At 37.4% G+C, this 62,326-nt stretch overlaps 3 protein-coding genes across 5 annotated transcripts; 2 read left to right on the top strand and 1 right to left on the bottom strand.

Annotated features, from left to right (window-relative positions):
* Window positions 1-2,099: 2,099 nt before the first annotated feature.
* Window positions 2,100-27,214, bottom strand: LOC149799801 (uncharacterized). 2 transcript variants are annotated; one of them, XM_089959196.1, is made up of 2 exons: window positions 27,156-27,214; window positions 2,100-7,933 (listed from the first exon to the last, which is right to left on the bottom strand). In XM_089959196.1, exon 2 carries the CDS (start codon window positions 7,652-7,654, stop codon window positions 5,696-5,698), a length of 1,959 nt encoding a protein of 652 aa, XP_089815322.1. In that variant the 5' UTR covers window positions 7,655-7,933; window positions 27,156-27,214; the 3' UTR covers window positions 2,100-5,695. The 2 variants fall into 2 exon arrangements, with proteins under 2 accessions (XP_089815322.1, XP_089815323.1); XM_089959197.1 differs by lacking the exon at window positions 27,156-27,214 and adding an exon at window positions 25,200-25,328.
* Window positions 27,215-33,429: 6,215 nt separating this feature from the next.
* Window positions 33,430-33,969, top strand: LOC149799800 (general transcription factor II-I repeat domain-containing protein 2B-like). Its single transcript, XM_089958283.1, has one exon. It carries the CDS (start codon window positions 33,430-33,432, stop codon window positions 33,967-33,969), a length of 540 nt encoding a protein of 179 aa, XP_089814409.1.
* Window positions 33,970-42,744: 8,775 nt separating this feature from the next.
* On the top strand, window positions 42,745-53,342 carry LOC149799799 (uncharacterized). 2 transcript variants are annotated; one of them, XM_089959194.1, is made up of 2 exons: window positions 42,745-42,892; window positions 49,753-53,342. In XM_089959194.1, the coding sequence occupies exon 2, from the start codon at window positions 49,761-49,763 to the stop codon at window positions 51,981-51,983; it is 2,223 nt and encodes a 740-aa protein (XP_089815320.1). In that variant the 5' UTR covers window positions 42,745-42,892; window positions 49,753-49,760; the 3' UTR covers window positions 51,984-53,342. The 2 variants fall into 2 exon arrangements, with proteins under 2 accessions (XP_089815320.1, XP_089815321.1); XM_089959195.1 differs by having other exon boundaries at window positions 42,856-42,994.
* Window positions 53,343-62,326: the final 8,984 nt, after the last annotated feature.

The following is a 62,326-nucleotide window of genomic DNA, read 5'->3' as shown; positions in this document are numbered from 1 at the left end:
TTCGTTGTAATTCTGCTGTCAGGGTCTAGGCCTCACATGAGTACAAAAAGAGTGAGATGACTAGAGCTCGCAATAGTCTGATTTTAGTTTCAGACAGATATTGTTGTCTCTCCAGATGGGTCTTAGGTTTGACATAGCTGCTACTGTTTATGCTGCTCTTGACATAATTTCTGCTCTTGATCCCTCTTCGGTGATTATGGAACCAAGATATTTGAACTGGCTCACTGTTTCCAGCTCATGTCTTCTGATTTGGAATCCACCTTACGAATGCTACGCTACATTAAGATAAAATGGATAACTGTAAGTGTGTAGATGATGAAGGCACAATGAGGATTATCATGTAACAGCATCTAACGATGTACTTTCCTTCCTTACATAAAATAATTGAATGTGTCTGGTAGAGATGCATTAGTATTTTCTCCTGTGAGTTTAGCTTTCACGAAAGAGAGTTTGGGTAAGAGTTAACCGAGATTTCTTAAGTGTGTTTGGGATTAAAATAAAGTAGGTAACTTTTAGCCTGTTTTCATAGCCTATTTTGATGCTGCGTGATCATAGCGATGAATGTATATTTGATGATAAGGTCCGTAAATCAAAACAAATTTATGTCATACTTCGGCAAAGAGTATCGTATAACAAAGCAAGAACATAATTAAAATAATTGTACAGCCACCTTCGCGGGATAACCAGCTCAGACTGTTAAACAAATTACGGGAGCAGCACAAAATAGTTTAGGAAAATTGGCTCCAAAATAAACTTACAAAACTGTATAGTCAGCAGAAATAGATATAAAGGAGCATGTAAACGTAAACATCAGTGTTTTAAGAGGAAAAGCACATTATTACCAGAACTGATTCAAAGTTATTTTGGAAAATATGAAAGGCGTTCGAAAGAGATAGCAACATTGCAAATAACATATCTTGCTAACATTGGCAAAACATTTTCACTGGTTGACTGCATAAGCAAACTACACATCCTGTATGCTGTATGCCTCTAAGATCTGAATCACAAGGGTGAAGTAGATGAAGCTTTTAATAATCCAATGGAAGAATCAGAAGTTATTGAAGGCATTCGAAATTTAACAATCAGGTCGCACTAGTGGGCCTGATGGTGTAACGACTGGATGATTAAGTAGAACACTTTTCATTATTGAAAGTTGATATAACAAAATATTCCTCACTAGATTCTCCCCATCCAGTAAAACGAAAGCATGATATGTCCTATACAGAAGAAAACCTATATCAATGATCCAAATGACCAAAAAGGCATCTCACTAGTTAATGCTGTGAATGCGTTTTTCACAGGAATTTGAACGCAAGATTGTCTAACGGAATTGATACCTGGAACATAGTACGATTCCGGAAGCGTAATTCCCCAATGGACAATAATTTTAATCTGTAATCAGTAGTTTGAAACTTTATTAGAAAACCAGGCGGTATATTTTATTTAGTTTTGTGGATTTTACGGTGGCCTTGACACGATCGATCATGTGAAAACTGTTAGAGATTCTGTCATCAATGGGAATTGGCTTTGTGCTTTACTCTATGCGGAGTATGTAGGAAAGACGGTCAATTGAATGTTCTGGACGAATTTTGTAATAAATCAGTCATGCGCAGAGACGGTCAATTGAATGTTCCGGACGAATTTTGTAATAAATCAGTCATGCTCGTCAATCTCGATAAAAATGTGTCAATCGTTTATCGACATACGGACTTAATGCGGCAAAGTGAACGATGGTATCAACGTTGGAGTCCTCTGAAAACAGATTCTTATTATAAATATGTGGATTTATTTCTACCTCCAAACCTAACTTGGGACAGTGCAAAAATGACTGACAACTCAAGCAATGAAGTAAGTTATTATGAAAAGCGAAATTCAATTTGCATTATGATCATTTTTTCTAGCCGATTTTTTAAAACTCTGGTTGAATTCTTGATAACAGTAGATATTGAGATAGCCACAAAATACATTCTCTATTATGGTCCGAAGTGAATGTGGACGATATCCACATTTCCTTCTTGAATGATAAAATAGTTGATGTATTTGATCAAATTAGCAAAAAGTATTAAGGCACGATATCTAGTGGAATAAGATAACAAGATTGGCTTTCGGATTTATCACAGAACACTTTTGATGGTGACAATACTACAATGTTTATTCATGATTGACTTGAATGGAAAAATAATTTATGATTAATACGTGCGTGTATAATCCAAATATTGGAAAAATTGACACAATCCGCACGAACCTAATAATGTAACATAAAAGTGAATACAAGTAAATGACCTTACGTAGTACAAGGACAAAGGTTACCGATTCACAGTAATTTTACACGGCGAAAACAATGATGTGTACAAATGAGGCACTTTACTTATATAGTAAAAATGACGCATTCACTCAAATAGTGAAAAATTCTGTACTTTACTCAAATAGTCAAAATGGAACAGATATCATGCAACTATATTTTAGTCCAAAACCACTGGGCATAACAAACCCAAAAATCAGCCCACGGCTAAAAGAATACATGTATGGAGTTACACAAAACACTCCGTCACCAGAATACTTGGCTACCAGACACACTGTCAATAAGCAGTCAGCATTACAGGTATTCACCGACCACCATTCAATCACTTGGTCAATCAAGCAATCAGCGCCCACCAGTCGGTTAGCAACGCCCGATCAGCTGATATTCAACCAGCAACACACTGCTCAATCAGCTCTACGGCTGCTATGGTCAGCTTTACAACTGCTATGTCAACTTCTATGGTCAGCACTACAGCTGCTACGCTGTCGACCCTGATCAGCTGAAAATAAATCTAACATCGTGTACTATGAATGACACCGGCATATAATATAACACGTAATATCGTTATATACGGTAAGCTATACAACTTATAATATCGGCACAACATTACAAAAGCAATAAACTGGTTCAGAAGTGAACCTACATGTGTCTGATAAGAATCCTATGGTACTAAACGTTTCTTAATAAAATGCAATTTTATTGCTAATATAGATCTGTTAAGTCACATACAAGAATATAAAATATTTGCATTATACTACGCAAGCTGGAGCTACATAGAAAATCTACAAATTAAACGTTGTAGTACAGTAGTTATAACCTATAATATACATAAGAAATTAATGTCAACAAACCATAACGTTGCATGCAAAGACGACAACTGCGAACGGGAAAACGTTCGACTCCAACTCAACACTGTATACTGTATATACCGAGCTAAAATTAATCCTAATATCAGAGGGAGCCAGAGGTGAACCTGAAGATTATATGTGACTAGACTGAACTATCAAACTCCTCTGTTAAATCAGTATCGAATATCATTCAGAAAATAAAACGTAAATTCAATATGATATACTTGGTCCAAAACATTCTTCTAAAACAAGTTCACAGTATGATAAATCTGAAATGTTTCACCCTGTATAAAATCAGAGACAATATATTCTAAATTTCGAATATGCTAATGCCGAAGATTACGATAAGTCTGTTATTCAGAGAATTAAAATTATCTCCTTGTCAAACCCATAATGGTTCAGCAAGGATCAGATTATATCCTCTAGGCTTGAAACAAATCACCGACACAGGTCTCAAAACACTGCTAGATATCTTCAACACAATGTGGGAAACTGGCCACTTGCAGCAGTCTTAGCTAGAAGCAATGGTGATACCAGTACCAAATATGGAAATAACCAACCCAACCCTTTCAACGTATGTCACGTAAGCTGAACAATCTATATTTGCAAAACTATGGAACGAATAAACGATTGACAACTCTGGTATTTCAAATCCAACAAACTACTGAGATAGTCCATGTCGATTCAAACGCCAGAGGCGCACAACTGTCCATCTCTTCAGACTTGCAGCATTTAAGAAAGCTTCCCGCACTAAGAAAATGTAACTGCCTTCTTTGTGTGCTTGAATAGAGTTTATGACGCCACATGGAACATCAAGTTAATAGCATAGTGAAATGCTTTAATCCATAAACTGATCGCTCATTACACGCTTATCACACTTTTGATATGTTATCGATCAAAGAATATATATATATATATATATATATATATATATATATATATATATATATATATATATATATATATATATATATAAAGAGTTCATAATGGGCATAGGAACACCGGTTTACATCTTCGAAATCAAAAACAGTGTGCATGAACTTCTTTTATTTTATAAGATGCTCTATTTTCCAAACCTGGCGCCTTGTTAATATTGTGTGCATTGGTCATCCCGATTGTTGCTAGAGGATGCTAATTTTAATCTTTATCCAAATTCCCATATCTTGCAGTATTTAGGTTTTCCCATAATCAAATTGCCATCCTAATATTCTATGATTGCAAGTTAGACTACTATCGACATACTATTCTGAAATAGTAATTAATAAATAATGCCTGGACGACAACGCGGGCAACTCACGATACATTGCCGATTCCTGGCAGAGAACGAAATCTTTCGTTGGTCATTTTCCAATAAACGAAAATATCCTGAATATGAAAGCAATAAATGGGTAAATATTAATATACTCCTATATTACAGTACAGGAAATACTTAACCTACACCAGGTAAAGGAAAAGAGAAGATAACACAAGAGCTAAGGTGATTCAAAACGGCACAATAAATTTGCCCAAAATGAACGACGGCAATTAACATGAACGCATTTTACAAGCACTGGGTAGATGCGTACTGAGTAAACACAAAATGTTCAGTTCAGATGTCGCAAGAAAGGAAGTCAATTTTAAGACAGAAGGTGAAATTTCCTGGTCCTAGGAGCATCTAGTGAAGAGAGGAAGACTATACCTTATTAAGGTATGCATACTGGTTCTGAGTTATTTCTGTTAATCACATCTAGAACTATATATATATATATATATATATATATATATATATATATATATATATATATATATATATATATATATATATATATATATATATAATGGCAAGTTGTAATTGTGATCTTGGACGATTACATTGTATTGCATGCACTAGAGTGAGTTTCTAGGAAGCAAGAAGATGTTTAACGACCGCAAACAGTTCATAATGCAACCATTAACAATATATTTTTATTTGCAGTTGGCATAACGCCATTGGGTAAAGTCTCATGAATATCACCTGCACAGTTTTCTCACAGGTTATTACTGTTGTCGAAAATATACTAGAATGTTTCTAATCAGGAATAGTAATAGCTATATATCAACTAATAAAAAAATGGTTGGACTCTTCTTCAATATGTCCATGTATTATTTTTAAAACTAGCATGGTATAACGTTGTGATTACTCGTAAACCACAGTTACTTCTGTGCATTTTCATAAAACTAGCAAATTTCAGCTGTATTTTCACTACAAGACTGTAATAATCACAATCTATTTCACAAACATTCTCCTCTTTATTTGTGTCAGATATATCAAGGGAAAGTTTGTTATAGTAATTTCCATCTCTTCTTGCTTTCTCAAGTATTTTATCTATATATAAAATGTCTTATCAGGCTTTGCAATTTCCAGTTTTCTATTTGGCCATGACGAAATGTCATCCCTATCAGTAGGATATATTCAAGCAAAATAATAACACGGTAGGTTGCAATAATGTACTCGAACAGCATTTTCCCCGAAACATAATTTATAAGAGTACTTTTCACAAAAGAAGAACACATTCAGGTATATGCATCAGTGTAATTTTCTCTTGTACATAATATTCTCGTTTTCTTTTGCCTCCAGGAGATTCACAATAAGAATTCCGATGTGGTAAACTGCCGCATTCAACACGTCAGGGTTTTCTCTGGTCTCTTGAAGCGATTGACTGAAGTATCGGAACGCTTCCTTCAGGTTTCCATCAAGTTCGAAACAGAAACCGAGGAGATTCAATGCACGAAATCTCTGAAGACCACCGACTGTCTCACGAACTGTTTCTTCTAACTGAGATAGAAAATCCTGAAAAGGTGCACCACCCCCAAGACAGTATTGCCCAATGCAAAGCAGAAAATATGCATAAACACAAGGATGGATTACAAAAAAACGTTCATGTTTGCCTTGTGCCAATGCACATTCAAATTGTACAGGGTATGGCACAAAATGCAGATCATCAAAAGAGAAAGCTACGTCATACGCTGGATAGGTTCCTCCTTTTTTCCCACAAACATAAACATTGGATTCTTGTTTAGCCTTTCCATCCATTGTCAGGTGTATGCTTGTGTGTCTAGAACTGTTGCCAGGATATATGAGATATTTATTTTGTTTCAGGAGAGACATAACTTTAGCATTTGATGCTGCAAATTTACCTTGATAAAAGTAAAGTGAAGCAAGGTAAAGTACGCCAGACATAGAGTCAATGTGCACTGCATGGCTTATGAGTTGTACGGCTTTGTCTACTGTCAAAAACTTAGTTTGGATAAACGTCTGACAAAGTCCATCCTTGCAGTTAATAGCATGTCCTAAATATGTGATACCGACCTTCATGTCCAGGAAAATCTTTGTCATATCTCGGAATAGAGGCATGACGTCCCTTGGGGGATTTTCTTCAAATTCTCGAAGTTGATAAAGTACCTGACACGGATGAAGTTCTTCTGAAGATACAGTCACAAAAATAGTGAACATTGTTCTATACAATTTTATTAAATCATTAAACTCTTGTGTCCGTGTATAGTCTTCATACAAATCTGAAACGTTTTTCATCGCTTCCATAAAATGTGTAAGATTCCCATTAGATTCAATCCACCCCTGTGATGGTACTTTCAATGCATCCATACAGCTCAAAATATGGGTCACAATGTCTTCCTGTATTTCATCTATTTTCAAAAGAACACGTTCTTTGTCTGATACATCCTCCAGCTTGTAATACAGTAGATTTCTTTGCCTATGAAAATAATGTTGCATTCCACCTTCCACAATACTGCTTTTGAGCATACTGAGAGAATCCGCCACACATTGCAGCAGATTTTCATCATTCCACACCGACAGCCCTTTCTCCTCTGACAGCCAGAATATGATTGTCTTCATGTGATATGAGCTGAGTTGGTTTGGGACTAAAGGTTCGATGTACTTTTTCAATAACCTCTTTAACAGAACATAACACTGTACTTGGGTATTATTGAAATTCCAGACCAGTTCCCGTTCTCCGAGAAGAAAAGAGATACGCCACTCGAGGGAAGAAAGTTTTGACCTTGCATCGCCAATGGGAACAACATGGCACTTTTGATGACTGATTTTATTTACTACGTCTTCTGGTGGCCAGTCGTGGAGGCGTTCCCGAGTAAACCATTCTTTCGTTTCAATAGGCCACTGGTCACACTGTAGAGCGTGCACCAAGTCAATCTCAATTTCCATGCCAAGTTTACCCATGGTATATCCATGAACGTCTTGATACTCCGTCGTCGCACATGGTCCATGTCTGTAATGTGAGGATACACCACTGAGCTTCCTGTCACCAAATAAGGAAACAAAGAAATTTACAAATTTTTCACTTGATAGATATACGCCGTCATTAGTTTCCTGAACCATTTCTCGAATATTTACATTATGAGCACTAAGCAGTTTGCATGCTGTGTCATCCTGCTGAAGTAATCTAAGTCTGCAAAACCCTGGTCGACTACCACTTGTGTCCAAAAAAAAATATATGGCCTCTCGCATTCTCCTGATCTGTCCGAGTCATTTGAACAGTCATGTCTCGTATAACAATCATTTTGTCAAAGTCACTTCCTTCTGTAAAGGTTCCCTCTGCTGAGCTGCCGCCAAAAAACATTTCAAAACTTTCTTCAGACACCTTGTTGCTAAGGAATTCTTTGACCAGTTCCACATTTTTTAAAAGCAGTGTGCCGTAGCTACTGAATTCAGCAAAGCTTAAAGCCCTACAGACAATCTTTGAGACGGTGTTCATTAGGATATCTTTTCCAGATGCCATCTTTTAATCTGTAATAAGAACAAAATAAACCAATTTAAAGTAAAGATGGCCAGATAATTTCATATTTGCTGGTAAAGTCAAACAAATGTTGTTCCATTTTAGTTTTAAACAATAGAAATTTCGAAGAAATAGTTTTATCTACATTGGAAACAAAGTTATTTTGTAATAATAAGTACACCAATTTCCGTATTCACTCCGCTCTATATATGTCCTTTTCCTATTTCATACAATTTAATCATCCAATATTAGTTAAATTTATATAGATTGACAGCAGGGAGGGTAAACATACCACTTCTGAAGCAAGTTTTAACTGAAGATAAAAACGTTTCCTATGAATAAAATGAAAATACAAGGTCACATACACCGAACCGAAGCCTCTAACCGACCGAGATTTTCTCTAATTGATATCCGACTTGACCAGAAAGATCAACCAAGACACTGAGAGTATCCAATAAATGCGATTAATTAATCATGTCAGGTGCATGATGTAGCGTATAAAAATAAGGATCCACAACAACGACAAATTGCAAATGTGAAGTGGATTCACTCATCAAATTCCATATAAAAGGAAATCTCTCTGAGAAACTCTTGCTAGCTTTCTACAAAATCCGTGATGAAAGGTAAACTAGTATTAGTGGCCAGTAATTAATCAACCGATTATTATTATTATAATGGAATCGATTTATTATTAGTGGCCAGTAATTAATCAACCGATTATTAGTATTATAATGGAATATTGGAAAGGTAGCGTAGCGATTAGCAAACTCGCTGATGCAGCAAATGTCACACGTTGTGTTGCTGCAAATTGGTTAACAAGAAAGGTAAATATGGCAAATTTATCTACCAACACCTAAACAAATTCAGTACGCACATTTTGATGTTAGCACTCCCAATGAAGTTCATCAAGCAGATATTTTGTTTTTACCACATGATACTATTAAAACACGTAGACGTTAATCCCGCACATAAAAATACGCGTTAGCTGTCGCTGATGTTGCCAGTAGATATAAAGAAGCAGACTGAAGTTGCATCTGCTTTTGAACGGATTTATCAACGACTACCCTTGCGATCGCCACATTTGCTACAGGTTGATCCTGTTAAGGAATTTCTTGGTGCAGTATCATCTCTGGTGAAAAAATACATAACGTCAAAATCAGACGAGGACATATCGCAATTCATCGCTATCAGGCAATTGTTGAATGCTTTATTCTAACACTTGCTGAGAGGTTATTTAGATGTCAGTATGCGCAGGAAATATCCCTGAACAAAGTTCAAAAGACATGAGATCACGTGAATGGGTTGTAAGACTACCAAGTGTAATAGATGCGTTAAATAATGAAATTACTCGTGCAATTTCTATGAAACCAACCAGTGAAATCAAACAAAATACCAGTACAACGACATGACTCCTTCTCAGAACAACCAGTACTAGGTAACATGACTGTAAGATATTTATATGAACCTGGTGAACTTGAAGGTGGTACAAAAGAGCAACTGATACTATTTGGAGTGTGACCACACATTAAATTTCCAGTGCGGTACGATTCACGGGTAGACCTGCAATCTATAGATTAGATTCAACTGCTCTTCCACGTGGTTTTGTACGTGAACAATTGCAAGTAATTCATAATGATACGCAATTACCACCGCGTTCACTTTTGTGAACTAGCACCTCCACGTCAATTAGATTCAAGACTGGTCAGCATCACAGTTTCGAGTGTGTGACTAAGACTACTATTAATTCTATCTACGGTAAACTTTCTTGAATTTTTATTTGAATAGTGCCACAACATTACTGTGTTACAGCACGCACAATGATAATTCGATCGTTGTTCCAGCGTCATGATAAATGCAACACCGAGATCAAAGTCGCATTTTTTGTAACACTGTTTATAACTAATTTTGTCTTACTTCATCTTCGTTATTGCCTTCTTGAGTTTGTTTATTATTTTCTGTAACGATATTCATTAGCAGCTGAGATATTATTCTAACTCAAGGCACTGCATGATAAAGTTAATTTTACCAAATATTTGTATCCGAAATAGTTCATCCTTGTGACGAATGAATCGTTATAGCACATAGTAACGTCCATGGAGTTTTGTTCATCGTTAACGCGCTCTCAACAACACTGACAGGAACTAAAACAATATCATTCAACACAAGATTGTGTTTTCTTGACTATGTCAAGGAACATGTACTCGCAACTTCAGTCTTTTGCATGCGTGTATCTGCTGCTCAATAACACAATGGTACGGGTATATTTATAAACTTTTGTTTGTGTAACTGAAATAAATGTTGTTGATGTGTTTTGTTTATGTAACTGAAATAAGTGTTGTTGAAGTGTATCATGAACTATTTTTCAACTTGCAGCTATCAAATCATCTGGTCTCCACACTTGCAGAAAATCATTCATATTAGTTTCTGGAATTACCACACGTATTACCTGACAATGAATCTCATTTGGTTGTAGTCTAATGAATTTGTTAAGCTCTCTCAATTCTAGATCAAGCGTTGTATGATCATCAGTGATCTCCTCATAATAATCAACAAATGTTTTAACCATTCATGCGGAGACAATCTAACAAAGGTGGTGGTTGACTATTATTACCAAACGTTATTACAGCAGTATTTTTCGTAAACAACCAGTCAAGATATATTTTAGTGTCTCCAGTGACACTGTACATATTTCACCCCAGATAATAATCTTTGGAATCTATTTTTCACCCATTCGTTCACAAGTCCACATATCTCTCTTCCATCGGAAAAATCGGTGATAAGTACGACATTTAACTCCTCGTACGTTCATTTCTGGCGAGTCTATGTGTAATGGTTAACACAATTCTATCAAGTCCCCGAAATAATTTGATCACACGTGTTGTTTTACCAGTACATCCCGGTCCATTAAGATAAATAGTCTTATGTCTGGTCACATGATCACATACCGATGGTGTTTACAACCATTCTGTTATTTTAATAGTTTTGTAATAAATATCCTTGATTTCAACGTCGGCAGATTCAGAAAATCTAGGCATCTTTTCTTATTTTATTATCCATTCGCCCTAGAATACATCAGCATCAATATGTAGTTGCTCCAGCAAATCCTGTATTTTGTATATAAAATGAATCTGTGGAAACTCTGACAGCAGCATCAGAAAATCTGTTCACCATGTACAATAGATTTATCGAAACGTACGCGAGCATTCAAGATCTTAAATGAGGAAACTGCAGTGATTCGCAATCAGTGTAACTCACAATTGTACCTAATTTAGTTCCGTCCGATACGTTAACATTACTTCGACCTATATATGATTTTCTTTTCGTTGTATCAGCAATTATAAAATCTAATTCAGCATAGTCTATAATTAAAATTGTACGATGCCGCTTATGATCCTCCTTGTGTAAATTTAGCAATTATTTTTCTCCCAAGATCTTTTGCGATTTTATTCTAAAAATCAGTTATATGAAGAGATACATCAAGGGAATATTTCTTTTATTTCGGTAACTAAACCTGTTTTTTTGCGGATGATGTGACCTATCCGGTTCAATGTCAACAAAGTAAATTAATAATTTTACCTCAAGCATAATAGTAATAAAAATATTAGAGCCCAGCAGCGTTCGCTAAAATGTTTTCCAAGCCAAACTGTGAGAATTGAATGAAGATTTTACGGTGTAAATTGGAATGACTCGATGCATGCAAATCCAGTTAGGTCAAAATCTGGTAAAGGTCCGTTTATCTCAACAATGGTCATCTCGTGTATTGGATGTCCAAATCTCTTAAAGTATTGAGAACACTCTCCCATTCTAAGAAACCTTTCGGGATAACATACAACTATATCAACTGAAATAACATCATTATAAGCATGTTTGGTATTCCATAATCCGCCATGCCCGTATTTGGTACAACTGCCCTGAACATCTTTAAGAAATTTTAATCATGTTGGTTTCCTTTTAATTTCTTCGTGGAGAGATTCTGTACGATAAATATCTCCATTATATCGTACAAACTGATATTTCCGACAAAATTAAACATATAACCGTTATAGAATTTAACAGTTCGATCTCGTGGAAATATTGTCACCGTAAATGTCCATGCTTGCGCATTGTTAAATAATAGTTATTGGAGCTCCCATCTATTTATATTTTGATTCGTACAAAATTTATCTGGTTATTGTTTTTACCATTATGTGACATTTTAATTTATTTCCCATTTAAGCAACATATTTGATAGACGCTCCGATATCGTTAACTGTTTCTGTCCACACATTTATTGTTTTACGTCTTAGATCCGCTAAACCGTTTCCACGTATCACGTTTGTGAAATGTTCTATAATGCGCTCGAGTACACAATTCATTTTCGAAAATTTCATTGGTTTAAGATCATATACTCTATGTTTATTATGCTGCGGATATATTTCATAAATAACTGCAGTCACAGGATATCCTCGTTCAGAATATGGTTTATTAATACCGGTCAACATATCTGGTTTAGAGTTTTTATTTACCGTAATAATATTTCCAGTGTGAAGACTCAGAGTCAAGTTTGTAACGGATAATCCAAGTATCGTCTAGCTCCGCAACACATTTTATTCTAACAGATTATCTCTGATTGTCGAGATAATAAATAATCGTTGCCGTTCCTTGGTTATTCATTGTATCATCAACAGCACCTGTCGGTGTCGCATGCATAATTATAGATGTTCACCACACGTGAGCAGGGTTGCTAAATCGGTGAACGTGGAGACTGGTAAAGAAATAATATTTCAATCAATGGATGCAGCTGGTAAATATTTTGATATTTGTATACCTTCGGTTCAACGTGTCGCAGATAATATCACTAGATCGGCAGTTGCGACAAAACATTTTTAAAAAATAATATTTCAGTATCTCCCGAGTGGGTTAGGTATAAACCGATGAAGGGAGATAAATATGTCAGGTAAAAGAGAGAGCAATTAAAAAGTTATCTCGCCTGTATTTTACAATAGTATTCGCTTATGAATAAAAAACAGTTTTTGTTAAATGTTTTCCCATCGTGTTGCAAATAATATAACCAAATCGGTATGTCCAAAGAAATAAAAACAGAGGCATCTTATTTCAGAGTATAACTCTATTGGAAGACAGAGAAAAAATTCAACGTCAAAAACTTTGTCATTCGGTTAAGTCAAAGGATATATCTGTCAGATAAAGGTAAAGCCTGTATCATATAATTTTTATTTACTCATCAACAATTTGTTTGGGTTGTCTTATAAGACACACTATCCCTTTTTCTGAACTTGTCAGGCTTCAACTAGATTTTGTCATCGATAATAATTTAAATTAAAAATATACAAATAACGGATGAGCCACGCACATTGCATGAACTTTTGGATATCTAAGTATCGGTTAACTTCTTTAACATAAGACCCTTGTTATATCTGGGGTTCACTCCCAGCTCGAATTTCAACAGAAAAGGTACACCCTTGCACCATTTAGTGTCGGAATGGAGTAGCCGCTTACTGGTCAACCCAACAAACTTGATCGACCTTTCATAGAGATATACCTGCATGAAATATATAGGAATCAGATTTGTTTTCTCTAAACTTTTGAGCACATGATTCGTCATTTCGTCATGTCTTTGATCCGCTGACAGACGACACCAACGTACGTCGTTGCTGAAATTTGCATTCCGAGTCACATGACTATACAAACCTAGCTACCTACATGTTAATAACATTAGAGGTCAGATAGTCACGCGATATTGAAAATAAGTAAGTTTGCAAAGTTGTTGTACATACAATTTGGACATATTGTTTAGAATTCACTTAATGTTTGTAAATGAATATAATGCACACTTAATTTCAACATGTTTGTTCTGAGAACAACGAACACAAACAAGTAGGTATCTCAGCAGGGGTGAGAAAACCATGTTAGTGATGTGTTTGTTGGTGTCATGTGACTACCACATTGACATGTGCTCGCTGTTTAGTAAATCTGGTTTTCTTCAAATCGCTGTAAAATTTACAGGTCTTTGTTCGTTGTTTTCAGAATGCAAATTTTTAGAAGCTTCTTGGAATACTTTCATTTTTCTATAAAAATTACGTGACTTTCATTTACGCTTGATTTTTTTTCCTACAGTAAAACTAAAAAATGTGTAATGTTGATATCACATGACTGTATTACCTCTGTAGTCATTGACATGTAGGTTGCGAGGGTTGTGTAGTCACATGACTATGATTGCAAATGGCCAGATTGAGGTCAAATACCAGTAACGATGTACTTTCGTCTTGAGTGTCAGAGGATTAAAGACATGACGAATGCTATGATCGCAATTTCTGAGACAATAAATCATATTCTTATCGATTTCATGAGGGCATTTTTTGATGAAGGGTCGTTCAAGTTTGCTAGGCTGGCTAGCAACCGGATACCCCATGCCGACACCAAATGGTGTCCGTGAATTCCAACTTTTCGATTGGGAATGGGCTCTGACCTTTCACCCCAACATAAATGTCCAAATATCAAAATAAAAGGGTGGCAAGAGTCAGAGGAAACTCAGACTATGCCGTCCAAAGAGTTAAATTATAGAATAAGTTAGTGTTGTGTCGTCCTTAGAATTAAGTTAAATAAGAGTATTCACTGTGCCGTCCTTAGAACTAAGACTGTATAACTGTAAATATTTCGCATCGCCCTCCTGACTTGCTAGAATGTCGTTTGTCAATCAATGGGTTTACATGGGGCTTGTGCTGTCCTTAGATCTAAGAATGTAAATATTTCGTATCGCCCTCTGAATTTGCTCGATTGTCGTTTTGCAAACTAGGATCTCACACGGAGGTTTAGTTGTGTAAATAGTTCGCATTGCCCTCTAAAAGTGCTGGAATCCATCTGGAAATCTAGCAATTTACATGGGTGTTGTGCTGTCTATATAATTAAGTTAGTGTTGTTAATTTTTTATATTTTAAACGTATATCTTTATATAATGAATTTCGAAATAATTAGTTATATTATTTATGAAATTAAAAAATTACATAATAATGGTATAAAAGTTACTGATCATTAGAAAATTATTTGTAATTCTGAATCATTACTACAACGAAAATTTGAAGATAGATATACATTACCAGCAGAATACAGATTCATAAAGCAGATTCAGCAATCTATGTTACAGTCCTTGGCGACAGTCAAAGATACAGAAGTTGAACAATTCGTATCTCTTGCACATGCGATTGACAAAATTAGATCATAATTGTCTCACAAATACGAAATAAAAAAAGACTGTGAATACACGTATAAGATAATTAAAAAGGATTGTATCTGCAAGTAATTTTGTTACTGGTAAAAGTGAAATGAAACCGTTGTCACAAGTGACCATAGTGATTGTGAAATCAGCAGCAGCTAAACAAAGTGAAAATAGTAACGGATTGTGAAAATGAAAGCAATTGCAACAGATAAACAAAACGGAACATCCTTGACAGACTTAACGACGAAGTCGACGACAGAGCTGTTTGGGGAGGGGGGATAATTCATTTCTGACTACAGTATTTTTTTAAAATTATTTCTGATAATATTATTTATTCAGAATCAGATTATCATATGTATTTTTTATTTTTGGTCGATAATATGAAGAATATGACTAATTATCATAATAACTTTGAGCAATATACCCATCAGTTTGATGAAATTGGTTAATAATCATAATAAATTTCAGTAATATACCCATCAATTTGATTAAATTGTTTGATAATCTGAAAAATTATGAGCAATATACCAATCAAATCTGTGAAATTCACCATTAACCTGAAATAATAGCAATAGCGATGAAATCATTCTAAAATTATTAAATATGAAATCGTTAATGAATTTGACTAACAATCTGATTTAATTTGAGCAATATACCCATGAATTTGACTAAAATACAGTTTTATGCTGAATCAGATTCAGTGATTGTACCATTTATATTTATTTTTATTCTGATAATAATATTTATTTAGAATCCGATTATATGTTTCCAGCTGATCAAATTCAATGCAAGAATGTGCATAATTCATAATTTGATCTCTATTGCACACAATCGTAATAATATGTTTTCGCTGCAGCTCATTTAACTATTTCTAGTTAACAAATATTAATTGTATACAAAACTTTTCACGTGTTGATACATTATATAATACCCGTGGATTAAATCAAGGAATAATTATTTGTAAAACGCCAACTTCGATTCTGAAACAGATTTTACAAAATTCTCTACGAACATGAAGATCTGTGATCTTACATACAGATTTAAATTCAGAACTTTGTATCTCAGATCAAGAAGGTGTCCAGTTTGGTCAGTAAGCTTGAAATGTATCCTTCATAATAACGGATTATGACATCGGAGATAAACCGGATTATGGGGTTCTTGTACGATTATATATCCAGGATGTACTTGAGGTGTAGATGTATATCAAATATAAACTTGTTGAGCTTGACTGGATTTTTCAAGATCTACTTGATAGCTGTCATCTACTGCATCAAACGCGAGATTGACTGCGATTGTTGATGTGATATTAACAACACCTGGCTACATATGACCGTCTCCATTTTACGGATCATTTTTGTTCCATGACGCAACGACTTCAGGAAAGTTTTCATCTATAAGATCGTTGACTGATTTTCTTAGCTCGTCGACGTTAATTACGGTACTATGAATGTTGGTAATTGTTCTTATGTAATTACATAAGCGTTCAGAGATGATTATTTAATTGTTGAGACATTACGTACTTCATCAGCATACATCATTATATTTTCACTGATGAGTTTATTGAAAAATTCAAGATCGGATACAACCTGGTTTAAATGTTGTATCGCCGCTATGATCTGCGGCTTTGTATCGTCGCTGTAATGTTGTGTGACGCATGAAAACAAATTTGGCAGCTGATTGAACACATGTTTTATTCTGACTTGATCTCGGAAAATTCATTAATATGTTGTTTGAGGAATTCGTCTTTCTTAATATATTTATTATAATGAAATTTGAGTTCTATTGCATGACGTTTTGTACCATCAGACGCAGTGAAAGTATATCGCACAGGACTCCATGGGCGTTTTTTTATAGCTATTCTGGAAGTTTTAAAAATACTCGTTTGTCCGCGGAGAAATCGATACGCTGAGGTTTTGGTGGTCCTAATTCTGTTCGGATTGACGATTTATATATATCTACAGCATAATCTAGAGAGTTTATTTCTATCACGGCTGATAATGTTGGTTCCTGAACAGTGATAGCTATTTTAGATTCCTGTTCCGTACCAGATTTAATTCTGCGCTGAAATTAATCGTTGATTTGTTCGATTAGATAATTACCTGTTGGAATACCAACAACGTGCCTGTCGGGAGTTCCATCTGGTTTATGTTATGTGCAAATACCAGTGAATTATTTGCTTGCATCCCATTGAATGAATTTGATCTAATATTTGGCCAACTATGATACACTGGTACTCATGCAATTTTGTATTTGCACATGTTGATATTGTTTTGCGACGATTTTAAGAACTACAGCAATTCTTGTTGCTGTTGAAACACAAATTGATACAACTCCTGGTGATGGCATTGTTTTGTTGATATAAATACTCCGGTTCCAGCGATAACAGCGGACGCCGAATACACAATTATGTCAACGACAACTACACGTCTGCGATATTTTTTTAATACTTGTACTGTATACTCGTCAACGATATTTTTCAGTTTGGATTGCCATTCACATACTTGATCGTATATGTAATGCTGAACGTCGATTGGGGAATTCATTATATAGTAGGTGGTAGTTTAGCGACTAATTCAATACACCAATAATACAGCAAACCTTTTATTTTTCTTCGGGTTCCAACACGAATGTTTCCTCATCGTTTTGCTCCAATATTACTAACATATGTCCATATGATCTAGTCAGTGGATAACGCCGTGAAATGGTGGTAGACATCATAAATGTCCTAGTGCCGAGTACTATAGACCTGTATATACCGGTAACCTCAGCGTGATTTTGATGGATTTATTAAGTGGTGTCCATAATGCTGATCTGTACGGTACTGTATATACTACACTGTCGGTGATTGTTTTCATGTCAAAGAGTTTAATACCGATAAATGTTGGCTTTCCAAAGAAATCAGCAACAATTCTGTTTATTTTTTAGCGTAAATTTATAACCAATTGTACATGATTAGAATATTCAGCCCTAAATGTGGTCAATCCATCATTAATTGTCATTAACGATGTCATCATCGGAATGTCGATGTTGTCCACGTATCACTTTGTTGCAACTTCGTCGTCTAGTAATGGTTCTCTCAAATAATCAATGGTATTACTAGCCATATTGAGATTGCATGGCATTGTATCACCGGCATTAGCAACATATTTACTAATCGCAGTTCTGATCGTGTTGTTGTTGCTGGCAACGTATCTTTTTGTTACCACATCATCATCTAATTTTGGTTATCTCACATTAATAATTGTATTTTCACTAATACTGAGATCACAATACATAATATCTCCAATTATTCTGATGCGTCCAGTATTCTCTCCCATGAATGTTAAGACTGATTCCTCAGATTTTGTAATTTTACCGGTTTTAGCAAACACCACTAAGTTATCTACGGTCACATGTGGAACCCACAGAATTATATATGTCACTGGGATATTACTCGTCTTTAATCGTCCTTGTTTATCCTGAAAAAGCAACGACTTCATCTTGGTACATATTTGCGAGACTCAAAGATTCGTGAATTCATCCTTGGCCTCGTCAAATGTTGCATATTTAAATAAGTCGCCTTGAGGTTTGCCCTGAGTCTTACTCCATGTAGATCTTCCGTAAATATCTACCATTATACTTTAAGATCTGTTTAAAACTACTGTTGACGGCTATACCGGCTACTTCTATACTCGTGCACGACTTTATGAGGTGGTGTTGTTGATGATGACAGCGTCGAGTACTGCAATTACTTCACGGCCACATATTGGCGGATCAGTTAGTGTCTGTGATGGTAATGTTGAATACAAGATTAGAGTGTTTTAAAGTCGGCCTACATATTTTCAAAATTCCTTTTGTGGAGCCAACCCAAATGAATCAAAATAAATAATTCCACGTGGATCAATCGCGTATGCAACCCAATGAGTACCTGGACCAGAACTTCCATCGAGATTAATCATACCGGTTTCAACACAGTTTGGTTGTTTTTGTAATCAATCGCGCATGAAAACACCTCTAAATGTTGTTATGTTTAATTTTTAGCAGCATCAAGTAAATCAAAATTGGACATAGGAAGGAGACGCTTTGCGTCTAACGAAGTTTCCCGGTGAGTCTTAGACCTTTTCTGTATCACGAATGAGGAGTTCCTGGTAGTCTTGGACCCTTTCCTTTTTTTGGAAGTTTTTATTCCGTGACCTATTGATTTAGTGTCATCACATATGTAGTTCCAACAGCACCAGGTGAAGTTTATTTTTCAACAGCTGGGGCTCCAGCGGCTATCAACGCTGGTAAGCTGCAAGAAGTGGAAATATACAACCTTCTTGACGGCGTCTTTAATGGCACCCGCAGAAATATTACGTCTAAGTTTTTTATTCTTCAGCTTTAATGAACTGCCGGTGTTGACGTTCTGGCCATGATAGTGAATATTTACCACCATCGATTTGTTCTTTCTTCGTGATATTTTTATTCCACTGTTCTTTGTTGATTTTGATTGAAGCTTTTTAATCTGACCAGGTGTCAGAGTAACACTAACATGATAATATGGCATTGTAATAGCATGAGCGATTTAATTACAGGCATCAATAACTCTCATTCGTCCACCAACACCTTCCAGAAGCGTTGTTTTGTCTGCGAGTATGACAGCGATTGCTCTGTAACCACCAGAACTAATTGGTGGACCAGGTATTCTTGGTGGTGATTGTGCAACACGAGCTCAGAAGTCTATATCAGCGACAGGTTGCCTGAGTATGTCTAAATGTTCCAACGAAAAGAATTGGATACAGCGTTGTAAAATATATGCAAACCAGAATCAACATTCTGATCTGGCCCCATAAATGTCATCAACCGATGATAAGCATGTGCTTCATGATTGTGATAAAAACTCGGTTATTCTTCTTCGGATGGTTCCTGATGCCCATTTATCTTTAAAGAAACTTCATTAACTCCAAGCGTGTCAAATGCCACTGGATTTCGTGTTTGTGTATAATCTCGTGCATTGTCCTGAAATGCGATAAATATATGTCGCCGTTCTTAAACACCCTGCTGTGATGCTCTCTGTCATGTAAATAAATCAGCACCTTCACTTGAAATACTGTCTATTGTCATCGTCAACCACGACAATGTTGATTTACATCCTTGACTCATAAAATAGAGTAGATGTTCTTTCTTCAGATATTGTTGGAGTCATTACTGGCATCCACAACGAAAGTTTTGTTGGTCTCACTATACACGCACCAACTGTGTCGGGTCGTCAGATTGCATCATTGTCGTTGTCTTTTCTAACAAGTACAACTGGATGCTTGGCTCCGAAAACAACCTTTCTCACATGTCTACAAAGTCCGAATATATGTGATAGTGGAATCAAACATGAAATTCTTCTTCATCATTTAACATTAATCTACCTGCCACAAATCCTAAGTTGAATTCTGGATTAGCATCATAAAACACCGGCCTCACATCAGTTTCTTGATCGTCGTTGTATCCTTTGAAAACATCATTGACCGACCAGCTGATCTCGAGTAATCGTCTCTGTATTTTGCAAGGCCATGTATCGTCGTGGTAATATCGACACTTTCTAGGCATGATTCAATGGTTCTTTCGTCAGTCATGTACATGGCACTTTTAAATAACGTCATAATACCCTTGTTAACAAAACCAGGTCGACCAACAATTCTGATTCCTGTACCATCTGCTTGTAAAAGTCTACCTTCTACTTCAATAAATGCTTCGGCTGGTAAACACTATATGCTTGTATCCTGAACTTGCAGTTCGATTCGTCCACGTTGATTTCGCTCTCTGCGTCGTAAGAATAATATTGATAATCATGTACCGATTCATCCTTGAGAACTGCCGCATCAGTGTCGAATGCGGGATCATATACACGTTTGAACATTTCATTATAATTGTTATCGTCTAACACGAAGACCACTTCCTGCTATTAAACTTGCAGTTATACTTTGTTCTTATTCTGATATGGGTACACCACCCAACTCTACTAGGTTTTGATTTGCAGCTTGATTTATTATTTTACTGACATTGGAAGGCAAAACTTAAGTGCTGTGTAATTTTACTGGCTGCGATTTTCGTCGCATTCAGCGTGCTAGGCTATCCTTGATTGTTGAGAATGCTTTGCTAGCAACATCACCAACAACACTAATACTTTTGCCACGAACAACATCAATAGCTTTCATTGATAATTGTTTTGCTATCGGTATTGCTTTTGGGGCTATGCTTCTAAATACACCCTGAACAACATCACTAAATCCATCACCGTACGTAACTTTATACGTAGCTAATCGCGAATTTATCACCCTGATCATGATCGGTCTACGTTAAGCATTGTGTATAATCATCTTATTTTAGTCATTTTATCTAATTGCATACACTCAATCACTGTGGTAATCATCGGCAATTTCATCGATGAGAGACCTATGAACATTAATGTCCATGATACCGCCTGTAAATAATCGTTGAAAATATCAGCTGCTTCATTGACAATTTCTGGGGAATTATTACTGGCTCGTCTTCCGCCAATCAGAATTTATTATCGTTCAACATCGACAAGGACATTATTGAGACATAGAGTAACAAGACCACTACCAGTTGTTGATTCTTCATCACTTGTTGTTTTATCTGCTTTTTCCTTCCATGCTCTTGAGGCTGATTTCCTTTCTGCTTTCGCTTTTTCAACTTGCTGCTTCATTTTTTCTTCTCTCAATCTCCTTCCTTGCTTTACTTTTTCAATATGCTCATATGCTGTGTTGTTGAAGAGGTCAAAACTATTAATATCTTGCTCAGATCTGATTTGCGGTTTATCAGTAACGGTGCGATATATAGTTCGGACCCAATCAGCAGCTTTTAGTTTTAAAATATTCGGGTTTTACATACTTATCTCTATCATGATATCCAAACGCACCAATATTAAACACTTGGTTTGGGTCTATCATAGAGGCAACGTCTCAGACTCCTGGCAGAGGCTGTGGTTGAACTTAATGTTTTGGTTTAGGAGGCTGCTGGGGGGGGGGGTTGCGCTGCTTGAAGACAGCCAACAATATCAACAGGTCATATCTCAAGAGCTTATTGAGCCGCCTCAGTTACTGAAACATTTTTTTGGTTAGTTCAAAAATTGGTTTAAATAACTATTCTGTACCTTCTGCTAATTCCACCCGTGACTCCAGACGCGCTTGTAGTTGCTGCTTGACAGCATCACGAACTAGGATATATTTCTTAATTGCCTCTTGTCGCTCTCGAGTCGCTTGCTCACACACTACAGCAGCAGGGAGTGTACCACCGCGGATAAGTGTCCGGGTGGGTAGACAAACACACATACAAATTTGAAAACACGAACGACAAAAGATGAAGTAACAAAATGAGCTAACACAATTAGAGAAAATCTCGGTCGGTTAGAGGCTTCGGTTTGACGTTATTGACCTTATATTTTCATTTTCTTCGTATAAAGCTTTATTTTCAAAGAAGACTTGCTCCAAAATTGGTCTGTTCACCCTCCCTGCTGCTAGATTGCATCCCAATTTTCAAAGGGAGATAATATGTGTTTAAATGGAGTGTAATGGATGCACAAGAGCTGTCACCCTTACAAATTTTAAAACGAACATGCGCCTATTTCCATAGACATTTGTATTGGCTGTGAAAACATAGATATAGTGAAAGATAACAGAATTGTGGAAGCTTTCTTAATTAATAATTCACCTTGCAATACAGTCAAGTGGTATTTAAAACAATGGTATCAAATTAGTTCAACGCCAAATGGTCTAGCACTTATGGAGTCTTGAATTTGTTCTTGAAAAAAAACTTGGCAACACCACAATTATGAACTATTTGTACAGTTTCAAGGAGTGGGTATGTGTATCATATCAAAATATCGTGTAAGAAACTAACAATTGGAAAAAATTATATTATATACTCACAAAACTGTAAATGTAATAGATAGGTACAGACATGTTTGGCACATATTTATTTTAAGAGCTAAATAAGGCAACAGATAACGGCATACAAATTTAAAATGAGAGATTGCCTTGTAATTATCGAAATTTATACAAATAGAACCGTATATGCACATCATGTAGCAACATCCCGATGGAATTTAATGGAGCTTCCATCTTGGTTTAATTCATTATTAATACAGTCCCATGAATAAGAGTCATATCACACGCAGATCTTGAATCGGACCACTATCAGTTTGTGGTCAGTACTACTGTTAGCAAATAAAATATGTGTACTACAAACCGACTTAAATATTTTGCTTACATATAATTTTCATTTCCTCTGTTGTTTCATCGAACGTAACCCTGTGAATATTAATCAGCCAAACTTGATATATTGCAGTATAATTGTCTTTCCGTCTTAATACCATCTAAAGATACTGATAAGTACTTACAATGTGCTAAATCAAGTAAATATACCTTATATTTATTCAGTTTCTGTTTCATATACTGATTTTGGTTTGAAGTATGATAGCAGATGTGATTGTAGAATATGTTTACGCTAGTGTGTAATTAGGCCAACAAAAGTAGAAATTTGGTGTGCAGGCAATTATAGTAAAATGCCTTGCCCAATGACACACCACGGTAGCTGACCTACGCTATTCCTGTGGCAGGATTTGAACCCGCACCCTTTCTGCTCAATAGAAGAAACTCGTTAATTTAATAAAATTTAAACATTCATCGAGTTCGATATGTGGGAAGTTATATATTTTTCATTTGTTTTTATAAAGCATGTACGTTTATGAAAATTAATCCTCCGAACACTGTATCTTGCAGTAAAACTGTCGTTACTTCTAAATACCATCTAAAGATAATGATAAATCCTTTTAATGAGATCAATATCCTAGCTATCACTTCTATTTCTTTATTATATATTGACTTGGCTTTGAACAATGAGAACTAATGTAGCTGTAGGATGTTGCCACAAGTGTATCAGAAGGCACTTCCAGGAAGACAAGTGTGCGATAAGAAATCGTAAATTTTTATGAAAATTCAAAACTCTAATGGTACGATATGTGACACAATGCATGCTTTTACGATATGTGACAAAATGCATGCTTTAGGTCAATGGTAAGATTTGTGACGAAATGCATGCTTTAGGTCAATGGTAAGATTTGTGACGAAATGCATGCTTTAGGTCAATAGTAAGATTTGTGACGAAATGCATGCTTTAGGTCAATGGTTCGATATGTGACAAAATGCAAGCTTTAGGTCAAAGGTACAATATGTGACAAAATGCATGCTTTAGGTCAAAGGTACGATATGTGAAAAAATGCATGATTTAGGTCAATGGTAAGATTTGTGAAGAAATGCATGCTTTAGGTCAATGGTTCGATATGTGACATAACGCATGCTTTGATTTCAAAGGTACGATATGTGACGAAATGAATGTTGGAAACAGAGACTTGAAATTATAGCCAAATTTCAAAATTAAAATATATTTATGGATTGTGTTCCAGCAAAAGACTATTGGTGTATCACCAAGAATCGGGCTACAACATGTACGTCAACACCTTCAGCGTTGGATTTAATTTGAATTTCCACTCAAGTTTATTCAGAACTTAAATTATTAGGACTTATTCTCGGATTATTTGGGATTTAAGTCTCAATACCGTAAGTTCATATTCTTACATTACACTTTGTATTTTAGGGAAACAAATTATTTGTTGCATTTTATCAAGCTTGTTGCTCGTACTTTTCTATTACTTTTTTCAAAACCATAGAGTAGAAATAGAGTAATTTGACATTATATGTTTTTTCATAAAGCAATAGGTACAATCGTTACCCAGGGCTATCATTCTGACCCACGAAAGCCTTATTCAGCCGAAAAACTTAATTGGTTCAGTTTGCAAACATCTGACTCATCACAATAATCAACGGTCCATTTGATTTGGTAAATCTTTCGGGGAAAAAATACAAGTACGCAAAGCACACAAATATAATAAATTATTACCAAGTATTAAACTTCACAACGTAGAAAATATTCGATTCGAATTTGAGTCTCACGTGTCTGGCGTTAGGTTAGGGACAAGTCCGAACAAAATAGGATGCTGGACATGGATTTGAAATCAAATGTAATTATGCTACCTGTGTGAAAGGTCACAGCCTTCGTCGGAAGAGGACAGATGGTGCCATTCAGAGCGCCTCTGCTTTCGGCGGCTCGCTCTGGCTTGAATCCAACGAATGAATGAATGGTCAGGTTGAATGGAACAAATCTAGAAATAGAATACGCGTCAAACTATTCTACATCATCGGTGACCTATTGCAACATGTTTTATGAATATTTCTAAAACACTCTAGAAGGTGTTTGAATGGCGGAGGCAGGGACCGTTATGTGAAGGCGATTACACTATCCCGAACATTATCACAAAAAGGCGTGACAAAATTAAAGCTAGCAGCCGATTCAGGATGTGGAGGGGAAGAGTGATGTTTTGGACCCTGAACCTTGAAAGATTTCAATATTTTGTTGTTTCTGTTCTCTATGGATATGCATAACCCCGCGGCCACCGCACGTTTGCGCTGAATAAAACGACGCCCACAATAAGCGTCACCTTCGCCCCCCACTCCCATTACCATCGAAACAAATACTGCACTATGTTAACTTGAAAAATATAAACAGTCCTGAGAATAATAGCCAAGCTTACGTATTTTAATGAAATAGCTCCACTTTTATCTAAGTAACAGACAGAAACAAAAAAAATGTTCCTCGAATTGGCGCAAGCACCCTCATCTGCGACTTGGCGCTCTGCCACATACAATGGTCTTGCGATACCCCTTATCCCCACCCCACCCCACTCCCGCCACGTCAAGGGCTGATGTCGATCCGAAGGCGACTGGTATATCAGTCAACAAAATTAGGTTTTTCTTCTGATTGTCGATACCATCAGAACTAGTTATCAAGAGAGGGTATTCAGTCTTGATGCGCAGCTGTTATAAATGAAAATAAACCGATATAAGCCCTTACTCGTCATAGTCAGGTGTTCATGATATTTATTCATGTGTACATTCTGACTATAAGGAGATATTGCCCCTCCACAGGGTGATAACTGTTTTCGGATATGTACAATTTCTCAAAATTTCAGTCAAATATAGTAAGGACCACCAAATGGACTGGAAGAGATAATTTTAATTTTGTTTGGTTTGTCAGAGAATACGTTTACTGCTGAACAGTTGTAGTGACCTGATAAGGTTATTGCATTTGACCGATCATTTCTGTAAAGGTGTTCACACGTGACTGTTTTGTATCGAAGCGTGTTTTGTTGTTGTTGTTGTTGTTGTTGTGGGGTTTAACGCCATTTTTCAGCACACGATAGGCTACGTATGGCGGCCAGTATTAATGGTGGAGGAAGAAAAGCGTGTTTTGTACTAGTGGAGCTACGAATGAAGGTTGAGGCAGGGGTTAGGCCCAAGCGACCGCTTATATCCACCCCATGCTTACATAAAATCAATATCAGAAGAAGGAATTGGTGATAAGCCTGTATGTTATATTAACATTCATAATTCTCAAGAGCCTATATTGTTAAATGAATGTTTGCACACCAAGCCTAAATATCCCACGGTTGGGAAAGGGGTGGGGTGCAAAAAATGGAACAAATATATACCATAGCTGATACTGTCCTGAATTTATTCTTTCTTCTCGCTGCACAGTTTTAAAAGGGATCAGCCAAAATTAACTGATGCGGGAGCAGGGGTGGATGAGGTGCAGACGGCAGGTGTAATTTGTCGGTAGGTGGGAAGGAAACGTCAGGTGTAACTGCATATCATGTTGCAAATAAATTTAATTCATTCTTCAATAGCAGTGTAAAGAAGGCATGTCATATCTGATCATGAGTTCTCTTCATGTACAACATAATGTATTATTATATATATATAACATTACCAGTGCACACAAAAACATTTACATCTAATTTACCGCACTCACCAACACGAACGCAACGCACCCCTAAAATATTGACCACACTCAAAAAAAAGAAACAGCTGTGGCTTTAAATGAACTAGATTATCATCACAAATTATCCATTCTTCTCAATAAGTCATACCTACCATAATATCGAGTCTTCGCCAATACGAGCTGTGAAATGAAATGGTTGGCTTGAGTTCAGGAATTTGTTAAATTCAGATCACGTGACGTTTAACTTGCCGCAAATAGCATATATTGTAAATTATGTTAATGTATACAGGTAACAACACTGACACAGTGCATGCTGGCAATGTGCCAACAGCAAAGACGAATAGATTTTTGAAGGTTCCCTTATTGATTCCCTGCGGTTATTAAATGTTTTCTTGCACTTAGAAACTCGCTCTAGCGCTTGAAATATTAATAGGATCATTTACTGAATTTATTGCAATGATATATTTCATATTTAATTGTATTCTTTCTTTATCGTTACATTGCTATATAACGTGTGATTACGTCCGTCCGTCTATATGTTTGAGAACACAACGAGTTGAGTGGGTGATAGGTATCTTCTTCTAGACTCTAGAGTGAGATTCTCTCTCCAAGAGCCGGTGGATGGGAAGCGTAAGAATATGTGCATGTTAGTGTAACGCTACGATGATATGGGGGGGGGGGGGGGGCGAGTAGCCGAGTGGTCTTAAACGTTCTCCGTTACGGATCACTGCCATCTCACCTCTGTCTGCGCCGGTTTGAGTCTCGGATTCAGCGAATGTAAGTATGTGAGAAAGCTTGCCAGTAGCTTCTCGTGGGTCGATGGTTCTTTCCGGGGTTTTACCGGGTTCATCCTCCACCATTAATACTGGCCGCCATGTATAGCCTATCGTGTGCTGAAAAATGGCGTTAAACCCCACAACAACAACAACGATCATATAGATACGTGCAAAACTCGTCTATGCAATCACGCAGTCGTCAATCCCTACATGTGTGGCCGGAATTGTTTGAGATTTTTAAACCTGCGGATCTTTTTTCTTCAAAATATGTATATCAAGTTAAAATATAGCTGATTTACAAATGTACCATACGAATACCGTTAATGCATTTATATTTTACCCCTTCATCGAAATATACATGGGAAGCGTGAAAGTGTGAACAATATGCCATCATCTTCACTCAGCTACTAAATGTTTCTCTAGAACTTAAAGATAATCGAGTAAAAATGTAAACGTCATCAAAATACGCCTGAGGGATATGAGTAGTATATGGGGATACCCTACGGACCATGGGAACTTAGTGTTAAAACGGGAGGATGTACCCTACGGACAAGGGGAATTTAACATAGGTGGAATACTCTACGGACAAAGGAAATTTAACATAGGGCATGTACAGTGAAATATATTGGAACTGTATAGGGACAATGGGAATTTAACTTGGGTTACGTCACGGTACTGGAAACAATGGCAACAATGTTGTAAGCTGACCTGAATACGCGCTACTGTAGGTTGGGACATGTACAGCAGAGACATAGACATAGAGAATTGGTTATAGACAAATGCATAGACAAATATAGATTTATCTACTAAATCTATCACACAAACAAATATACAATCAGCAAAAGAAATTAAGCAAGAGAGAATAGACATCTTGTCGAGACATATGAGTGGCCCTGAAAATAGCCTTTGTTGTTTTTATTAAACCATCCAGTTAACAAAGAGTGCATCGCACGGGTCTTCTTCTCTTCCTCAAACATCGTCTGTCATCTGGACCGTAGACTGAGACTCGCTTCAGACAGCCTTGCCTCTCCACATATATTCTTCGTTTCTAAAGTTCCGAATCGGTGATATTAGTGATAACCCATGATGATTTAACATACATTGGATAGTCTGGGTGGAACAGCATCAACGATAGGAGGGTAGACGATTCTAATTTAGTCCACATCTTGTGACGAGAACATGAGAATGGAATGGGGTATATCGCGGTTAGTTATAGTGGAATAGCGGATCGAAACAGATTGGTTTCTTTCATCAATCCTAACAAGCGTTACAGACTTCAGTCACAGTGTGGAGTCTGTCTTCCAAACAAAAGAGAGCTACCTGTAGCGTTACTTTCCATAATAGATTCGCTAGCGTCTATGCGCAGTGAATCTATGCGGAAGAGTTAGAACATGGCGCAAACTACAACGACGATGAATTAAGGTGCACCGGCTGTGGAGACGAGGAGTGGTGGCATAGCAGTGGCTACCAAAGCAAACAAAGTTCTACTTCCAGAAGAGAGCGATCTTAATTGGGAGTTAGTGGATTTTCTTTCTTCTTGATAATAATTTGTTCCTGTACATGCAACTTCGTCGCCTTCTCCTTCCTTACCGAACGTCGAGGATTTTAAACAGAGGCATAAAGAAGAATTGTAGAAATTTTTGCAACAACATAAAGAAGCAGAACAAACAATTTCTCATTCAACAAGAAGAGGCAAAAAGAAAATGACAAGAAGAAGAAGAAGCAAAGAAGACACAATGTCTAGGAGAGAAAAGGACGGTGAAAATTCAAACTGTAACGGTACTCTAAGACATTTTGGAAGAGTTAAGGAATCTGAAACAAATGTATCAAACTGTTTTAAGAGAAGAAAAAACGATCCCGGGCCAAACAGTTTAACCCCGTCAACACTCCCACTACGTCTGAGATACCAACACTAGTGATTTCTACCAAATCATCGACAGTAGCAGGACAAGAACTTGGCCTTGGCCGTCGAGAAGGGATAAGGCAGTTAAAGCACATTACCTTCCGTTCCTGAGTTTGTGTATTTTAGAAATTAAGAAAACACACAACGGTCCTTTTCATGGCCACCCACTTCTCTCGAAAAGTGACTACCCAACGTTTGCCAAAATCAAATAAAACTGAAAACCCTTTTTTCCCATCATGTGTGTGTGTGATTATGTGAGTGTAGGTCATTATTATTATTAAAATCAAAACCAAGAGACGGATAAACGCTCCTCTTGAAATTTACAACCACAGCCTACACTTACGCAGTGAAATTTAAAGATTTCAAGTCAGAACTACCGCTGCAGAAATCAGAGGGGTTCATCGCCGATTTTGTGGGATTCTTTGTTAACCACACTGAAACGGCAATATCGAGCTAACGAAGACGATCGCTTGACACCTTCCATTTAGCACGACTGTCTGAAGTTATCCGTTTGGATCGAGTTTAGCAGACCATCAGAACTGACACCTGCAAAAGTCATCGAAAGATTCAACACGTTCAGTAATCCAATGACAAGTTTCACATCACCGATCGAAAAGCGACACCGTACATGGCCCCCATTTCTCTTCCCAATGGTACCTGGCGCAAAAAGGTGTTACTGGTGAACAACCTTCTCAGCACCAAAACGAACCTCGTCCAAGTTAACAACACTCAAGACAAGATGTGTTTAGCCCTAGCCATCGTAGTAGCCGACAAGAACGACATGACAGAACGGAAAAGAGCCTGGAAAACTATTCAAGATATAACCGAGCCAAACAACGATATGAGACCCCACTCCTGTTACAGCAAGCTGACCTAGCCAAAGACACGCCCTGTGGCATTCCTGAAAGGTAAACATTGTAAGAGGTCTTAGCTCAAAGCTACACATTGAAAGTGCACCAACAAGAAGTGCGTGGAAAACTTTTGTTTTAAGGCAAAGATTTCAAACATGGAAAATACGTTCACATCCATCATCACGATGAACATTTTGATCCCATTACCAGTATCAAGGCATTCCTCGGATATGGTTATTACTGTACGAATTGTGACTATGGGTATAACAATCGAAAGCAACACAAACATCGTAGATCGAAATGTACAGGATGTTTAGTCTCTAAACCCTGCCTTGACGAATGACAAAATCGAGTGCATTGCCCGGCTTGTCAACTAACTTTTGTCAGCCTTACCTGTTACCTACAACAACTGAAGACACAAGGTCCACAGCAGAAAAGTGCTTGCCAACTCCTGACATTGTGCCCTATTTGTGGACAAGTTATACGTACCAACAGTGGCAAGGAGCACGTTTGTAGACGAAAGAAACGATTTCATATTCGCCACCAAATTATGGACTTGGAACTCGAATGCTACACCCAAAAATGCCAATCACAACACAAGGAGGAGGAGGAAGAGGAAGATGACCACAAGAAAGGAACTTCATCTTTTTAGATTTCGAATGTATGCAAGAGATCTGCATTCACATTCCTCATCAAGCATGCGAAAAGTTCTTCCAAGAACCTATCTTGTACCATTTCCCACACTGTATCAAGATTCCTGAAGGACGTGAAAAAATCTTTCGAGGACCAAATACGCTGACTAATTTTGCCCAATGGATCTTAGACCCCATCAGCAAGACATGGAGTCAAGCGGATATCGAACGTTACGGAGATTGTCATCGCTATGCTACGGTGGTGGCTCACAATCTCTCGGGATACGATGGACAATTTCTTCTCAAATACTATACGGAACGAAGCACAGAACGTCATAAAGTCACTTTCAACGGAGCCAAACTCCTTTCCGCGCAAGTGGAACAAGTACAGTTTAAAGATTCGATGAGTTACTTGTCATGCCTTTAAGCCGAATGCCTAAAACATTTGGAATGACAGAAATGGCAAAGGCTATTTTCCGCACTTTTTCAATACCGAATCCAATCAACACGCTGTCCTGCCACATTTGCCTGATACTCACTACTATGACCCCCGACAATATGCGCACCACACAACGAGAAGCTTTGTATGCTTTGTAGCAATCTCACGCGTCGGACCCCTTCGACCTTTAGGCAGAAATGTTTATGTATTGTCGATCCGACATGAACATTTTACGACGTTGATGTGGAAAATTTTGAGAATTGTTCATGGAGCACGGAAAAATCTGCAGCATTGCCAAAGCATGTTCCTTAGTGTACCGCAAACGATTCATGCCCGAAAGGACCTTGGCTGTCATACACCCTCAAACAACCAATTTTTTCAAACGTGGATATATGGTCAAAGCCATACGCTGGCTACATTACTTGTGCAACAAGGAAACCAAGTGGATCAGCTAACATGCTACAAAAGAAGAAGGCGAAAAGAATATTGGAAATTATTCGGTGGAACGCTGCCACTTAGAAAACCCCAACATCGTGTACGGCAGGGGTGTCCAAAGTCCGGCCCGCGAGCCAATCACGGCCCTCGGTAAGATTTCATACGGCCCGCAGCTTCGGTCATATAATGTATTATTTATGGCCCGCTAGCACGCGAACCCTTCTCCGCTCATTTCGGCCATGGCGACTAAAAAAGAAAAAGAGGAAAGTTGACAGTGAGGGCAGCCGCTTTCAGGAGAGATGGAAATTACAGTACTTTTTCACTGAAAATCGAGGCAATTGTGTTTGTCTCATTTGTAACGAGACGGTTGCCTTGTTTAAGGATTTCAACTTAAAGAGACACTACCAGACTAAACATGCTGACACATACGACAAGCTAACAGGGGGTGACCGCGCTGAAAAGTGAAGCAACTCCAAGCTGCTCTGTGAGTCAAAGGAAAATATCATCAAAGCAAGCTTCGATGTGGTCATGTTATTAGTTAAACATGGCAAATCTTTTACTGAAGGTACATTTATCAAAGGCTGTGTCATGAAAATGGTGGAGAACATTTGCCCCGAGAAGAAGCAAGAATTTATGAATGTTTGCCTGGCACGTAACACTGTGGCACGGAGAGTTGTGGAGATATCGTCAGATATTCAGAGACAACTGAGGGACAGGGGAGGGACTTTTGATTATTTCTCATCAGCCTGCGATGAAAGCACCGATGCTTCTGACACTGCACAGCTCTTGATTTTTTTAAGAGGAGTTGAGGACAACATGAACGTAATAGAGGAGCTGCTTGACCTCCAAAGCCTTAAAGACCAAACCAGAGGAACGAATTTATTCGTTTCTGTTTGTGATCCTGTTGATGATATGAAACTACCTCCAAAGCCTTAAAGACCAAACCAGAGGAACGAATTTATTCGTTTGTGATGCTTTGATGATATGAAACTACCGCGGAGTAAAGTTTCTGGGATCATTACCGATGGTGCGCCTGCCATGGCTGGTGAGCAAAGTGGATTGTCCACACTGATCTGCAATAAAGTCAGCGAAGAAGGAGGTAACGCTATTAAACTACTCTGTATAATTCATCAGCAGGCTCACTGCGCCAAACATATCAAATCTGATCATGTTATGAAACCAGTGGTAAAGGCAATCAAGTATATTCGCTCTAAAGCTCTACACCACCGACAGTTTCATCAGTTCTTGCTTGACATCCAAGCTGAATACGGAGACGTAATATATCACAACGATGTGAGGTGGCTAAGTCGGGGGTCTGCAATGCAGCGATTTTTCTCTCTCAGAGAAGAAATAAGACATTTTTTTGTGTGTGTGTGAAAAGAGGCAACCGATGGAAGAATTGTCCGATCCTGTATGGCTGGCAGATGTGTCTGTTTCGGTTGACATAACGAAGAATCTGAATGGGCTGAATGTTAATCTTCAAGGACGAGATGCAGTGGTGAGCCAGCTATACGCTCACGTCAAGGACTTTGGAACGAAGCTGCAACTTTTCCAAAGACACTTGTCCCAAACAGAGCCCAGCACCACTCACTTCCCAGCTTTGAAAGAAGTAATTGACAGTTTCCCACAGGACAACATCAGTTTTCAAATGAAGAGTTATGCAACAGCTATTGCATCTCGTTCTGTGGAATTCAACAAACGCTTTCAAGATTTTGCAGTTATTGAAAAGGACATGTTGCTTTTCTCTTCTCCCTTCTCCGTGGACCCTGCTGATGCTCCTCCACAGCTGCAGCTGAAGCTCGTTGAGCTGCAGTGTGACGATAAGTGGCGCGCCAAACACAAGCAACTTTCTCTTGTTGACTTTTATGGGCAGCTGGATAAAGGCAGATTTCCAGAAATGCGAACATTTGCTAAGAAAATGCTGAGCTAATTCGGCTCCACATATTTGTGTGAGCAGACATTCTCTGTCATGAACTTAAACAAGAACCGATTGAGGTCAAGACTAAGTGACCCCCACTTACGTGACATTTTACGCATCTCAACCACTGCCCTCAAACCAGACCTGGCCTCTTTAGTGAAATCCAGATCTCAGTATCACCCTTCTCATTAATGTCAGCAAGTTATCGGTTATCGATCAATCTGAAATTGAGTGTTTTGAACGGTAACATATGTCACTATTAACAGTGAAAAGTCAAAAGCACACTTATACACTTGGACATAAGACACTTATTTTATTAAACTCTTGAATAAGATTTGGTTGTAACTGTTGATGTTATGTACCTGTATATGTGGCACAAATTATTATTTTCTGAAAGATAGTTTAAAAAACAAAAACAAAATTCACTTGTTTTAAACTTTAATGATAACAGAAAACTTTGCATTAGTTATAACTCCTGTTTAAAATGACCATGAGGCAAAGATATTTCTCTAACTCATGGAAATTTAAGGTATTTTATACAATTCAATGTTATCTGACTCTCCAGATATGAATGAAAGGCAGAATTGTGTTTTTAGAGTTGTTCATGTCTGCCTGAGTGACTATATTTAGTTACATCGCCATTTGAAAAATAAAGATAATTGTGACAATGAAAATTGTTTTATTTATTGTCTATTTGTTTTTTATTTATTTATTGTTCTATAATAGTGTATATTTGCATGTAACTTTTGTGGTTAAACAAAAACATTAGAAGGAACTATGGAACTATTGGCCCCCGGGCATCTTCACTTTATCAAATCTGGCTTTCTTTGAAAAAAGTTTGGACACCCCTGGTGTACGGGTTTAATGGCTGCTTATTTCACGGATGTCCGAACTGCTACCCTCAACGTGACTCATAAAATCAGCTTTTACAACGTACCATGGAAGATTTGTACGAGACCACTTGTCAACGGCGCTTAAAGCTAGAACAGCAAGAATACCAAGTCGTGGAAATGTTGGAACACAAGTACGAACGCTGTTTGAAAACCGATCATTTATTTAAGCGTATCGTAGAAAGTTACAAGTTAGTGGACCCTCTGAACCCGAAAGACAGTTTGCATGGAGCACGAATGAATACCACCTGTTTGCTGTACCACGCCAATGAGAATAAAGGAGAAGAAATCAAATACTAGGACATGTGTTCACTGTATCCTTGTGTGTGCAAATATTGTCCCTTTCTCGCAGGGCACACACAGTTGCTGACGGAACACATCGACGTAGAAAACATTCGTAAATACGAAGGATTGATAAAATGTAAAGTCTTGCCTCCCACATACTTGTACCATCCTGCTTTACCCCTCCATCACTTAGGAAGAACGCGCATTTGAAAACCGATACAGAGTTCAAACGTATCGAGGAAAGTTACAAGCTGGTGGACCCCCTGAACTCTCGAGACAGTTTGTATGGAGGACGAACGAATGACACTTGTTTGCTGTACCACGCGGACGAGGAGAAAGGAGAATAAATTAAATACCTTGACGTGTGTTCATGTGTCCTTACGTGTGCAAATATTGTCACTTTCCGCAAGACACCCGCAGTTGCTGACGAAACACATCGACGTGGATGTGAGTAGTGTTAAATTCTTACTAAACCCCTGGTCCCTTACAAAAATGAAACAATGTAATCATATATACAGCCAAACCCACTTATCTCGATCTCGGTTATCTCGAGAACCCGTGTATGACGAGCGTTTTCGTCCGGTATCGAAAACATCCTTTGTTATGCTAATTTTTCCCCGCTTAGCTCTACCCTGTTAAGTCGATAAATCCGTTATATCGGGCATAAGTTTCAGTCTGAAGTGACATGTGGACCCACTTAATTCGACGAAATGCAACCTTTAATGTCAACCTCGGAGAAATTTTCAACAAATTATACGGTGTTTCCGTTACACAAGCAAGGATGGAAAATGTCGGTACAAGACCAAATTTTACCGGTACAAATGCTAATCAACCAATCACATCAATGCATAGTTTATGACTTGCATAGAGTGAAGAAAATTATGTTCTAAACAATACTTTAGAGTAAGGAAATTGAAGGAATGAGTTTCTGACCTTTACATAAGCTGCGTTCATGATAGACAGCGTCACATGTCAACACCACGACAATATGGTTCGTTCCACACAGCATCGCGAATTTTATATTATCTGTAACTAGATAAATTATCAGTCAACATCAATAAATGTAGCAAAAAGTTTTGTTCGTTTTGTACTAAATATTTAAAACGAATAGGTACTTTTAGCTACATTTAATGACCCAATTACAGATTCACGATGCTTTGTGGAACAAACTATAGTGTAATCCCATTCCAGTATCGTCACGGTCAGTCACCAACTTAATCAATACACAATTACAACTTAGGTTTAGAATTTTTTGTTTAGATATGAAGTAAATCAGTAGTTAATAAGTGTTTCCACTGTCCATTTTTTTAATGAAAAATTTCTCTTAAATTTTTATTGTTAGAAAACGAGCATATATAGAAAACAATTATTTGATAGGTATAATGCACCATTCATATGTTACAGCTGATTTAGGGATATGTAAAAGTTGGTGTTTCGAAACGTATTACGTATTACTTATAATGTTTACGGTTCGAACAGAACAATAGAACAAGGGGGATAACTCGATCAGTCTTGATGACCCTAGATCCTGCAGCGATTGGCTTGAATTTTGCTGTGACCTTATGTTTCCTCTTTACAACTGGAAAGAGAAAGGAAATTTCAATTTTAAAGTGAAAAATGTTTTGCCATTTTGCAGCCAATACCTTTCTGCGTTATCGTTCACACTTAAAATCTGCTCAGACTTTATGAAATATTGTGTTTGATATGAAGTACATGCGGTACAGTTACACATGAATATATAAAGAATGAAGAGGAGGGCGCCTACCAAAGCCCAACCCCTCCTCCAAGTCGTGGGAGGTGGAAACAAATTAGGGGATTGCTGAGTTTTAGTGAAATGTGGTGTGGGTTTATCCCACAGACCCGTTACAGTAATCATGAAAGTCAACCCAGGTCACCTCGAAACGTTCTGGATAACGGAGCTATGTTGAAGGTCCGACAACCCTAACAAGCCAGTGGTGGATTCTAAACAGCTCGGAGCAACAAAAGGAGAAATGACAGAACTGAACTAGTGGATAAACGAACTGGTAATGCACAAGGACTGCGAGCTAGAACAACGGAAATTATCGCAACTGTGAATATTTGCAGACTACAAGATAAAGAAACAAAATTTGACCAATTTATGGAAACATACAAAATATCAGTCATGGGAATTTAAGAATATAGGAGACGAATACTCAAAAACTATACATTGACCTGAAGTGGAGTAGAAAAATGCCAAAGAGCATCACATGGAGTAGGCTTTATCAACCATCCACCCATGGCCAAGACGATTTCTGTGATATATAACATTTCAGAACGTATCATAATGGTAAGCTGACAGAGTTAGTTAAAAGACACGACACTGATACAAATATATGCACCATGCAATGATTGAAAAAGAGAGGAAAAATGCCGAATTATTTGACAAACTCTAAAATACGATCAATAGAGTTAATGATAAAGATGATCTTATCATCATGGGAGATTTAAATGGAAGAGGAGATGCCCTTTGAAGTTTACCTTGGCCCACATAGTGACAACACCACGAAATGCAACGAAAATGGGTATCGCATTCTGGACCTGTGTGCAGAACAGCACTTACTAAGTCAAATAAGAACCTAGTACAAATGGAATAATCTTTACCATGCCTCACAAATTGATTTTATCTTAACGAGACTTTCACAAAGAAAACATTAAAGCCTTAAAGCCGACACAAGCCAAGGCACGGATCATTGCCCAGTCGTCACGTACCTTCGCCAAAAGCTGATACACAAATAACCCAACAAAGAAAGCAAGGAAACCATAAACCTCAGGAAACTAAATGAAGACCGACTTAAATAGGAAGTGAAACAAGACATGACACAAGACCTAGAAGTACTAAATGATAAAATATACAACGTAGAAGAACTACGGTTGTACTTTAAAAATAAATTATTTACCAGCTTAAAATACAAATGTGATATAATAAAAGTAGGTGGATCAAATAAAAAGAATGTGTTGTGATGTGATTTGGACTTTTAATGTAGCTTTAACAATATTTCAGTCATATTACTACGATGTCTGCAATGTGGCAGTTTATAGTGATGTCTAGCACTGGGGCATCATGCCGCAGACATATAGCATGATGCCCAACCCAGTCACATTATCCTGACACCAGGCCGACCAGTCCTAACACTAACATCTTAATGCTGAGCGCCAAGCGAGGCAGCTGTTAGTACCATTTTTGTAGGTCTTTGATATGACTCGCCTGGGGATCGAACCCACGACCTCCCGCATCCGAGGCGGACGCTCTAACCACTAGGCTACCGGAGCGGTCAAATAAAAATAAAACAAGATGGTTGAATGAACAGATAAAAGAAACACTAAAATCAAAAACCACTTTACCAAGTATGGCTTAAAACCAAATACCGAATTACCTGGAAGAGACACCAAAAGAACCGTGAAGATAGCGACAGATGAATAATGGAAAAAGTATGGTGATTACCTGAGTATATACAGCCAAGAGTACCCACGAAATTTTCATAAAAGTAATAAATCTATTAGATTAAGACACGAAACCTTTAACCCAAAGAAATAATAAATAGCAAACTTGGCCAGCCACTATATGATGATACCAAAATCAAAACAAGATTGGAATAATACGTTCAATATCTACTGAATCCATCCGAACAGAGAGACTCTCAGCCACCCATTACACATAGGCACAAAGACCACATTGAAGCTACGATCCTGAAGCAAGAAGTAAGAGAAGCAATCAAACATATCCCAAATAACCAAGCTGCTGGAATTGATGAAATAACAGCAGAAATAGTAATATCATGTGAAGAAAGAGCGGATAAATGGCTTACATGCATATTTTAAAAAAGCGTGGCAAGAGAAGAAATTACCAAAAGACTGGCATAAACCTATTGTTATTCTGAAAGAAGAAAGGATGCAAGAAAGTCTGCAGCACATACAGAGGCATATTCCTACTGAGTCGTGTCGGTAACATGTTGGCTAAAATATTAGAAATTCAAACAAGAGTAATAATAGAACCACTACTCAGTGAAACACAATGTGGTTTTCGAAAACAAAAGCAGGTTGCACAGATGCAATATTTGCGCTAAGACAACTCATTGAGAAAACAATAGAATACCAACAAGAACTTAATATAGCATGTATCAATCAAGAAAACGCCTTCGACAGAGTAAATAAAAACAAGTTGTGGAAATCACATGAGGACTATGATACAGTTATTAGATTCAATAAGAGCAATATATGAAGACAGCAAACGTACCGTAAGCATCACCACAGAGTTATCAAACTGGTTTGCAGTAACATCTGAAGTGCCACAAGGATGTGTAATATCCCCCCTTTTGTTTTTCGCCTATATGGATAAAATCACGAAAGAAACCATTCCACAGCTATATGACCTAAATTAACTTCTGTTAGCTGACGACCAAAGTTTACTTCACTCTACAAAAAAAGACTTTTAAACTCATGTTTCTCGCCTTAAGAACGCCTGTCAAAAAGTATGATATAAAGATAAACGTAAGCTAAATAGAGACAATGGTGATAAGCAAAACACATAAAGAAATACGCATTAACTTTAATGGCAATTAAAAGAGTACAAATAACTCGGAAGGATAGACCTAAAAATCGAAACGATAACTCAGAAAGCCAATAATGTAAATTAACAATGAACCCCAATCTTAATACACCCAAATATTCCCATATCAATGTCAGGCGTGGGCACTAAACAAGAAGCACATGCAAAAAATCACTATTTGTGAAATGAGTTGCTTGAAAAAAGCGGTAAACAAGACCAAAAAGGATCGGATAAGCGACGAGACGATCAGAGATATAGCTGAAATAACACATGTCAAAGACTACATTGAGGCACAAAGAATTAAAATGTTTGGACACCTCGTGAGAATGAACCCCCGACGAACCGCAGCTTAAGCTTATAACGTCAAACATCAGGCTTTAAAGGAAAGAGAAGACCAAGGAAAAGATGGATAGATGCAGTAGCGGAGACACTGCAAAAACACAGTATGACAGAAAGTCTAGCCTCACACCTACCTCTAGACCGGAAACTCTCCCTGTCACGCTTTACGGCACAATCAGCATGATAAGATAAGAACAAGATAAGATAAGAAAAGGAAAGCTTCCGCTCAAGGGACTAGCCAAGTCCCTCCCCCGGTTCATCTCACCAAGCAAGTAGACAACATTGGAATACGGAGAACATATGTGGACCCATCAGCACTGGTGGCCACACAGATTCAACAAGTAGCTCAACAATGGAGCAGCACGATAAATAACCTATATTAAATGTGCTGATAGGTCATTCCCCACATTGTAAAGCTAATACTAGTACTAATACTAGTACCCCTACTTCATTGACCGGGTACTAAACGACTGTATATGTATCAATGGAGCTGCCGGGCGTGATTCACAACCTGGGCTTTCTCAGCATATTCTCAAAAGTTTGAAGATATTCCATACATACTGCAAGAAAATAAATAGTCCTTTTATTTAATACCAGAATTGCTCAATTTGTGTTTACCTTCTTCGCACGATATTTTATTTTGGATCGTGCTCTATATTAGTTCATCCGATAACTACTTCCGTTTTCAGCCACATGTCTGCGTATCCCATATAAGGTAATTGCATCCTTGTTTGGAAACTAAACATATCGTAATAAATGTCATGCACTGAATACCTCATAGTATAATATCCACATATGGTATAGCATGTCTGTGTGGAAAACGAGTTACCGAGAGAATCTCGGGTTATCTCTCATGACTGAATAGGTGCGGTTAGTGTAACCATACCAATATATTTTATCTTATAATGGTTTAATAACCTCATCATAAGCCACAAGAAAATCCTTCAAAATATAACTCTTCTTGGGGAATATATTTTTACCCGATTATTCTTTTTGACTTTATTTGCTTCAGTACGCGGTCTATTCATTACCTCTACCACGTCGAGGCTACACCATTAATGTTACGCTGCTAAAGAATTTCAACTGTTTACCATTGACTTTTTTCCCCGGGATGCCTGAATAAATCCTAAATATTTTTTCTGCATCCGACATCTGGAAGACTGCACCCTCTTTCCAGCTCGTTGAACACCTTCAGAAGTTTTTGGGTGGCATTAATATCTGATAAAGGTGAGTTGAACCAACCAAGATATTAGACGACCTAAATATGTTAATTTGATTGTTTTCCAAACATATTTTGTGAAAATGTAGCATATCCATTACAACTCTGTCTAAAAGAGTATGCAAACCAAAGTCTGCGCGTGTCAATTATATGTGTATAAGGAACGTATGTTACCAATTCTAAATAAGAAAACTATTAGTCCATATTATTATACAAGTATTCAGAAAGCATAATTTGTAAGTAAAATATTAACAGGACATCTAATGTTGTACCTGACCGATAATTCCTTATAGAAAATGTAGATGTTGTGTAACGCAACCGTAATAATGAATGGTCATGTACAGGACCTGAACCGTTTTCTCACAACGCGGGTCGATAGTAAAAAGTAATGTACTGAAGAAGAGGGACGGGTCATGTGACCTGACCCTTTATGTCCCAAGGTAGGCAGAAAACAAAATATATTAACGCTTGTTCCAGCTGATTACTGTTTTAAAATTATACCTTAAAATGTTGATATATTATGTAAGATACAAGTATTAATTTTTTCATGGTTGCACAAAAGTGAAATACAAAAGTTACGTTACATATCAGTTATGTTAACACCAAACTGTATCCCATAAATGTTATCACGTATGGGACTTGTAGCTACAGGGTCCAGAATGGTGGTATCTAACTTTCTTTTATCAATCAAAGCATAAACCTCTATGTATTATATTCCTTTATTGGTACCCATTCCCTTTATTAGGGAAGACACTTATATGTATGCTTAAATGTATCAAGTAAGTGATCCACCTAGTAATTACTGAAGTAGATATTGTAAAGGTTGATGATCGTACTTTGTCTAAAACTATATATATATAGAGAGAGAGAGAGACAGAGACAGAGACAGACAGACAGACAGACAGAAAGGGCCAAAAACATGGTCTGATTATTTTTACCTTTACAGACGAATATCTTAAAGATAGTCATGAACAAAATTTCAAACTGAGTCAAGTTCGTCGGTACTTTGTTCCCATTTCCATGCTGCCTCCATGAATTTCGATGAAGGGACAAAGCTTTAAACGTAGTTGTATTTTTCTTGCATATCTGAAAATGAAGTATATCTTAATTTTGATATACCTATTTTGAAATTTCAAAAAATTCCCCAGCTGTTTAAACCTCTAACGAACCTGGCCACAGCAATAAGGATATTCGATAGCCCGATGAGATTTGCATGTATCTATATTATGTTTTTGTCACGCTTGTATATATATACATGTACACCCCAGTAAAACAAAATACCTTAAACTCAGCCTACTCGTCATTTTCTTAGAGAGACAAAAAGATGTACCGACTAAATCATTTGCTATATGAAAGTGTAGCGATAAAGGAATATTACAAATTATGACTGAAAAATAGAATGAATGTTCTAACTGACAATGATATTTAAGCACCAGTGGCAGCGTTTATAAACCTAATACATATTTTTCATTGTAGTTGGCACATCGCCAACAGATAATGCCTCAATAACGTCACCTGTATATATTAGCTTATGTTAGGCCTAAACCGTGTGCTAATGTTGGCGCAGTGTGATTGCAACATGATCTGAACTTGCGAATCTTACCACTATTGTGATGACGAAGAGTCTCTGTCAAGGTATGTATGACTTCATGAAAGGGAATGAATCATTTGGAATGGTAATCCATTTAATTGAAACCAGCAAACCGATCTTTTTCATTTGAATGGTCAATATTTAAGGTAATGGTGGGGCTCGGGGGGGGGGGGGGGGTAATTTAGAGGTAAGTAGAGATTTTTATCACACACTGAAATCTAGGGTATACATTCTTTTGTGCATACAAAGATCTGGTACATGAAGATATTTAATGACAGAATATACTATTCTTTGTACTGGTGTTGAAGAATTAGTGAAAATTCTATGCAATATGATATGCAAACTGTTATGTGTATATATTATATTTTCAGCCCACCCACCCCACTCGCTCTCCTGCACAAAACACACTTAGACACAAGCAGTCGAGTCTGCAATCCTTTCCAGAAATGACCAGTTCAATGCAATAACCGTACCAGGTCATTCCCATTTACACTGTGAAACGTGCGTGTGTGTGTGTGTGTGTGTGTGTGTGTGTGATTTGGATTTTTAACGTAGCTTTAACAATTTGTCAGTCATATCGCTACGATGTCTGCAGTGTGGCAGTTTATAGTGATGTCTAGCACTGGGGAATCATGCCATCATGCCGCAGACATGTAGTATAATGTCCCACCCAGTCACATTATCCTGACACCAGGCCGACCAGTCCTAACACTAGCCTCTTAATGCTGACCACCAAACGAGGCAGATGTTAGTACCATTTTTGTAAGTCTTTGGTATAACTCGGCCGGGGATCGAACCCACGATCTCCCGCATCCGAGGCGGGCGCTCTAACCACTAGGCCACCGGAGCGGTCACATTGTGAAGCAGCAAATTTAATTTCTGACAAGCCAGACTAAATTCAAATTATGTCTTCCAGTACGGTTTGTATTCTCGATTACAAGACTTCGCTGTATCGGCCGAGGTTTTCAGAGATAACACATCACCAAAACAACTGTATCAGGGGCCCTGAGTGGCCGAGTTGTCTAATGCGCTCTCCGTTACGGATCACTGCCATCTCACCTCTGTCTGCGTGGGTTCGAGTCTAGGATTCGGCCAATGTGGGTATGTGAGAAAGCTTGCCAGTAGCTTATCGTGGGTCGGTGGTTCTTCTCGAGGTATTCCCGGGTTCTTCCTCCACCATTTGTACTGGCCGCCATGCATATCCTGTACTGAAAAATGGTGTTAAACCCCACAACAACAAATGTATCGCTCTGGGCAGGGTCGATATTTTCTTATGATCAAACAGCAGAAAAAATATGTCATAGCTAACACCTGACTTAGAAGGATAACGGCCTACAATTACTTTTTTTTCGCATATAGTCGCATACAGCTACTGATCAAGAATGATAACTCTATCTCGATAATTAAATTTTTCTTGTGTGATTATAATGATCATCAGAATAAAAATTTCATTTTATAAACAGATTTGCTGGTCTACTTCGGATCATCACCATCCATGGATGGTGGCGGCTAAAGGGTTATTTATACCCCAAGTGAACATAAATAAATGAAAGCCCCACTGGTGCAAGCTATAATACCCCACTACCTCCTTACACTCCCTTCCTGTATCCGTAGCTGATTACACTTATATTACGCCTTTTTTTTAAGTATCCAGAATATTATAATTCTCTACAAGCCCGGCCCTATGATATGCGGGGCCCAAAGCAGCATGCGGGGCCCAAGGCAGAAAGCGATAATCGCGGTGCCCCAAGCCAAAAAAAAAAATTATGCATTGCCTCAAAGCGCGGGGCCCAAGGCGGTTGCCGCGTTCGTCTTGCCCTAGGGCCTGGTCTGATCCTCTCCATATATCCCTCCATCCTTTTTTCATGCAAACTCCTTCAGATTTTGACAAATATTCATAAACCTGGTGCAATACTAATCATCATTATGTCAAGCTGTGTTACTCGTCATTGTCAATGTCAAGCTGTGTTACTCGTCATTGTCAATGTCGAGCTCCGTTCCGGATCACTGCCATCTCACCTCTGCCTGCGTGGGTTCGAGTCCAAGGCTCGGCTAGCGTTGGTACGTGGGAAAGCCTGCCAGTAGATTCTCGTGGGTCGGTGGTTCTTCCCTGGGTTTTCCAGGGTTCTTCTTCCACCAGTTATACTGGCCGCCATGAATAGCCTATCATGTGCTGAAAAATGGCGTTAAACTCTAGATCAACAACAACAACAATGTTAAGCTGTGTTACTCGTCGTTTGTAAAGAGCTTAGTTTCCTTCAGTCATGCCCTCGCGTGGCTCGGTAATATCTCTGCCTCACGGGAATCTGATATAGTGTTTCATTGATCTCTGTTATCGATAGATGGCGCTTCGGTCAAACTATGTGCAATCTGATCTAGATATACTATCTGTGATCAGTCTTGCCAAAACTCCTGTTTTAAGCCTCACGCGATATACCAAAACATCTTTTATTTACACACGCTGATTCCAGAAACGTGTCGCTTTCAACCAGTGAAACTATTTATTTATTTACACTCTTTAAAAACATTTTCTTCGTGGGAACATTAAGATTATCCATTGACATTTGCAGCTGCATCTATCCTCGTCCCACTGGGGACATAAGCCCCACGGCATAATTTGAAAACTACTAAGATCGTTATCTATTTAACCATATATATGTTTTCTGCACATCAAAAGACTGTCTCAGTTCTGCAACTAACATTGGCCTCTGTGTCCGTTCTTACCTTCATAGAAACCTGTCCCCTGGCTCATGGCTCAGACCATATTAAAATACCCATACTATAATCATATGTACACATAAAGTGCAAATCTGCATTTGCAACTGGAATTGGCCCCTGTGTCTAAAATTACCTCATAGAGACCTAGCCCAGTGATCGTAGATAGTATTGAGATTCCCATACTATAACCAAAAGATATGCAACCTATATTGATCCCTAGGTCTATTCCTAATCCTCTTTGGGTTATTGTTAGTGGTGGTGATTGTGTTGATTATATATGCAACTAACGTTGACCCCAGGGTCTTTTCTCAACGACTTCGCCAAGAGGCTCCAATTAAAGGTGGTTGTCAATACGGGCAGGTGTAGGAATAGACCTTTCAGAAGCACATTTTAACTAGTTTTCACTAACTAATCTATTTATTGCGAGACAATTGTGGTCTCCTAATCGATGTGGAGAGCTACATGGTTAGCTGCATAGATGACTACTTCCACCAAGAGACGGATGGATAGGTTGGATAGATTTTCCTTCTCAGGTTAATGGCTATTGATAACGCACAATTCAGTGCAAATGGGTTTGGGGTGATTCTCTGATTGTGTAGAAATGTTTGTGGTTTTTTTAAAGTGTGTTCATAGTGATGTTCTTTATCTTTCCATAAAGTATCTGTGTGTGTTTATGAGTGAATAACTTGAAACAGAAATTTTAAAAATTCAGACCTTTTTCTCCACAAAGTCGTGTCACTACGATACTGTTCCGCCTTCTCATCTCTTGATACACAAACATCCCTGATGGATTATCTATATTTGATACTCGGACTATCATCAGTGCCATTGCGTTCCCTCCTTACCTTCGTCCTTCTAAAGTAGCTCATGTCTTTGCAAAGTATTACGTAGTGGCACGATAGAAACCGACTTACTCAAAGTGTTCAAATGTCACAAAGAACAGAAAACTTTAAAACTCATGCAAGAAATGTCATTAAAACACAACTAATATGTATATGACTAATTGAAACAAGAAGTTTTAACACTTTGCCTACACGTGGCTTACCCGACACACCGTAGTATTTTCCAATGTAGAGCCGCTATCATACAGGTTATATGCACCACTGACCATGTGATGCTACAGACAGATTTCAGCTCATGATCAGTGACACTCGCAACATGCAGCAGGGTTGTAGAAATTACTTTCTTCTAAAATAAGCAACTTCTCCCATATCGTACCTGATCAGTTCTACATTTTCGTCAAATTAACAACTTTCTTCTTTTCAAAAACACAACTGCCTTGCCGGAAATGCCTTCTCACACACTAACGGAAACTCATATTACAGCTACAATAGTGTTCATAGTTCAAAGCAATTCAATATCTGTACAATTCTGAAGAAATATAAGGCATATTTAGGAAACTGGGCTCTTTAAAAGTACTTTTCATTTTCTTTCAATGATAACAAGATCGAAGGATTAATTTATATAAAAGTGTAAGCGGTGAAACAACAGAGGAAAAATAATGAAATGTAAACAAGGAATAACTCGGTAGATAGTATATATTTCACAAATGATTCGAATGTTCTTTGCTATTAATAATACTAACTACAAATGTATTTTCTAATGATAACTTTGATAGTGATTGGGTTAAAGATGTGCATATTTCTCATTCATGGGTTTGCGTTGACAACGAAGAAGACCAAGATGGCAGCCTCCAATAACATTAGGATATTTCTCCATGCGGTATACGTAAGGCCCAAAGTGTATGCAGATTTAATGCTATTTGTGTCTTTTTAATCATGCTTGCAATGATATAATCACAATGCAGTCTATTAATTATATCTTTTAGCCGTTATTACTGCACGTAATATGCAATACTGACTTGCCTATATTAGCTCTTACAAATAATTTGTTCACAAAGCAGGTTGTACCTGCACATTTCGGTGACATGTTTTCAAAATATTAATGTAGCGTTCTCCAACTATTAGCTTCTTTACATTATATTTTGCTATACCACATGCACCGACCCTCTGAAGCCTGTTGGCATTACCAATAACCCTTAGTCGTAGCTGTTTACCAGGCTTTCATCCAAGAACTACTACAAGACTCCGTTAGTGCTGGAAGAATTGGCTTTTTAATTAATTCATACAATGATTTTAACAGCCTTCGGTGTGCCTTACAAAGTGAAATAATCTTGAAGAATGCTTCCGAAAAATCATGTGATCATCCATTATTTCATTCTTCTTTTTCTTCTTATCATTATTATTGTAACACCCCGTGTGTTACATATCGAAAAGACCAGAGTTCAAGACTAAAAATGCTTTTTAGTAAATAATAAATGTGATGCAGAACATGATTCTCAATATGGCATAGTGACTTTCTATAAACACAGTGTTCATCACAACACTATCGGCTTATGATAATATAAATCAGACTTAATTGTCTAAATGCCAAAAGAAAATAATACACCATATTATAGTAAAATTATTTCTATTATTAAATTTCTGTGTATATTAACAGCTAAATATTGGACTGACTGTGATTCATTCTGACATGGTAGCGTGATCTCAATAAAAACTTTAATTTAGGTACTAGTGTACTTGAGCAGTGTGGTGGAAGATAGCAGCGGCTTTATAAAGAATTATATAATAATTCTAAAGCATTCAACTTCAATGGCAGTCATGTAATAAATCTATTTAAAATTTCTCATAACAATTTGATTCAGTTCTGGGATTTCAAAGTGCCAAAGTTAATATCGGTTGTGTAAAAATATATACAAGTGATGGTTTGCCGAAATTCTTTTCTACTTAGATGTTCATACTTTGCCGCTCTGACAGCTATCTGCCAGTGTACAGTCTGCACTGGTATGCATAGAGTCTTATGTAGGTCACATGACCTTAGTTAGCCAATCAATGCTTGTTCTTCTCAGGGTTAGCCATGGCGGTAGCCGAGTCAACTGTTCAAACTGCATGGAAAAGTCCCTCTGCACAAAAAATTTCGACAGAAGTAAGTTGTCCTCTCAATGTCCGCGGTGTGCGTTTTTACTTTTAATCTTATTTATATATTCATACCTATGATTAAGTAGAAATGAACGAAACGGACAAGTGAATTTCGATGCGAATCGAGCGAGTGTACAACTTACTGCTGATGCAATGAGTCGTAATACGGTTAGAAATAGTCCCTATCAAATGCATACTATTTCGCACATTAAGGTAAAATAACAAATTCTACATAACCAAGAACTTACAATAATGAACAGTAACATTAGTGCTAACTCATTGTTCAACAAAAGTCTGACAAATGTGATAATTTGGCTGGGCACATTGATTCTATCACTATCCTGCATGTCCGCTGTTTCGGCAATAAAACTCCTCCGGGTGGTTGAAGTCTCTAATTTATGGACTAGCATCATATTTCTGACTTTGATATTCCAAAAATCACGGAATGTAAGATAAATGATTTCCTAAACCATTCATGTGAAATTCCAGCACAACACACGCATGGTCCAACATAAAAATGAATAGGTCACAATAACTGCTGTTATGCGAACTTCTTTCCACTTATTATTGATACCACAAGGCTTGTAGAACTGTTGGTGTCTCTTTTCTTGACGAATTCATTCATACTCACGACAACAGCGTGACATTACGAGGACCATAGAAAGGTCTTATACTCACATTTAGTTTAAAACACAGAGTACACATTTATAAGAGATGCAGATGGCGGTCTAAACAATGGTGGGTGGGTGGCATGCGTTCAGGAACGGAAGAAGGAATGTAGTTTTTAATAACATTTTGGTCTGCTGAGTTAGGTATTACATTATTATTATTATTATTATTATTATTATTATTATGATGTAGATATATAAATATTACAGTTGCAAGGGAGGTAGTTCGTGAATGTATTGCACAGGACACTCTAATCAGACTATTGATTTTCAAAATTGTTTGACGCTGTCATTTGAAACTTAACCAACATTTGATCATTCCATTGTGGAACACGTTGAAAACCAAAATATCGAGATGTATCTATTTTTGCAAGGTAAGCTTCTTTCCAGTGTTAATGTTACCTTCAATGGATACAATTATATTTTCAAATTTTGTATTGTTTAAAATTTAAGCAATTTCAAGAAGTATGTTTGACTATTACGAACGAAATATAAAACTGCTCTGCCTTTTTCTCTAAAATTGTTTTTTTTATTTTCCAGATTAAAATATGGCATCAAAAAACGAGACCCCGATAAACACAGTCTCAAAAATTATCTCTAAGGCCTTCAGCTTGCAAGGAGTAAGCAGCTATGGCACATTACTTTCCAAGAATCATATACTGGTCCTAGATTTCCTCTACTTCAGCCTTTCAAAAATTCTTGAACAGTTTCATGGCGGTAGTACAGCTGAGGGGACCTACACAGCAGAAAGTGACCTTGACCGTATGATGGTTATACCGGATATAACTGTTCACACGGCTCAGACGGATCCGGAAAGAGTGAGAGGTCATATCTTTCTGTTGGACACAAGTGGTAGCCGTCCAGGGTTTGGCAGACTTAGATTAATGCAGCTAGATGACACAGAATACCAATTATTTAGTGGTTATAATGTAAATATTCGAGAAATGCTCCAGGACACTAATGATGGAACGTATCTGTCAAGTGACAAATTTGCAAATGTGTTCGTCTCCATTGGCGGATCCATGAACCTCGGTGTTTCTTCATATTACCGACACGGGCCATGTGCAACGGCGGAGCATCAAGACGTCCATGGTTATGTAATGGGAAAACCTGGCATAAAACTTGAGGCTGACATCGTGCATGCGCTACAGTGTGACCAGTGGCCCGTCGAGGCCAAAGAATGGATCACTCGGGAACGCCTCCATGATTGGCCGCCAGAAAGAGTAATTGAAAGAATCAGCCATCAAAAATGTCATGCAGTTCCCATCGGTGATGCAAGATCACCTTTATTTTCTCTTGAATGGCGTATCTCTTTTCTGCTCGGGGAACGAGAACTGGTCTGGAATTTCAATAATACCCAGGTACAGTGTTATGTTCTACTGAAGAGATTATTGAAGAAGTACATAGAGCCATTAGCTCCTGACCAACTAAGCTCATATCACATGAAGACAATCATATTCTGGCTATCAGAGGAGAAAGGGCTGTCAATGTGGTATGATGATAATCTACTGCAGTGTGTGGCAGAATCACTCAATATGCTCAAAAGTTGTATAGTGGAAGGAGAACTGAAACATTATTTTCATAGGCAAAGAAATCTGCTGACTTACAAGTTGGACGATGTATCAGAAAAAGAACGTGTTCTGTTGAAAATATATGAAATGCAAGAAGACGTTATAACCCATGCATTAACATGTATGGATGAGTGGGAAGAACTGTCAGAACAGTGGATTCTTTGTGACGGAAACCTTACGAAGTTTATAGAAGCGATAAAATGTGTTCCAGATTTTTATGACGGCTACACACGAACACAAAAGGCTAATAATGTTACAAAGCTGTATAGAACAATGTTCAATATTTTCCTGAATATAGTATCCGATGAACTTCATCCTTCTCAAATCCTTCGTCAGCTTAAAGAATGTGAAGAAAATCCCCCAAAGAACATCATGCCTCTATTCCTAGAAATGACAAAGATATTCCTGGACCTGCGACTTGGTATGGCATATTTAAGACACACTATTGACCCTAAGGACGAACATTTCCAGGAGTATGTCCAAACCAAATCTTTGACAGTAGACGGTGCTGTGAAACTCATGAGCCATGCACGCCAAATGGACTCCATGTCAGGCGAACTTTACCTTGCTTCACTTTCTCTTTGTCAGGGTCAATTTTTAGCATCAAATGATATAGTTTTGTCCGTCTTGAGACAAAATAAAAGTCTAATATATCCGGGCTGGTGTTCTAGAAACATAAACATACAACTGACACTGGAAGGGAAGGTCAGACAAGGATCCATTATATATCTTTGTGGAAAAGAAGGAAGAACCTATCCGGCGTATGACGTTATATTCTCGTTTCAGGATCTGCACGTCGTGCCATACCCTGTACAGTTCGAATGTGCACTGGCACAATACGACAATGACAATTATCTGGTGATCCATCCCTGTGTCTATGCATATTTTCTGCTTTGCTTTGGACAATACTGTCTTGGGGGTGGTGCACTTTTTCGGGATTTTCTGTCTCAGTTACAAGAAACAGTTCGTGAGACAGTTGGTGGTCTTCAGAGATATCGTGCACTTAATCTTCTCGGCTTCTGTTACATTCTTGATGGCAACATGAAGGAGGCAATCAGGTGCTTCACTGAATCGCTTGAAGAGACAAGAGGCATCCCTGTCGTGCTGAATGCAGCGGTTTACCACATCGGTATTCTTATTGTGAATCTCCTAGAGGCAGAAGAGAAAGAGGATATTTTGTACACGAGAAAGTGGCGTTGATAAAGATTGCTGAGTGTGTTCGTTATCTGTGAACAGTACTCTGATTCATTCTTTTGTGAAAATGCCACGCGAGTACCTTGGCACGACCGTGCAAGAATTTCGTTGGCATATTTCCTGCTGATGTCGACCACTCACGACTGACTAGAAAGTTGGTAAATCCAATGTCTACTTAGGTATTTTAAATATAAATGCATCATAATTTTGAGAAAGCAACAAGAGAAGGAAATTATAGAAAACAGTTGTTGCGTGATATACTAAAACGAGGTAAATGAAGAGGGTTATGTGTGAAATAGAGTGTAATTGTGATAAAGAAAGATGCAGCATCAATTTATTATTTTGATTTTAAATTTTTTAAAAACGCAAGTACTTGCAGCGTCATACAATATCAATGTACCTTTATGGACACTGACGGGTTGAAGAGAAGACCAGTCTTCTTTAATATTTGCCCAGTAAGAGATTAGAGAATACATTGCATATCTTTCCAATCACTGAAAAGGTGGTGTGAAACTTGTATACTTCTGATTTCAACATAAAAATTCGTGTATAAATGTTGTTTTAAAAATATCATGGAAACGTGCAGAATATGATCTTTTTCACTTTATTGAAATAAGGTGAGGTAGTTTTTCGACTTCCTGCTCGAATTGCAAAGTGTTTTCAAATATGACCACATGAAGAATACGAGAGACGAACTAAGGAATATTTTTCATGTAATTTTTCAAACGCCGTACAAATTCTCATTTTAATTAGCCGGAGTTGTGGTGTTTATTTCTATGACTTAAAACAAACAATGGAATTATCCATTGATTCTGAAAACTTCTGAATTCAATAAAATATATCTTTTTGTCATTATTTTTTATATGCAAAAAGCATCTTGTGAGCGAATTTTCTTCATATTCTGACTGTTTCATGATTTTTTAATTTCTGAAATAACATCATTGAGTCTGGCTGGTCGAGTAATGCCATCGCTTTTTACACGTGACAGCAATGTTCCGAAATATGACGGGGAAGTGATTTTCTCATTTTCATTTCCTGTCCTCGCTGGCCTAGTACATTTTAATTTTTGAATTTAATGTTCTTATACTCGTATATAAGGGACTTATAAGGTCAAAAAAATGTATAGTGCATCCGCTACATATCTGTGCTACTGACGTTTAATTTTGTGATTTTTCCAACACCCAAATCCCACATCTCCACCGCATTTACTTTATTTATGGTGTTTGCGTCTCCTCACAACCATGTATGTACACTTCGGCTACAATTGTGTTAATTATGGATTTATTTCATGATGTTTCTTTACTATGGAATGTTGTTACACAAGACCAATATCAGTTTTCATTAAAGGACGTTCGTTTGGCCGAACCTTAGAGTTGTATCATCTTCAAAACACCTAACTTAAATTTGGGATTCCTTACCGCCCGTCTTCGTACATTTTGGCATAGCTTGACAGGAGCAACCATTTCACACCTCTGCTTCTGCCTTTTCCGCTGGTATTTGTTTTCTTTATAACAGAGCAAATGATCAAACGAACAGTTGATATTTAACCCCTGACAATGTTTTCTTGGTGAAGGCTATTCCTTCATTTACATATTCCTTCATTTACAAGGAAAGTTTGTATGCCTTACGCAGGATTATTTCAGTTTTAAAGACTAGCAACTTTGTGTCTTTCTCACTCGGAATGTACGCGACGTATTTCATTGCGCAGAACGGCATCTCCTTTCAGTTCTAGCTACCAATGAATGTTCAGCACAATTCTGGCTATTTGGTGCTGAACAAACGCTTGGTAGTCAAAATGGTAATAGGCAAAATCCTCGGGAAGACAAAGCCCTCTAATATAAAGCAAACATAAACCAAGAGGCAAAGATACTGCAAAATCTCCAAGAATGATAAACAAGACGAAGTCAGCTGTAGAAAATAGAAAACCCCAACATATTAGGCAAACCATCCTCCTTTAAAAAGTCTAAAACTTGGGTTGGAACATGATCACAGCATTCACCTTGCGGCAGACAGGTTAAACCAGTACGATGGAATACTTTCCCGACCGCTAATAGTGATCCCAAAACTTCTTCTTACACACACACACACAGAGAGATTAAAGATACGAAACCGGAAGGCAGATTACTCTATTGGGCAAAGGGAGATAACGGAGAGCTTCCTCGGTCAATTATGTACTATTATTGAACGAATTCTTTCTGTAATTTGTTATTATTTTGTTAAAATATATTTTTCTACAACATGCAGAGAAGAGTAATTTAGCTGGAATTATTAATTAACTGCAAATATTATTATATGCTTGAACGTTTCTCGCAATATCAGGAAATCACCAATCAGTACAAACGTTAATTTTCGTATTCTTAAATTGCTTACGGCTCAAAAACAGGTAATGAATTAATACTGAAAATACATGCTGCATTATGTTTCAGTAGTTTCATAAATGACATAATTAAAATTTCATTCTGAAATAAACATATTACGTAATTGTATGATATTATTATGAGTCCTACACGAAAATACATTAGTAACTCAGTTTATAACCTTCAAAATGATATCTCTAATGTTTTTATTTTTTAAAGGGGGGGGAGGGTACCTGCTTCTGTATAATAGTGGTAAGTCGTTTCAACCTTACATGCAAACTGTTCTAACAGAATAGGCTAACATTCTTTTAGGGACGTGCAAAAGTGTCAGTTAATTGAGAACACATCTTTGTTCTTGTATATTACTCCTTAACATGAGAGTGTAAAATTGGTTGATTGCTGTCAGTTAATGGCTAGTGCAGCATCAGGTCGACCCTAAGGGACTTGCGTGATGATTGTTCAGACTTCAAATAATGCAAACTTCGGTGTATCCTGATTTTGTAATGAGTGGCTTAGCTAGGACTAATTCGAGCTTCCAGAGTTCCTCTATTTTCTCCTAAAGACTGCTACTGTGGTCTAGTGGTTAGAGCGTCCACCTCGGATGCGGGAGGTCGCGGGTTTGAACCCTGGCCGAGTCATACCAAAGACTTATAAAAATGGTTACTAACAGCTGCCTCGCTAGGTACTCAGCATTAAGAGATTAGTGTTACTACTGGTCGGCCTGGTGTCAGGATTATGTGACTGGGTGGGACATAATACTGCGTGTCTGCGGCATGATGCCACAATGTTATACAGCACCATAAACTGCCACACTGCAGACATCGTAGCGATATGACTGAAAAGTTTTTAAATCTACGTTAAAAATCCAAATCCAAATCAAACACACTATTTTGGTTTAGCAGCAATATTGACTGAAATTCAAGTGTGTAATTGATCGAAGCGACATCTAGCCTGATTTGACTTAAGAAAAATCTGTAGCATCAAAACTCCCAATTCTCCCAAGAAGAATCATGTTGTCGATTACAGTCTGATCCATTGAATCTTCAGAGATGACTGTCCATCGAGATTGGCAAACTATAGATCAGATGGGTTTTAGCTAAAATTAGAAATTAAAGTCTTACAGTGTCAAAGGTCACCTAAATAGATGAACGGAAATAATAATTAATTAAAGGGAACTAAAGTATGAAACAAGAATTTAATGTTTTGAAAATTGTCTTCAAGTTATAATAGCTGCATACCAGAATAATTCCTTTCAGGTAAACGTAACTTTTGATAGTTCATATCTTTTATTATTTTTATTATTTATATTATTATTAGTTTTTATATTGATCAATGAACTATCGCCCAGTTTCTAATCTCCCATTGATATAAAAAAAATCTTAGAAAAGACTGTTCTATCCTAGCTTGTATCTCATCTGAATTCAAACAGTCTTCTTATCAATCTGAAACTACTCTTCTAAAAGTAGTTAATGACATTCTCTCGGCTTTCGATAGCGGAAAGACTACAGTCCTCACCTTCCTTGATTTGTCTGCAGCATTTGACACAATAGACCATGATATATTACTTCACCGTCTTCAGCATGTATTTGGCATTCATGACACAGCCTTACTGTGGTTCAAGTCATACTTGGTCAACAGGACACAAATTGTGTCTGCAAATGGAATACACTCCAGCCCAGTTGATGTTGTGGTGTTACACAGGGGTCTGTTTTTGGACCTGTTCTCTTCATTCTATACACTCAGCCGCTCTCAAGTGTCATAGATCACCATCCAGTATCTCACCAATTGTACGCTAATGACACCCAAATATACAAATATTGCCACCGAACTGAAGTTGATGATACCATCCAACGTGTAGAGAGGTACATTTCTGATGTGAAATCATGGATGATGATGACATGTAACAAGCTGCAGATGAATGATGATAAAACTGAGGCCATTCTGATCACAACACAAAGACTTTCTCTTTCACATCCTTTACATCAAACAATAAATATCAGCAACACCAACATTAAATTCACACAATCAATACGAAGCCTGTGTTACTCTGGACAGTACTCTCACACTGCATCAACATGTCATGAACATTTGCAAGGCTGCATAGCTGAGACGCATCAGCTCCATTCGCAAATATCTTTCAGTTGATGCCACTAAAACAATTGTGTGTTCATTAGTACTTTCAAGACTGGACTATTGTAACTCAGTTTTGTCTGGTTCATCTCAATATCTGCTCTAGAAACTTCAAAAAGTTCAAAACACATCTGCTCGGATCATGCATCATATTTAGCGTACCACGATATGTATTTGACTACGTTTAACATATGTAATAAACAAAATCTATTTTATGCTGGCCTTCAAAACCCCAACGTATATATTCAGCAAGAAATGGATGACCAACATTGGAAGTATTTTGAACACGTTAACCGTCAATCCTTAGTGAGGCGGGAGATACTTGTTTAATTAGTAAGGCACAATATTACTGTTACATTAAGCCTTAATCAATAGCATTGAATTTAATTAATTCCTATTGTTGAACTATAAATGTGGTATTTGGTAGGGTTGGGGTGGGATGCTCCCAATAAATTATATTAATTACTATGGAAGTCCCACCCAGGCTCGATTTTGTAGGAAGTGAAATTAGTGATGGAGAGAGGTGAAGCTCCGAGCCCCCAGCCAGCAATGCCGACAGTTAAATTATTGAGAACACAAAGGTGAAATTCAAAGGAATAGCAATTTAATACAATCCAATATTCAAATGATAACAATTTCCCAATCACTCTTCTCCCTCTCGAACAAGTGATAGCCTATTGCATCCTGTGATTTATAGTGTGAGATCGCTTTTCCACCTGTCCTTGTTTTCTACTCATCTGTATCTCTCCTATCCCGCCAATTCCTTCTCTCCTTCCTACTTTCCTCCTACCTCCTTCTCCTTGACTGCTCTTCTCCAATTCCTCCTCTTCGACTCCTTTTCTTCCTCCTCCTTGACTTCTGCTCTCCGACTAGCCTTCGATTCACAATCGACTTTTCCACTAGTTCTATTCCGTCTCTCTCTTAGAGATTCGAGACTAAACCATACAGGAAGTCTGTCCCCTAAAAGCTTCCTGTGAAAACAAGGACGTTAGCATATTTCCTTAGCCATCACAATAAACCAACAATCAATCATCACTCATTCGTGCACATCGAAATACCCATACGCTCTTGTATGTTAAACAACGTCGTAATAAAAGCACGGTATTAACTACTTATCATATAGACTTCAATAAATTGCAACACATCCGTATAGATATATATATATATATATATATATATATATATATATATATATATATATATATATATATATATATATATATATATTCAAATATCCATATTAACTCATTTTACACACGGCAACCATTTTTCAAAGTTACAATTCAATTTAACAGTTGCAAAATCTAGAATATCACATGAATAAATGCACTAGTTTATTACGAATTAACCAAATAGCGAATTACAATATCAATTCTAACTACGAGTTAGCAATCTATATAATTCTTTACATAATCATAGCTCATTTCTCAAATACGCATGTAAATTAAACACTACAAAGGTAATTCTACATACTAACGATTCTAGTAATGAAGTATACATACTGCACATAATTACAATTACAATGCCGTAATATTCTGCAAAAATCGGGCAAATAACTCACTGACCTTTACGAAGCTTTGTCATTCCTTAGAATTTCCTAAGTTTTCCCGCAAGTTCACGAGTGGCTTCCCGGAGTTATTGCTACAACTTCTCAGCACGATGTTTCACAATGACTGGGGTTTCTAGTCTAAGGTAAACAGTTAAATTCGGGTTGAAATGGTGACCACACCCTCTCTTAATTCTGATTGGATATAGACTCTAACTTGTTCTATTCAACTTAACAGACAATGCTCCGGCCGTCTGTCAGCGTGGTGAGATTTGCGACGCCAGTAAGGGTCCTTTGTTCTTGAACAAAGCTTTCAACGTCCAAGTGTGATTTTTGACACCCAACAAGCTGGGCTCTCGTAACAATTACGAATAAGACCACTATAGCCGCGTGGTATAACATATACACATGGCTTCTAAACAGTTCCTTTGTTCTTGACTTACGTAATCGGGGGCAGGGAACGTGACAATATATATATATATATATATATATATATATATATATATATATATATATATATATATATATATATATATATATATATCGTCGCCCTCTTATATATATAACGTCGCCCTCTTAACAAGAGACGTTGTTAATTGGATTTGGTTGGCGTTATCTAAAGGATGACCTCCCTCGATATTATAACTCGGCGGGAGTGAAAGAATAATGGTATTTCAACAGAGAACCGAGCGAGAATACTGGGGAGAAATAAAGCATTACGAGCCCTCTTTTGACAAGAAAGTAACAAATTTAATCAGAACAAATTAATAACGGCAATTCAAATTTAAGTTAGAGTATATCAATAGAATTCAATATGTGTGTCTAATTTGGATTTTATTTCATCATCATAACGATGTATGAAAAGAGCACAATGTCCACGATTGATTGCATCACCTTCCTTCCCTTTGACCGTATATCAACGTATCCTAGTTCATCCTTCCTAGGCTGTATGCTTTGTCTCTTCATGGACTTCTTGGTCCTTTTATTCTAACCTCGTCCTTCTTTTTTTCTCCCCGGACTTCTGTATTCAGAATTTATTCAGACTTTTATTTCATCATCAGAAACTTTATTCAGACTGTTATTTCATCATCATAACGAGATGTGAAAAGAGAGCAATTTCCCCGATTGATTGCATCAACTTCCATCCTTTTGACCGTATATTAACGTCTCCAAGTTCATCCTTCCTAAGCTCTATTATTTGCCCCTTCATGAACTTCCTGGTCCTTTTATTCTAACATAGTACTTCTTTCTCCCCGGACTTCTGTATCCAGACTGTCCCGTCTTTCTCTCAGGAAGCTTATTGCTGTTCGAACGGCATGACTACCCATTGGTATGTCCCATCTGGTGTTGCAAAGGCAAGTTTTGGACGGTCTTCCCTACGAACTGGAATTTGCCAATATCCCTTAGACAAGTCTATTTTAGATAAATATTTGGTGTTGGTTACTCCGGCAAATATGGACTCAGGATCCGGTAACATTTCGACCTGAAATTCTGTGATCCTAATTAATTTCCGATAGTCGACACAAAATCGATAATCATCATCCTTCTTCGGGACCAAAACAACCGGTGAACTATATGCATATTCGGCTGGTTCAATGACCCCTAGGTCAAGCACATATCTACTTTCATGCCGTACAGTTTCTAACTTCGCATGATGTAGAGGGTATGGTTTCAGTTTCACAGGCGTTTCATCCAGCAGCTTCAAACTGAACTCTTCCAGATCCGTCATGCCTAGTCTTTCTGTCAAGACACTTGAGTAGTCGTGGAGTATCTCCTCCATCTTCTCACATTGTTCTCACGTTCCCGTTACGTCAAGGACAATGTCGACGTAGCTTTCAACCCTCGTCAAAGGTCAACTAGGAAGCACTTCTGCCACTCCTCCGTTGTCGTCGGGTTCTTCAGTCCCAACTGTAGAAACCTCGAACTCAGTGGGTGTCTCCCTTTCACGATAGCATTTAAGAAGGTTAACGTGGTACAATTTCTCTTTATCTCCTACCAGGACACGGTAGTTTTGTCCGCCCTTCTATCCCGTTACAATGAACTTTCCCCTCCAGGATACTTGGAGTTTGTTGTACTCCAATGGTAACAACAACACCTTGTCACCCACTTCAAAATTCCGTTCCTTCGCCTTCTTGTTGTAGTACTTGGCTTGACGTCCCCGTGCGTCACAGAGATTCTTCTGGGCCAAGTTTCAAACTTCCTCCAGTTTGTTCCAGAGATCAACAACATACTGATACGTTGTTCGTACTCCCTCGGATGACTTTGTATCATACTGATACGTTGTTCGTACTCCCTCGGATGACTTTTTATCCGTCCACAACTGTTTCAATACAGCCATGGGTCCTCTCACTGTCCTCCCTTTGACCGTATATCAACGTCTCCTAGTTCATCCTTACTAAGCTCTATGATTTGCCCCTTCACGGAGTTCCTTTGTCCTTTTATTCTAACCCAGTCCTTCCTTTTTCCCGGACTTCTGTCTTCAGACTGTCTCGTCGTTGACTCCTTCAGAACTTGTGCGTCCTCGCACTAAACATGTATTTCATTTTACAAGACGACCACCTGGTCCCTTTCTTGTTTCACGAGGAAAGCACTAATCGTTTTATGCTTTCCACGTAGTCGAGACTAAGTTTCCTCTTCTAGGAAATTTTCAGACTAAACAATTTCGACTAAGGACGTCACTTTAAAGTCTGATTGCTCTCATGTGCACGCATTAATTTATTCTGCCCAATCGTAGGCAGCGGCCCCTAATTTTTTCCAAAGAAATAATTCCTTACATCAGGTTTAGACAGCTAAAAATCTGTGGACGACAGTAGGTGACAATTTTCCTTTAAAAAAAATTGATAGTGGACATAGGTTTATACCAAGCGGTTAGGGTTGGCAGCTCAAATGTTTGCTTTCTAAGGACCGTATTAAGATACCCCGGACAATTTCAATGAGTTGGAGTGCTGTCCCTTTGAAGTTTACACTTACATGGGAGGAGATGAACGAAGAAAGTTCGAAGTGACACTTCACAAAGACTTTTCTGGCTTAAATGCGATAAAATTGAATTTGCTCAATGCATCCAACTTTAAAGGTCCCTGCAATTCAAAATTCGACACTTCACAATATATATGTATGTATTTGTGCATGTATGTATGTATGTATGTATGTATGCTTGTGTGTGTGTGTGTGTGTGTGTGTGTGTGTGTGTGTAATTCTAGTCTTTTTTATAATAAAGCAATTAAAATTCGTTGACTTCTCTTATTTTCATAAGTGTCTGTGAGCTTTTTAATATTTTTCAGTAAATTTGTACTTATAAATACATCAAATCAGTTTAGTTTTTTTTTTTTTTTTTTTTTTTTTTTTTTTTTTTTTTTTTGTTTGTTTGTTTGTTTTTTTTGTTCTGGTGGAGATATGTAGATAGAGAAGCTGATGTTGACAGCTATCTGCCGATCTTCGAATTTCGCTCCTATTTAAAGTCTTCGGAAAATAGTCATGTGACAAAATTGTAACCAATCTTTGCTTGTCCGTGATGCCGAACAGGTCGGATGGTGCCCAACAGATACTATACAACCTGCGACACAAACTGAGGGTTAATACACATGTTAACAAACATCAATTGTCCGTTTACATTAGCAAATATATAAACATTATGTGTTAAGTCTTGCCCGTCAAACATCAACGTGTCTTAAGTCGTAATCAAGATTGCTACGCTTGGGTGAAGAGTAAACAGGTACCAGTGAAAGCTGATAACATTGAAAATAAATTGGCCATCATAAAAATAAACAATACTATATTAAATATTCAAAATATGCTCGTAATTGTATAAATGATGGCCAGAATTTACAATCAACAACTGAAATTTAATCATAATGTGAACTTGACAAATTGACTTTTTGCAACCGGTCATGTGATCTAGTGTCTGCCATCTTGCCTGCAGACATATTTTCGTGATGTCAGCTGTTCAAATAATGATTTGAATGAGAATTTAAGTGTGATAAACATATTTATGGCTGTGACAAATTCATATAAAATAAGATTCTGTAAGATTGTTATGAGTATTTAACGATGTGCGATATTGAACTCGATGACAGTGCATTTGTTACCACATGACCAGCGATCACACTTGACATACAACATGAACGATTTCATACAGATATCAAGGTAAGTCACGATCAATATATTTTTGATAACATTTTAATGTTCAATATCATTTTTTCAGCAATATATATATATATATATATATATATATATATATATATATATATATATATATATATATATATATATATATAATTGATTCATTGACATAAACAATATGTTTAATTTATGCCAGG

This window comes from Sinohyriopsis cumingii, chromosome 5 (genome assembly GCF_028554795.1).
Source record: "Sinohyriopsis cumingii isolate HCF-2022 chromosome 5, ASM2855479v2, whole genome shotgun sequence".
Classification (NCBI taxonomy): Eukaryota; Metazoa; Mollusca; class Bivalvia; order Unionida; family Unionidae; genus Sinohyriopsis; species Sinohyriopsis cumingii.
The sequence above is the reverse complement of the archived record's forward strand: the minus strand, read 5'-3'. Positions and strand labels throughout refer to the sequence as shown.

Coding starts and splice junctions, on each gene's coding strand:
- LOC149799801 (XM_089959196.1), bottom strand. CDS start 7,654: ATGCGAGAGGCCATATATTTTTTTTTGGACACAAGTGGTAGTCGACCA.
- LOC149799799 (XM_089959194.1), top strand. CDS start 49,761: ATGGCATCAAAAAACGAGACCCCGATAAACACAGTCTCAAAAATTATC.
- LOC149799800 (XM_089958283.1), top strand. CDS start 33,430: ATGGAAGAATTGTCCGATCCTGTATGGCTGGCAGATGTGTCTGTTTCG.